General features: G+C 41.8%; 1 protein-coding gene across 2 annotated transcripts; it reads left to right on the forward strand.

Annotated features, from left to right (window-relative positions):
* Positions 1-617: 617 nt before the first annotated feature.
* On the forward strand, positions 618-37,182 carry SNX10 (sorting nexin 10). 2 transcript variants are annotated; one of them, XM_064704519.1, is made up of 8 exons: positions 645-672; positions 4,154-4,242; positions 16,349-16,405; positions 21,984-22,070; positions 24,667-24,767; positions 25,229-25,327; positions 33,184-33,399; positions 33,841-37,182. In XM_064704519.1, the coding sequence occupies exons 3-8, from the start codon at positions 16,382-16,384 to the stop codon at positions 33,917-33,919; spliced, it is 606 nt and encodes a 201-aa protein (XP_064560589.1). In that variant the 5' UTR covers positions 645-672; positions 4,154-4,242; positions 16,349-16,381; the 3' UTR covers positions 33,920-37,182. The 2 variants fall into 2 exon arrangements, with proteins under 2 accessions (XP_064560590.1, XP_064560589.1); XM_064704520.1 differs by lacking the exon at positions 4,154-4,242 and having other exon boundaries at positions 618-672.
* The last annotated feature ends 34,907 nt before the right edge of the window (positions 37,183-72,089 follow it).

Consider the following 72,089-nt stretch of genomic DNA (forward strand, 5'->3'; position numbering starts at 1 on the left):
TTGATTTGCCAGTCACAGAGCAACAGAATCACTTAGGTTGGAAAATACCACCAAGATAATCCAATTCAACCTTTGAGCTATCACTACCTTGTCAACTAGACCATAGCATTAACCCTTGTGTCCAGCCATTTCTTGTAAAACTCCAGGGATAATTTTAATTTGTTTTCTTCCCCCTTCTTAACTAAAAGGCTTCTAAAAACCTCCCGGTAAAGCTATACTTTTACTGTCGGAGTGAGATGCATACTAAGGATGCAATCTCATGCAGCACCTGGGGTGCGGACAACTGAGGTGTTACAAGTCGTAAACACCAAGGGGCCCAACTCAGTCAAGGTGACTCAATCATGGGACGCAGATCCCATCAGGACGCAGATCCCATCAGGATGCAGGTCACAGGACACCTCCATGCCCGCTCCGCTCCACAGGCGCGCCCCAGGGCTCAGCCTCCTCCCCTCCCCGGTGTCTGGGACTGTCAGAGCCTGTGTTCGAGGAAAGCCTCCCTGCACCTCTGGGTCTCCGGCCCGGGCTGTCAGAGCCTGTGTTCGACGAAAGCCTCCCTGCCCCTCTGGGTCTCCGGGCCCGGGCGGGGCGGGCAGCGCAGCCCCGCCTGCTGTCGGTGACGCGCCGGCTTCTCCCGGCTCTGGGCGGCGGCAGGAGCGGTGGCGGCGGCGGCGGGTGAGCCGTGCGGGAGAGGGATCGGGACTGGGATCGGGAGCGGGATCAGGATCGGGGGGTGTCAGACCTCCGCCCAGCTGGGGGCCCCGGAGCGGCTCCGGCGGGGCTGTCCGGGTTGGTGGTGCGGGGCTCGGGGTGCGGCCGTGCCCCGGGCTGCAGTGCCGGAGGGCGCTGCCGGGCTCGGTGGCACCGAGCGGTTTCAGGGGCGGCTCGGCAAGCCCTGGCCCAGCGGGCAGCCCTGCGGCCCCGGCGGCGGCGCTCGGCTGCTCCCGGCCCTTCGGAGTGTGTTTCCCTCCCCGGTCTCTGCCAGAGGGCTCCGCCGCGGTTTACGGCGCGGTAAATGACTGCCCTTGGCAATGATTAACGCCGGGCAGCGGGAGATTTGGTTTAAGCAACTACTAATCTTGTTTTGGTCCGCTCCTCTTTGTTTTGCTGTGGTAAATCCATCGCCCTTGGCAACTGCGATCTAAAGATCACAGGGATGTGCAAACGCTCAGTGTGTACATATATACATATTGTTATTGCTGTGTATATACATTATATAGCATGCCATATACATATACAAATATATAATATATATCATAGCGTGCTTTTGTATTAAATGCAGTACATTCGATGTACTGTTCTGTTAGTCAGGAGACTGCCTTATGTTATTTTTAAATTTCTGTGTTATCCAAGTTAAGCAGCACGAGAAATTTTTACGTACAAATGAAGTCAGCCTATGAAAACTCAGTATGCAATTAAAACTAACAGATTTTATAAAGCAAAGGAAGTTCAGGTGTCTGAGGGTTGCTGGGTTTGCCTTGGGTGATGTTCTGGAGCTGGGCACAAATGCACGGGGGCAGCTGCCGGTGCTTTTCCTTGAGGCGCTGTTTGCTGCTCATCTCGCCCTTGCTGGGGTCACACCCCGAGACACAGTCGCCATCAGATCAGGACAACTGGCTAGGTGTTGTCACAGCCCTTCAAGGATTCTAAGTAAATACTGCCTCATTCTGCTAGCAGCCTCCAGGGAGGAAAGGCAGGTGGAAGTGTGGAGCCAAGCTCTTGAGGATCAGGGTCTGGCCCACACCGGTGTGTTTGAGGCACCCACCTGGCATGTGCCCACATCACCCATAACCCAAGGGAAAATGAAGCTGGAGTTTTCATTGCCTCACATTGACAGAAATAGCTCAAGTGAAGGGAAATGTTTTTCTATTTGTGCTAGGGACAACTGAAACTGAAAGTAATGCAAGGCAGGGCCTTCCTGAATGACACAATACTGAACTTTCTTTAGAAAAGTGGAAATACTAATGTTTCTTTGTGTAGAAGATGCAAGTAATAATTAGGCCTGACTCAGCCTAGGGTGTTATTTATGATGCTTGACTGGAAATCCAGAAACCTCTTGTTTATGATGTATATTTTGCATTGAGTCTAAGGAGTATTTGCCTTTTAATGAATTTAAAGATCTTGTATTGTTACACCATGGTTGTGTTCATAGAAATACTTCTACCTTTATTATAGATGATGATGATTATTTTAAATTTTATTAGGAAAATAATTATACTTGATTATTTTTTCTAAAGGAGGGAAATATTTTGAAAATATTACTTCGAAGGATTTTTGCTCTTCTACCGTTGCAAAACAGCTGTGATTTTCCATGTTAACTCCTGTTTGGAGGTTAGGCAGCCCTGGTGTAGCTGCTTGAGCTAATTCTTTGATCTCTGCATGCCCACAGTGATGAGGTGCTTTTAGCAGAGGTGCAGTGTAGAGGTTGCACATGAGTAATGGTTTGCTGTGCTGAGGCTCCGAGTGTCCTCAGATTTCCCTTCCCAAGCACTAATCCATACTGAGCAAAAACTACTGAGCATTTGGGTGAAACTGAGCAATTCTCAGGCCTAAGAACAAGTGGAGCATTGAATCAAACCATCAGTTGGCAAACATGGTGGACTGTCACCATTGAGCCAGGCCTGGTGACGTGACTGATGCAAGGCAGTTCAGCGCTACCACTGAACAGATGGGGATCATCATGATGATCCTCTGTGAAGGCTCTGTTCACAGAAATTTTAGATCCATTGTGCTGCTGCTAAGAAACCCTAGAGTACGTTTCCTTGATGCTTCCCTCCTTCTTTCCCCTGGCAGCTTATTTCCCCTGCCACAGAGCAGCATTGCCTTTGGCCTGCTGGGCCAAGCCTGCAGATCAGGCACTTGCTTCAGTGTGGTGTTCCCCTCCAGCCACCCTCCTCCTGCGGAATGAGAGATACTCTCAAGGGTACCAATGCAGAAGTTGGGGCCTTTCTGGCCATAAAGGGCTGAATTAGTCTTGTGGTCTCATTTCAGTCAATTTTTGCTCAGTGTGTTTCCTAATTGCCATCGTTTTGGGCAACTGCAACCTTCTCTGCTTTTATCATGCAATTCTGTAACTTCTGCGTGTGAAATAAGGAAGCACTCTTCTGACAGGTTGATTTTAAAAGAAAATGAAAACAAAAAAATCAAACCCAAAAGAACAAAACCCACACTGTGATAAATCACAAAACAAAAAAGTTGAGAACATTTACTCAGGACTGCTGGGGCTGTTTCTTGCTTCCTGGAAGTAGGTAGGTAGTATGAGACAGGTGACAACTTTGGTGTGTTATATCTCTGCAGTGTGTCACATGGATCTTATTTCCATGTGTGTGGTGTGTAGTATGCATATGGTTTTGGCCTTTGTAAACAGAGGAGTAAAAGAGATCTCTATAATTTAGGGTATTGTGGTTTTTATTTCTTCTCATTAAATATTTTGCATATTTTTATTATCTAAAATACAAACCCTCAGTAACTTTTTTGTTCTTCCGATAAAAATACAAAGAGAAAATGCGTCCTACAGTAATTTCCCAGCTTCTTGGCAAGATAAGTCTTGGAAAAGAGAAGCAAATCATGCTTCTTGTCTACAGGGAGTTACATGCACGAGTTTGCTGCGTAGTGTTTGGCTCTAGGCCTTCGTATCATAGCTTGCTAAATCTCTGAACAGAAATTAAGAATAGAAACATCTTTCGTAAGCATTCTTCTTCCCCAGCTTGGAGGCGGAAAAAAAAAGAGAATAAATCCAGAAGAATCCTTGATTAGTATGTTTACAAAACATTCATATTTTGTATATAGAGACATTGAAAGACAGGAAGGCAAAAATAAAAATCTTGTCATGCCACTTCATTGGTGACTGCAGGTGTGACCTCTCCACCCACAGAAAGCGGACTGCCATCACAATTTCCTTGTTGGCAAAAGCTCCAACTGAATTGCTGAGAGCTTGGTCAACAGCTCTCTGTGCTGTTAAAATCAAGCATCTGTGGGAGGGAAGGAAGAAGCAGAGAGACTGCAAAGGCAGCTTGGAGCTGGAAACACTTGCAGCAGCCCTGGCACAGACAAGCTCTCATGGTGGGAGATGTTGCAGAAGGAGCAGGATCTCCTGAGGAATCCATCTACACTGCAAGGGTCAGTGGCCTGATGTGTGTGGCTGGTGCCTTTCCAGGTGACTGTCCAGAGGGATCCAAAACACTTGTGTGAGGCTGGCACATGACCTACAGTTGATCCACCCTCTTCTGGAGCAGCAGCTGAAGAGTAAGTAGGACACCGTGTGAGCATTCACAAAGACATGAACATTAAGTTTAGCTGTCTGAATCCTGCTTGTCCAGATTTCTGTAGAAAAGGCGGAACAGTGGGAGTTCTGATGGAACATAATCGAATGATGAAATCACAAATGGTTCTGCAATTCCCACAGTGTTCCTCCAGGGATCATCTTTCAACTTGGAGAAATTCAAACCAGTATTTGTCTTCTCAAGGCCTAATTAGTGAAATGTCTTCACAGAATCCTTAAATATCCTCAGGGCTCCTGGTTTCAGTTTCCTTTCTGATTTTGTTGGGCCTGTTCTCCACAGAGAAAGGAGCCCACATGGTCTGCCAGCCCTTGTGCTGGCCCTTGACTTGCTCCCTGGTGTGCTTACTCCTTCAGTACTTCGGGTACAGACATAACTAACATACATACTGTGTTCTTGCTTGTTTTTTGCTGCTTTGCTGAAAGTCTGCAGTTAAACAGGGCATGTCTCTGGGTGATGCTGTGCAGGTGTTGCTCAAGGTGTCTGCAGTACCCCAGCACTGCACGTTGTCCCACTGGCACCTCAGCCTGACTTATGTCAAACTGTCTCCCAGTATGGCAGGTGAATTCATCAACAGATATGAACCTTGGAAAAATTACTACAGAAAGCATCACTCTGTGGGCCTGGCCCAAAAGGAAGTGCTTGAAGGACTGAAGGGAGTTTCTCTTTGCTCCAGCATCTTCGTATGCCTGGTGTTACACACTGTCACAGAGCTGAGGGGCAGGATGCGCACCATCAAGTTCCATTTGTTTGAGAATGGGTAAACAAGGAATGATTTCATTATGGATCTTCCCTCTTGTGCATAAAAAGAGGAAGCCAATTGCCCTCCATGCCTACATTTTGTGGTGTGGAGGAATTTGTTTCCTGAGATTGAAAGAATTTGAGGCTTAAGAAAATTACTTCTTCCTTTCCCTTTCTTCTCTACCAGAGATGTCTAGGAAGATGCACTCACTTATAGCTAAAGCCATGTTTCAAAGCCAAATGTTCTACTCCTGTAATAAAGCATCTATTTTTACTGTAGAATTGACAGTGAGTAATTTAGTCTGACCTCTGTTTGCGTTCTGCCCACGCATCCTTCCAGTTCCTGCTCCTCCTTTCCCTCAGGGAGGCCCTAGCTGCTCACCTACCTTGCTTCTTGTGTACAGCAGCAGTCACCAGGTTAAGTTCTGTCTTCTATTAGTCTCATTGTTTTAATTGTGTAATGGTGATGTGTGGTTTTAAATTAGTCATAACTTTAGCTTCTGTTTTAATGAGATCTTCAGTTGTCTTCCCAGAGGGGAAAGCTTTGTTTTCTCAAGAGCAGTGTGTCTTTTCCCAGAAGAAATGAATTTCTACTAATGACATATGAAAAGGTGAGGTGGCAGTGGAGGTGTTGGGGAGTGATTATGGGGAGAAGGGACATATCTGCAAGTCTCAGGCACTGAAGAACATCTTGATAATGCCAGAGCCTATGACGTGCCAGGCGCTCGTGTATAAATAGTCACGTTGGCACACAGTGTCATTGCAGTCGTGCTTTGGGAACAGCTGAGTCTAACAGCCTTGTCTCTCATGCACAGTGCAAAGACACCCTCACGTGTCTTCAGGCATGTGAAATAATAAGGGTGATGTTTAATGGCTGGGACACGAGTTGTTGTGCTCCCCAAGGATGTAGGACTACGTGGCATTTGTTAGGTCTGTCTGGCCACTGGTTGCAGGTGTGACTGTTTGGAGTTGGGGAGGCAGGAAGGCAAATGGCTCATCCCAGATGAGAGAAAGCCCCTTGTCTCCCCCTCTCTGGGTGGATGAAGAGGAATCACAGAATATGCTGAGCTGGAAGATCTGTTTGACGTGCTGACTGGGAAAAAGATGTCAACAGTAGGATGTAATCCAGAGCTAAACCTTAGAGTAGAAATGCAAGATCCTCTCCCAGCTGAGGTCTTTTTTTGTGAGCTATCCACAGATGAATTACAGGGGTTTAATGCAAACCATGATAGGTTGGTGTTAATAGTGTAGGTCAACTTGCAAAGAAAATATCTTGGTTTTCTCAGGAAAACATCAATATTTGCACCAAACCTTGTAACTAATGCAAGATAACCATAAAGATAATTTGAAGTCCTGCGGACTATCTTTAAGAAAACATAAGGCAATCTTTAGGCTTCAGTCAAACTGGGAAAATAATATCCTATGCTATAGCATATGTGCATAAGCAATCATTTTCTTTCAGAAAAGGATTCTTTCTTTTTCTCCAGGATTTCTAGAGTCACAGATCCTTTGCACCAAGGCGACTTGTACACATTAAATATCTTCTCTTTGAGCAAACCTATTGGTTTGCTTGAAAAAGAAGGCTTTGGAACTTACAGCATCTGAACATCACTGTGTAAACACTAGTTGACGCTCCAGAATTATTTTGACCACCTGAGGATCACTAGAGCTTCTGTCATTCCAACCTTGGGTGGTAAACTGACTTGTCCTAGACCATCTGAAATAGAAGTTTGTTATGGAAAAGTCATGTAGGTTCATGTATATGATTGCCCTTTCACTGGGTTTCTGGCAAAATTAAATTCTAAGGAGTGCTGCATTTTCTCCATAGGCTTGGCTAAGCTAGATAACTTTCCAACCTTGAATAGCTTTATTCTCTCTTTAATGTAGATGAAATTCTAGATTTCAATGGTCAGTTAATAACTAGCTTTTATAATTACAAAAGTTGTATTGTTTTTAGTCTAGATGACTAAAACATCTAACCATTTTCCTTCCTGTTCTGCTAGAACAATAATACAGACCCTGTCAAGGACAGTGCTATCTTTACAGAATGCTTTCTGAGCATGTAAAACACTTGCTGTGCATAATGTGGTGCAGGATTTGAAACTCGCCTATAAAGGGGAAATGCATCCTCAGTAATGGCTGTTTACATCTCCAGTGGCACCGAGTGACCTACTTGTGTCAGTTCTTCAGAAAAATTACTGGCACTGAGGTCTAGGCTGGATACCTGCAGCGGGGCTTCCCTCTGTGGGCATCCAGCTGCAGGGGGTGTGTGGTAGCTGGTACCTTCTGCTCCTGCTTGGTCTGGGCCCTTGGTTTCATTGGGGTGCTGTGGTTGGGGTTTTGTTCTGAGATCTGGGCCGAAGAGCAACATCACTGCAACATCACTGTGTTTCTACAAACCAGTAGGGCTGGAGAGGATCTCTTGATGGTTGTCAGATCCTTCCAGCCATGTGAGGGACATTTGGTATGGGTTTAACTGTAGGACCACAAACTAAGACTTCTAATTCATCCATTCCTAATGTGTAGGTTTCAGCTGGTGTAGTTAAAGGTGTGGTTGTATGAATTGATACTTGTTCTAAGACTGGATTGTGCTTTTTTTGGCCTGAAGTAAATTAAACCTAACAGGTAACAAAAAGAATAGGACTGGGCCTGTTGCAAGTGTTGCAAAAGAAAAGGACTTTCTGGGACATTGTTTATGACTATAAATTATTTCAACTGGTGACTTCGTATGCATTTTCTCATAGTATTTGCCTCTGAAGCACTTACGAGCAGAAAACAGGCTGGGACTTCCAAAAGTTTAGTGTATATCTTCTGTGTTTAAAGACAGTGACTAATAAATGAACTTGGAATAAGCATTATTTAACACAAACCAGTTTCCTCTTGATCCACTGTTTTCCCATAGGCTTACCATACAGATCTTTGCATTCTGCTCATTTCTGCAGCACCTGCTCTGTGAGAGTGAAATCTTTCTCCTACTGAAGGCAGAATTTATTGTTCAGACTACTTAGTGGTCTACTTGAATTCATCACATGGGTTTGGGCGCTGTGAAAGCAAGCTGTGAGCCTTACTTGTCCTGCAAGCACTGTTTTCTATGTTTGCTTCTCTTACCATTTTATCTTGAACAGTGTTTGTTCCAGGCTGACCAGCAACTTCTTTGACTTGGCTGTGATGGCAGAGCAGCCAAGTGCTGCTTTTCTTCTCTCCCTCCCATTTTTGTGTATTTGCTATACCTCCTGCTGTTCTCTCACAACTTCATAAAGAAGTTTGCCACATCACAGGTGAGCCTCTTGTGCCAGGAACTTGCCAAAAGCTGATATCAGTCTTATAAAGTCAGAGTGCAGCAGTGGGGTGAAAACAATAAAAACCACATCTTAAAACAATAAAACATTTTATTGTTTTATTGAAAGCAATAAAAATCACATCTCTCAGATAAATGAGAGGTAGAAAATCTAGGTAAATGGATGAATCACTGATCCTCAGCTTTTCTTACTGGTCAGTCTCATGAAAAGTTTATCCTGCCAAACACTGTTTGTTTTTTAGAGTTGCCTGCTTTAGTAATAAGTAACACTGTTCAGAAGCCCTTTGCTTCCAAAATACTGTTCTCATGCCACTGGCACAGTCTAGCTTCTAGAAAGGTAACAAAGCCCATTGAACAAGTGAACTCACTGTTAATTCATTCTTTATTGGTTAATTTGATGGTTGATAGACCCAGGCCACAAAGTGGTGCAATTTGTGTCTGCAGCTACACAAATGTGACAGCAGTAAGATTTTACGTCAGTGATGGGCCATCTGATGCATTCTTCAGGGGAAGAGAGCCTAAAGAGTGAATTGCCATAGTGTGAAGGACTGGGTATCTGGTCCTGCTGCGCTGTTGTAGTGATCTGCCATGGGTTTGGTGGACTTAAAAGACACAAGGGACACAACAGCTGGAATAGAGTTGATCAGAATGCTTTGTGGGCACACTATATTGACTGCAGTATTTCCTGTCTTACCCACTGTCTTAAGCTGCAGTTATACAGACTTACAGACTTAGGATCAGTCTGTCTCAGGATGTTATTGCTTAGCTGTTCATTTCATTTTTTACTGTATCTGTGCTGGGTCTTTCCCAGCCATCTCCCCAGACCCATGTCATGAGACTGGGACTTCTAATTCTGTGCTTGCAGCCAAAACGATAACTTTTGCTTTACTTTCCTCTCTGGGCACAAGACCAAACACTAACACTTCCTGGATTGGAGCAGGTAACACATCACAAAAATAGACGCTTTGATAGCATAAGGAAATCTGCAGCAGGAAAAAGGCTAAGCTGGAATGTGTAGTGCTAAGTTACAGCAATTCAAGCAGCAGACAAAAAATTGTATCATAAATTAAAATAATTTGAATAAGCAAAAAATGAGAAATTTCTGGTACATGAGATTCAAAGTGTCTCAGCGGGTAAGTCAGGAAGGAAGGGGTCAGGTGATGGCAGCCTCTGCATCTCAGAGACAGAGAAGGAAATGCAGTGATAAGACTGCATAGTATTTGCTGACTTTTGCTCTACTTACTCAGCAGCAAAGATATAGCTTCCATCAGCCCTTCTTTTCCTGTGATAAATAAAAATTAATTATTACAGAGATACCTTGAGAAGGATACTGTTTTTAAGGTAACTTTATTTTATTTTATGCAATGAAATACTTAAGTCTTGAGAAAAACATGATTTTTGAAAGAAAGACATATACATTCTCTGAACCTTCCTTCAGAAACATTTAATATTTTTCTTAGGAATTTAATCTGTGTTCTGAAGTGTTGAGACGTTAGTCTCTTTACAACTCCCATCTTGTTGGTTTCTAAAAGTAACAGCTGTCTGATGTGTTGTTTGTAACTTGCATCGTGTAATAAATACCTAGGGCAGGTTTATCTTTCTCTGTTGGTGTACCTTGTAAGATCTCTGTGTGGTTTATGCACAGTGTGCACATCCTCACTCGTCACTTCTGCAACTGAACAGAACTGTCACTTGCTAAGTACGCAGTGCTGCTCAGCAAGTGGCTTAGCCTGGAAATTACTTGCTTCTTTCCCTCTCAGAGGTAGTTTCAGTGCCAGTGGTGTGCCTGTTTTGTGTAAGTTACCAGCAAGAAGTCTAGTGCCTGTCCAGTGTTTTGCATGTTGAGTATAGCTGGTTGTTTTGCCAGCTTGCCAAGGCTGCTGTTTCTTCTGAAATTGATTTTTTCCTAGCTCAAGGAATCTCAAAAGCTCCCTGGAGCAAGTTCACTTCTGAAACTTTACCTGGAAGGTCACCAATGCTGCCTTCAGAGACTGCCTTATCTCTTTGTCAGCCTTCTGAAAGTGTCCTAGCAACAAAACCTGTGATTATGTATGGCACAAAAATAATTTTGCGTAGTTTAATCTACTTCTTATGCGCCATAAAAATTTGAAAGAGTAGCAAAGGCAGGCTCCCATGGCAGACCAGCTTGACAGGCTGCCTGGAAGACACAGGAGCTGGAGCTGCAGGAAAGTTCTGAGTGGCCCCCTGGTTGTCTGCAGAAGCAGTGGCAAGCATTAGCCCTGAGGAATAAATAATTACTGTGACCAGCTCTGGCATGTACTGTTTTTTCAGTGATTTGACCCACAATTACTGTTCTGTAGTTGTTACCTGAAATCCCAAGATGCCTGTGTTAGCCTTACCAGTAGCTTCTATTAAGAGAAAACCATAGCAATCCTCTGAGATCAGCAACCCAGTGAAACTGCAGAATATCCATGGAGTCCTTTGGTTGTGGGTATATCTGAAATTTGAGCCTGAAAAAGAAAAAAAACAAAAAAAAACCCCTTCCCCCCCAGAAACCAAACCAACCCATCAGCAACAACCAAAAGAGAATGGGGAAACATCTGAATAGCTCTCTTCTACTCTGAACAGATTTCTTAGTACTTCTTCCTTGTTTGTCTTTAGGCTTTTAGAGGTTTCAGAAGGGCTTGGCGCGTAACTCGTGCTGCTGTGCAGCAATGTTGTATTAACTTGAAGCAATTGAAAGCATGGTATAATACCACTGTAATTGGAAATCTGTGACCCACACCTGACACTGTAATCCTTGTGATGTATTTATTTTGGAGGGCAGAGGGAAATTAGTATTTTTCATTAACTCTTTGATTTTCAAGTTCCTCTGAAACAAACGAAAATTTCTTATCTATTGTCTTTTTTTTTTTTCCTTTTTTAATGATCCAGATTCATCCTTCTGGTAAAACATGTCTTACTAGCCAGCAAGATTGCAGGACAGAGGAATGGCTGACTGGGGAGAAATGCTAATGTAATGGTTAAGGAGAAACTGTCTTATACCTCATGGCCATAAAAAAGTGTTTAAAAACTAAATGAGGTGAAATTCCATAGGAAGGAGTAGTTAACTAAGCATCTTGGCAACAGTGCCTGGGAATTTCAAGTGCAGCCACAAAGGGATGATATTTGGCAGTGCCTTTCTACATTGTATTGTGGTGGAAAGGAAGGTGTATGAATTCTGTTGGTGGTTTGGAAAGCTCCCGTTCTTTTAAAAGCAGTTTAGACAGTGTGCTTATTTTTTTCTCAGCAGTGAAGTAATTGTGCTCCTACTGTGATACAACACTGATGAAACTGGTACTTTGATCCTGGGAAGTGAGAAGGATTTGCTCAAGGGGTACTTCATTTTGTGGACTTCACTAAGCAGGCTGCACACCCCTGACTTGTGTATAGATGAAAATGCTCATGACTTTCATACTCCTTTCACTTTTGACCAACAGATCCTTACAGTAATTTGCTGAGGGTGAGGCAAATAACCATCAGGATAGATAAAAGGAGGAAATGTGCTCTGTGACCTGCACAGTGTGGAGTTTCAGTCCTCACCATCTGGTTCGTGGACAGTGAGGAACAAAAGTGAACTCATGGGTCTGATCAGTACAGTTGGGTTGGCCCCAGGTGTTAAATGGAGCAGGTGAAGTAGAGTTTGAGTTATTGTGGATCGACTGAAAGTCCCTGCTTGAGGAGCAGCATCTGAATAAGATTTTTCCCATCAACAAGAGCAGTAGTTCTGTGATAGCCATGTATCCAATTACTGTAAATGCCAAGCTGTGTTAGGATGTGGTCAATTTGGCAACACAAAATGCTGTGTTTTTATAGGTTTAGGGGATTTTTGAGCTCTCCAGAGCGTCTCTTTATTATTCTTCCTGTTCCTCCCAGTTCCGCCATCACCCCTGCATGTGCATTTTCCTTACAAATCCACACAGATCGCTTGCCTTTCAGGAACATAGTGTGGCCAGGTGCACATGGGCATATTCTTTGACAGTGAGCTCCATGTATGGATGCAGCTGAACTTTCTACAGGCTCTAAATGAAAATTATTATGACTTTGTTTGAGTCTTAAGGTGAGCAAACCACAAAGAAAGGAAAGACTTGTAAGCAGTTAGAGATTCAATTTTTCTCTCTTTCTTGGTCATATTGAAGCCTTTAATTCAAGTTTCATTTGATACTGATAGTGGGAACAACCCCAAAAGCACAGCTGAGGACTTTGCTTATGACTGGATAGTACTTTGAATCATCACCAAGGTCTAAAACTAAATCACACTTCCCCTTTAAAGTCTGAAGGTGGTCATTTAGTTATACGATTAAAAATAACCAAAGATGGATGGATGGGTGGATGGATGGATGGATGGATGGATGGATGGATGGATGGATGGATGGATGGATGGATGGATGGATGGATGAGCTGACTAGCAGCATTTATCCTTGAGAGGAAACACTGACCACATGGAATGCATGAGCACTCCCAGGGCAGATAAGGATATTGCATAGGTCACTGCCCAGTAATGAGTGAAATTGTAAAATTTCAGTGCAGCTAAATATAGCTATTGGTGAGGCAGCCAGGAGGGCTTGCATTTGTTCATGCTGTTCTTAGAGCAAGTTGATGTGGTTTTTGTCTGCACTGCCACTTGAGTTTTCATCTTTCAGTATGAGAACACTGGGGAGAAATCACTTCCTCCTTCAGGAGCAGTCCATCTACATGATAAAAGGGTATATCCCTAGTAATGTTAGATTATCTGTTTTAATTTAGATTTTAAAACAGAAACTAATCTCTAAAATATGAAATAAAATATAATACTTGATATTATTTATCTCTTACCCTTAAGAAGAGCACTGCAGTTTATCTGTTTTCCCTAAGAAAAATACTGCAGTACTTGTGTTTTTTTCCTCCCTCTTCTTCCTGGTTCTTTTTCAGGCACAGGAAGTATGGCAATTCATCCTACGTAATCTTTTTGCTTTTGAGTGGTTGCTGTTAGCAGCTGTGGAGCTGTTCCCTGGCAGTTTTGTTGGTTATGCAATTAAAAACCATAAAAATACATACTGCAAGAAGCAGTTAATATAGTATATGAAACAAACAAAAAAAAAGAGAAGTTTTCAGACTGATAATGGATCAGAAGCAGAACAAAAACTTACTCAAAGCAATGTGGGGAGGGGTTTCCCACCCTCAGCAGAAAGTGTTTTATCAAAACTACAGACCGACCACTGGCTTTTTTTGATTCTGTTTCCCAGCACTTGTTCATTTCCCTGTCAGAGGAAATTTTGCTTAGAGTAAAAAGACCAAAAGATTTATTTATCTTCTGATAGCTGTTTTTCTCCATCACTGGTATTTTGAGTAGTTTTCTCTCAAGATACAAAGATAACTTCTTAAGCAGAAGTTTCACTAGCTTTGCTGTGTGTTCTGCTTCACTGGCTTCTCTATGTGTTACAGAGGTTCCCAAATATATGTCTTGCTACCAGACAGAATATTGCATTCAGTATATTTGCAAGTGGCTGCAGCATGACTGGGCAATCTCACTGAAATCAGTGAAAAAAGGCAGCCTTGGGGGGCATGCATTTCCATTATTGATTTTTTTTTTCTGAATTACTTGATGAAAAACTGATGTATTTTAAATATTTTAGGAAGCTTTTTGGTGTTGAAGTATTATTGCCATTAAATATTTAAAATTGTGGTGGCTGTTTGGAGTTTAAGCCATTCTTGCTAACCTGTACCAACACATAACTCGGTCATTAGGAAAACAGATGACAGAATGAAACGTGCTATTTCAGCCTTGTCATTTGCTAACAGTGTTAGGAACGAGATATTTTGGGCTTGCATAATTTCTCACTTGAATCAGCTTAGAGGCCGGAGAGAAACACACTGCAGAATCTGATGGAATAAAGATACATAACTGGAAAAAAATTTTGCATTGCCATTTTGAAAAAAAACCTCAGCACATTCAAACGAGAAAGGGGGGAAAATTACATCAAACTATATGGGTTTACAGCTATACTCAGTGGGGAGAGATAGCACAAAGAATCTTCTTCAAACAGCCTGAGCCCAACATAGCTGGTTTTTTTGTCTGTACTCAGCACTTGTGAGGCTGCACCTCGAGTCCTGGGTTCAGTTCTGTGTCCCTCACTTGTGAAGGACATTGAGGTGCTGGAGCCAGTCCAGAGAAGGGCAAGGAGCTGGGGAAGGGTCTGGAGACTGGGTCCTGCAAGGGGCAGCTGAGGGAGCTGTGGGTGTTCAGCCTGGAGAAAAGGAGGCTCAGGAGAGGCCCTATTGCTCCCTACAGCTGTCTGAAAGGAGGCTGGAGCTGCCTGAGGACCAGCCAGTGACAGGGGAAGAGCACGTGGTGGTGACAAGGGGAAGTCAGTGACAGGGGAAGCTGCACCAAGGAAGGTTCAGGTTGGACCTCAGGAAGAATTTGTTCACAGAAAGGGTTGTTAAGCATTGGAATGGGCTGCCCAGGGTGGTGGTGGAGTCACCATGGATGGAGGTGTTAAGGAAACAGCTTCACATGGGCTTTAGTGCCATGGTATAGTGGACAAGGTACTGGTCAGTCAAAGGCTGGACTTGATGATCTTGGAGACAGCTTAAATGATTATGCAATTCCATGAAAGGCCTGTGATGTGTGCTGGTGCCCTCCTGTGAGGTAAAAAGCCAATTATCTCCCTAAAAGGAAAGTTTATAATATACTTTTGCATTAACAGCAGTTAGCCCCAGTGAGCTGAATTTTCACCCCCACCTTGCAGAGAGGCTTGACACTGCTGAGCCTGTGCAGCAAGAAGTGTTTGAGTGTTCTTCTATAACTTCAACTCGGAACATACATGCTAGTTAAGCATATATAAATGGAATTTAAAAAAAAATATGTAAATATGTTTTTGTTATTCCATTTTATCACTACCTTTCTAGCTATGGAAGTGAAATGATGGCCTTATCTTTATGGAAATGGAACTGTACAATGGCACCCTTTAGGATAAAGTCTTATGTACGGTCATTTTTATTTGGAAACAGAGTATCCTATTTTGATACGACTGACCCTCTAGAAATTTGACAACAAAGTGGTTGTTTGTTCCAGAGTAACTTCCTGGTCCAAGAAATGTATATGTGCTTATCTTTGTGCTCTGTTTTATTAAAATGGGTGGGGTTTGTTATTTGAAAGTGTTTGTGAGAGGCATTGGGCAGGGGTGGGGTGTTCAGCACTCCTTGGCTGGGCTTGCCGTAAATATGTAGTTGTATAATAACAACAGCAGCTTCAAGCTCCATATCACTAAACAGGAGATGGTGTGTGTATAACCTGGCAAGTAAATAAAGCTGTCCTGCTCTTCCCATGTGGGCACCTGTCCTGAGCAAACTGTCCAGTTTATTGGACTGCAGACACAGTTAAAATTTATTGGGATTTTCAGCAAAAGAGGAGATTTAAAATATAAGTTAATGACAAGATATTTCATTTTGGTCTAATTATCCCCTCCCTACAAGGAGGTTTGAAAACACAGATGCTGTGAAATTTAGCCTGAGTTTTAACTCCCCTGAGGAATTCAAGCAGTTTGCGTCTCCATTTCTCTGAGTTTGAGGAAGATAGTTGAGATTTGGCATTTGATTCTTTTGACTCAGATGTTTTAGGGTCTCTGGAGCTCAGCTGCAGTCCCACAGACTTGTTCCTGGTTCCCTGTGAGTGAGGCCCAGGCAGCACTGCCTCGGCTGTGTTTGAGCACTGGGAATGCTGGCTCAGCCGAGCTCTTGGAGGTGGGTGTGAGGATGAGCCCTGAGATGGCTCTTGGAGCACAGAAGAAAAGCACTGACTTCAGAGATGAACTGGACTGTCAAGTGTGACAAATATATAGAGAAGGGGACTAGCCCAGTTCTTCTAAAAAGGGACTATTTTAAAAATTAATAAATTCTGAGATACAGGTAATGCAATGTGTTTTCTGCCATATATGGCACTAAGCCTGGCTTTTTCCACTGTCTACTAATAAAGGGCAAAAATTATAATGACCTTTAAATAACTACTAAATACCAATCTGATGTCTATTCTGTTTGGTTTTTTTTCCAGGTTGATTTTTTTTTTTACTACAAATCAGTGAAGATGACACCAAAACATGAAAAACAGGTAAGTGATATCTAAGCTTTAATAAAAAAGGATTCAAGTTGTGGATTGAATTTCATTATGATTCGCATAGATCAGGGAAGACTGGTTGTATTCTTCATACTTTTAGTTGCCAGGATACAGAATATTCTGGAATGATGCAGTGCCAGTTGCTTCTGTTAAAATCTGATAGAAGAATCAGATATTCAGTCAGAGTGACTGTGCAAAAAGGGGTCAGACACTGAGACAGGAGAGGAGGCTTTGGATGGAGTCTTCTTTTTATCAGTTTTAGATATTTTATAGGGACAATGGTTGGATCTGGATCTGAGCTCTGATTACCAGCTGCATGGACCACAAGAATCCTTTTTGCATGTTCTGTTCTGCTCAGTCCAATGAACATTAAAAGTTTCAACAAACTATTTTGTCTCAGCTCTTAGTCTCATCAGCCTTACTACACAGCATGAGTGGAGTGAAGATGCCAACATCCACAGCATGAAAAGTGCCCTGTCCTTTGTGGCTGATCCTTTTACTAACAGGCAACCTGATGGGATATGCTATTTTTCTTGGAAGCTTTGTGGAAAATTACTCTTCAGGGTTTGACTAATCACATGTGTAACAGGAGCACAAGCTCATCACCTGATACAGTCTTGAGCACAGACATTTGAATTAAAATGCAGCTGAAATGATTAAATACAAATAGTCAACCAATGTGAGATTGTTTTTATTCCTCCTTCTTGTGGCAGATTTTCCCCTCATATTAAAAATAGATATTTCCATGTCAGATTTCCTATTTTCCTAGTAGGAAAATGTTAAGGGATTTCTAAGAAAGGCAGATTTTTTGTGATCAGATTCTGTATAGAGAGGCTTCTGCCTTATGCTTTTCTCTGAGGAATCCATTGCATTATGCAGAAATATATCCTAGAAAAGAGAGAAGAGGAATTAAAAAAGAAACAGAAAAATTAAAAGAGAAAGATTTATTGTGTTTGCTTCAGCTGCCTTTATGGGTTGTTTTTCCTTTTGAGGCAAAATGGAACATTTTGTTTTTCCATGCTTGTGTCTATGTGACCTCAGTGCTGTCCTTATAGTTTCCTGTCAACACTCATGTTCTTTGCATGGATCTGTAACCATGAGGGAGTAGGTGTAGTCCAGATTTGGGTGTCACTTTGGCTGTTTAGTCATTTATGTGTGACCCTATGTACTTGGACTGCTCCTGGCCTTGAGGACAGGGTAGCAAAATACCACCAGTGCCATGCTTAAACTGGCTGCTTTAGCCAGGAACTAAAAGGCACATGCAGCCAGAGAAACTGCTCTGCAATTCCTGCTTGTTAAGTAGTTCTGACTGCTTTTGGGGCAGATTTGAAGATGCTGAATATTCATGAGGATGTTTAGGTCAGCATGGCTGCTGGGCTCCATATCAAAGCTATAGCTTTGGCAGTTTGGACAGAAAATTGTTTGCCTCTAAATTTAGTAGTTTCCAGAGAGAAAGAGTAAATAGAGATGCCACATCTTCCAGTACCTTTCTTTTGAGTATATAGTGTTTCCAGTGCAAGAGGCCTCCTTGCCCAAACCTGGACACTTTTAACAGCAAATTTTGGTTTTGAGAGCGTTACAGGACACATATTCTTGAATGCATTGATATATATATTGTGCCACTCAAAAAAACCCCAACAATACAACCAAGAAAAAAAGCAATGAAAAACCAAAACTGAAAATATGTGTAGTGTGACATAATAGCTAGATAGATCTGCAGTTCTGGGAAAACAAAGCAGCACTGGGCAGGAGGGGGAGATACCTTGTACAGGATTGCAGCTGGCAAAAGTAAAAAGTCCCTGAAACCCTGGCTGTCTTTGTACTGAGTCTCCCATGTTGTACAGCTGGACTGCAGTGCAGTTTTGTGATGATTAAGTTAGTCTTCAAGTGGTCTGTGGGAGGGAGAGGTCAGTGTCACCTCCCCCAGGTGGACAGTGCCTTACTTGAGAAAAGACTTACCTATTGAGAGTGTCCTCAGTTTTATAGCAAAATGGGGAGGGATTGGAATGCATAGAGAAGAGAAAGGTAGTTATTACCCAGTGTTGCTGTAATCTCCTGGTTGTTTGTGACCAGTGAATGCAGGATGCACTGAGCATATAAACAGCATTCTCGCAGAGGAGTGAGTATTCTGCCACCCAACTCTGCTTGGACCATAACATAGCCTGTATGTGAATACTGACCTTTACTCTAGGGATGCAAAAGCATAGGCACCTTTTCTGGCAGTGGATCATCACTTACACTGCGTGGTTAGGTCTGCTTTGATTAGAGCAATGTTCTTTTCCCAGTGGGATCTTGTATTCTGGAGAAGACTTAAAGGTCAAGAGAAGGAACAGTCTACATGTGGAATGCCACTGTTTCAGAGCAGCAAAATCTGTAATAGGAACAACACTTCCTGGATTCAAGAGATAAATAGGGGAAGTAACCCTAAATCTTGAGAAAGGCTGTACATTTTTATTTTTCATTTCTAGTTGCTTACTGTTTATCTTGCTTCATTCTAAACTCAGTATTGTCATTTTTTCGGTAAGTAAGGGGGGAAAAAAGGAACACCCAGTCTTCTGTTGAAATCCTAGTGTTTCAAATCAAAGCTGACAGTGACTGTGTCTGAGGGCTACATTTTGCTGAGGTGCTCTGCTGTTCTGCACATAATTTTTCATCTTGTCTCAGTTCTTTACTGCTTAGACACTTCCTGCCATGGCGTATACAGCAGGTCTCATTTCTTTGGTAGGTAGAGTCTGAAGGGTTTTAACTTCCTCCTGTTGAAACTCAGTGACTAGTTAATTGCAAGTTAAAAGTGTACAGAAGTTTTCCAGTGCAAATCTTGTGGTCTGGAATGATTTGCAAAGTAAACCATAGCTAACCAGCAGCATATCCAATAGCAACTTTTAATCACAATACTTTGGTACTGTAAAGGTTTGAAAGAAGTATTTTACTTCAAAGACTATTTTGATTCTGTACAAAGGAGAAGGTTATGGAAGGTTATTTGGAAATGGGGTAATTTGGGGAACCTGGACAAAAGGAAAGTCAATAAGAAGCTGATACAGCAGTAAATGAGAGGAAGGAGGCTGAGGTCAGGTTATAAGCAGGCTGCCTGAGGTTGTGACTCCTGTGCTGCAGCAGTTGAAGGGAAAATGAGTGCAGTGTCCTGTTCGAAGCTTCTTGGCATAATTTCTCTTCTTCCACTTGCAGGACTGATGCATTCAGTGCTCAGCAAAGGAAAGAAAGTATGTTGAGAAGTGGTTGCAGCTTTGAAGAGGATTGGGATGCAGGGAAATAGGACTTTGGGGAAGACAAAAACTTGCAATGTAAAAAGATGGTACAGTGGGTCTGAAAGTCTGCTCTACCTACCTACCTACCTACCTACCTACCTACCTACCTACCTATGTATGGTAAATACTACAGGCAATGAGGCAGGTGGAGAAAAATAACCCAAAAATGATGTCCTCTCCGGTGTTCAGCACATTGCTGAATGTCTTCTCTGGAGCTGAAATAACTTCCTCATATGTCCCACAAGTGTTTTTGTAAAAGTAAAGGCATGACCCTCAGCTGGTAAAAATGATTAAAGCTCTGATCATTTGTTCCTCTTGTGTCATGCTGGCATGGGATAAAAAAGCTGCAGGGGAGAGTTGGCCCTCTGGTGCTCTTCAGCAATGAAAGAAGCAGCAGAGGTGGCAGGAGGAGCCTTTCAAATATGCTTTATTTGGCAAGGTGTTCATGATACTCACCAGAAGGGTAACCACCAATTACACAGAAAACACCCCTGGGATCAGGAGCTGGGCTAAGTAACATAAAAACAAAAGCTGTGTCCAGCCATCAGGCCACAGGCTCCCCATCTCAGTAACACCTGGAAATCAGGGAGGGAAATGATTTCATGCAGACCTTGAATGTCTCCCTGCTACCTACAGAGTGCAATGGCTGTCCAGGAAAAAGTGTATCTTCATCTTTCAAGGTTGCTATTGTTCTCCTGTCAGTCCACTGAGGGTTTGCAATGGTGGTACATGCAGGTGTGTGTTAGGGGAGAATACTTGGCTGAGGAATAAAGCTTTTATTTCTGATGCCTTTCGTTTGGACGTAGGAAGACATGCTTTTAGAGCTTTCTAGTTCAAGATTTCTTGATTTATGCAAATATGCACTAAAAAAAGCATGTTTTTTTACCAGAGATACTGTCATTCCTCCCACAGTTGATTCCTGTACCTGGAGATCCTGCGCAGTGCCTTCCTCTCAGGGGGAATACATCTACAGCTTAAAGTGATACACTTTTCTTTAAGTCTTTGCTAGGTGGTTGGCTTAGCTTTTGGGGTGAATAGCTTATTTATGCAATTGGAGTAGGGCAGACTTTACATGTACTCCAGAAGTAGCTGGTATTTAAGCACACTTTTGACCTTTGTATTTTAAAGGAATATTTTCCATCTGTCGTAGGAAGGAGACCAGGACACCAGCTGGTTCATCACAGGTCCTGTTTATTGAAGAAAGTATCAAACACTTATACAGCAAATAATAAGCTTATGAATATTCTGTAAGCCAAGCAATCTATTGGCTAAACTATACCATGAACTCTTCATCATTCCTTAGGGGTTACATCTCTCTTTTCTCATGTCTCTTTCACTATTTGTTATCCTACTACAGCTAGGCCCAAGGACACACTATCTAGCAGGTGCAGGACTTGGAATTAGCCACGGTTTTGTACTTTTCCAGTCTTTAGCCAGCCAAACTCCCAACATCCATTCTAGCATGAATATACAGATTTATATTTATTTCAGGATTTGGGGGTTTGTGGGGTTTTTTTTTGGTTTTTTTTGGGGGTTTTTTTTGTGGGTTTTTTTTGTGGTTTCTTTTTTTGTTGTTGTTGTTGTTTTTTTTGTTTTTTCTACAACAAAATTTTGATCATTAGCTGAAAGTATTGAGAAACATCTAATTCTTCAGTCTTTTCCAATTCCCATTAGTGTTACATTACAGTAACGTCCACAGGCCTTCTCTCTCCCTCTCTTGAAACCCCTCTAAATTATTATATAAAAGTAGAAATCATGAGTAAGTAAGCTAGATATGACAACTTCTACAACAAAAACTCTATATGATTTTCCCTTCGAAATGGGGAATTTTGCCCTGCAGTGTAGCTGTGTTGCTTCCTTGGGCAGGTTGATGGAACAGAAATGCCCCAGTGCCATATCTGCAGCTGTGCTCTTTGTCAGTGTTGATTACAAATGTGGGAAAAGCCTGAAATACCTGCCTCCTTCTCCTTTACATGGGTGACTTTGAATGTTAGACTTTCAGTTTGTCCCTGCCAAGATCTCATCTCCCATGCATGAAACATGTATGACTTTTCACAGTGTTACTTAATCTGAAATATTCCTTTTCAGCTAGCAATTTGGCAGGGACTTTCCCAGCCATGTGGTGTAGCTCAGATGATTCATTGCTTTATGCTTCTCCATTTATAGGATTGCAAAATTCAATAAAACAGCAGTTCAGCTTTTAATCTGACTCAGTAGTTTGTGGAACAGCAGAACAATCAAGAGAGTCTTTAAGGCTGCCTTTGTCTTCTGAAATTAATTGCTTGATTTTTATTATGCACTTACAGGAATTTGTAACTGTCTTGGTGCGAGACCCCAGGATACAGAAAGAAGACTCATGGCATTCTTACATAGACTATGAGATATTTATTCACGTAAGTATAAAAATATGAGAACAGATTCTTCGGGCTCTTATTGCTGTTTCTGTCCAAGCCAGGGTTGTCTTTGGGGTATTAATGGAATTTCTGCTTCTGGGATGCTGGAGGCTATTATTCTCCTTTTAACAACTGGGATGCAGTGGAACAGGTAAAGTGGGTTTGCCAATGGCCACTACGTAGGTTTAGTAGAGCTGGGGTGGAACCTAATGTGCTCACATGTGCATTCCACAGTGTCTTACAACAGTCAATCCTTAGCTCTACTTATCAACTAGAAGACTGTTACAGACAGTGATAACTTACTGTATGTAGAAGAATGTTGATGTTCAGGTATTCATGGGAAAACAACTTTCTTTTCAAGTTATTTGTACTTTAAATTGTCCTCAGTTCTTTTTGCCAAGTTATTGGTTGCTGCAGTGTGGTTGTTTTCAGTGTACCTTCACATTCATATTATGCTAATTTAGTGGTGCTTGGATGTGTGAAGTGGTTGCATTTGGGTTTGTGATTGTAGTCCACCATATGTTAATGGGAGTCCACTTGGCATTATGGTGCTTTTGTGCCATAAATCTGTCCTATACATAATTTTGTTTTCTTGATTGTTCTTTGGTGGATCACATGTGGAAGATGTTATCCTAATTTGCCAAATCTAGATCCAAGCATTTTAACTGCAGTGTAAAATGAAGGTATTTGAGAGCAGCAAGTTACATGATTAATGCTTGGCACAAGACCGAAAGCATTTCCTTATTGTGTGGAAGAGTTAAGCAGTTAGTGTATGAGAGCAAGCAGTCAAATGATGACTTATTAAATGCCTGTGTGATAAGCACTTCTCTCCTGTGTGGCAATCAGAGTTGCGAAACTTTTAAATTTGTAATGTGCTTCAAGTACCACTTCCAAAGCAATTATATTTTTCATTTTTGGTAAATAGAAATTCTGTAGATTTGGCAGGGTGAGTGCTGTATTACTGTTTCACAGACATCAGTGCCTCCAAATAAAAATGTATTAAGGCTTTCTCAGTGACTGCTGAGTTGGGAAGACGTTATTTAGACACAGTGTGTCTTCATTCAACTCCAGCCAGCAGCTAAGCACCACACAGCTGCTTGCTCACATCCCCCCTGCCCCATGAGCAGGATGGAGGGAGCAGACTTGGGGATGAAAGAGAGAAAACCTGGGAGTGGAGATAAGAACAGTTTAATAATCAAGATGTAGTAATAACATTAATAATAATATTAAATAGTAATAATAACAATAGTAATAAATTTTAAAAGAAAAATAGATAAATCTGTAAAAAGACAAGTGATGCAAATGAAAGCATGTGCTCAGCACTAAGTAACCAGTGCCCAGCCAGTCCCTCAGTGGCAGTCCCCAGCCAGCCTCCACCCTAGTTTTTTGTTGCGCATGATGCCATATGGTATGGAATATCCCTTTGGTCAGTTGGGATCAGCTGTCCCAGCTGTGTCCCCTCCCAGCTGTTTGTGCACCCCCAGCCTGCTGGCTGGTGGGCTGGGGTGAGGAGCAGAAAGGCCTGGCTCTGTGCAAGCAGTGCTCAGCAGTAACTAAAGCATCCCTGTGTTACCAGCACTGTTTTCAGCACAGATCCAAAACACAGCCCCAGCTACTGTGAAGGAAATTAACTCTCCCCCAGCCAAAGCCAGCACACAGTGATACATGATCCATCACTCGGCGTCTCTGAAGCTATTAAGCATCAATTCAGCTTCCTGCCACCACAGTGCCAGGGCTTTTGGACACCAAGTCCCTAGGTTAGTCCTACCATCCAGACTTCTCAATGGACTCTAAGTATTGTGTCTGCCTGGCTTTTAGGCCAGCTGAGTTCCCCTTCTACCCTGTTCTTAGAGCATTTATCTTCTCAAACTGTGTGGTATCCTGGGTGTGCTCCTCTGTTCCAGGAGGCTGACATCTTTGTGCTCTCTGCAGACTGCACCTTGTGGCTGGCTGGAGTTATGGCTCCTGGCAGGCAGGGAGGGTGGGCTGGACTGCAGGCATTTTACTAATGGAGTCCTGTCTGGTGTATGGGATTTCATCTAAATGTATGCTCCGTGGGAAAATTTGGCGGAAGCTTTTAATTTCCACAAATTGTTTCTCTTTTGATGAATTGGCATTTTCCTAGTGAACTAATAGTGTTCTTTGGGAAAATCTCCAAATGATGCTACTTGCAGAGAGCAGTCACTTTGGTTTCTTTGGTTTGATTTAAGTTGGAACTGCACACTGCAAAAGCTCTGTGTACCTGTTTGCAGGATTGTAACTAGAATAGCTAGAATCTTTCTCCCCTGCAAAGATTGGCATTATCTACTGAAACTTTTTTCTGAGGTCTGTTTTTCCTGTTACTGTGGATTGTACTGCAATCCAAATATCTTGCTTTTAAAAAGAAAGCAATGAAAAAGATTTCTCTGAGAAGCAGTAGAAACTGTCAGCAGTCCTGCCTGAGGTAAAGCACAGCCCTTAACATAAACTGAATTAATGTCAAACTTTCCATTGGTGTCTCGGGCATTAGTATAACATTTTGGATGTGTTGTTAATACCATGCCTGCACTTTAGCTTAAGCTGATTTGCAAAGTAAATGTTTTTTATTTCCCAACAGACAAACAGTATATGCTTTACAAGGAAAACATCCTGTGTTAGACGACGCTATAGAGAATTTGTTTGGCTCCGGCAGAGGCTTCAGAGCAATGCAGTGCTTATGTGAGCAACTTTATATATTTAATAATCTGTCAGTCATGGAGGGAAGGATTGTTTCATCCTAATTCAGAAAACTACAGAAATCAGATCTGGAAAGTATCCTGTGTTTCTTACTAGCACAATTTTATTCTGTAGAATGCATTTTGCTATCTAAATGTATGCTCTGTGGGAAAATTTGGCAAAAGTTTTTAACTTCCATTTAAACCCATAAAATGCAGCCAGACATGGATGTAGGCTTAGTAACTGGACCAGAATTAATTATTTTTAATAAGATTAATTTATTTTTCCCCTTTGAGGTGTGTGAGGCCCTTCAGTTTCCCAAACTTGTGTTCCCAAATTGATTTCAAGAGCTTCTGGAACATAACCCATGATTTTCACATGCTTGGGGTCGGCATTTGCTTTCTGCATTTTTCTCTGCTGTTTTACGTTTGGTTTAACTGTGTATTTTTTTCCTGTTTATAAAGACAGCTACCAGAACTGCCGTCCAGAACTCCCTTTTTCAACATGAACAATCCTAATCATGTGGATCATCGCCGTCAGGGTCTACAAGAATTCCTGGAAAAGTGAGTACAGCCTATCCAGAGGTGTTGGAGTTTTTATGAGGTCATCAATTTCTGGTTTCAAATAGCTCATCTCTGGTACTTGAGAGCCACCATGTGGTCATCTGTACATGCTGCACATTTAGTTATATTTTTTACTTGCACTGTCATAATTCATACACGTGACTTCAGCTCTATTGGTTGGTTATAAGGAGGCTTCAGCTGGCGCTTTTCCATTGTGTTTCATTACACTGATTATAGATAATAGGCTTAAATTTAAATCACTTTGTAATTGCATACTAAGTTTGGGAGATCTTTCACTGTGATGTCTATTTCTAGCTTTCAATAAGGAGCTGGATATTCTTGTACAAAGAAAGCTCCCCCTTTATGTTCATGGAAAATCAGTGTCTTTGTGGGCTAAACCCCTGTGAGCCTGGGAGAATTCTCTAGTGAGATCTCCTAACACAGAGCTTTCCTAAAATGCAAATTGCTTTGTTTACCAGTCCCACTAGCATAAGCAAGCTCTAGCAGCTGTGACCATTTTCAATGCAGCTGCAATCTGTATAAAATCATCCATCAGGTTTAGCTAGACCCTGACCTGCATTACAAGGGAGCAGTGTATGAGTTTCAGTACTGCACCCCTCATTCCCACTGCTATGACCACTTCACCTTCTGCAGTGGCTGAGCCCCTGTTGGTGTAATTTTCTGCTTTTTCTCTGCCATTCTTGTCGTGCCCTGGCACTGCTGATGTGAGAGCAGGCTGCTCACAGCTGCTGGAGCAGGAGCTGTGTGTGCCTCTGCTGGCTGCCTTTAGCTGCTGCTCGGGGTAAGGGCATGGTGAAACACTGCAACTAGAGACTATCCATCTTCTTTCCAGTCAGTGCATTATAAGCCTCCCTAACAGACAACAAATCATTGGTCCCGAGGTATATTTGTTAGGCTTAGCAGCTGAAGGCAGGGACAGCTAACTGCTGCAGGAATAATATTCTGCATGGAGTTATACAGGATCTGTGGCCAAAAGGTCAGCCAATAAATACTGGCTGAAGGCATGTGAGACATGGAAGAGAAAGCAGAAAAGGATTAGAAGATATTTTTACACCTCAGGAAAGAAAAGCAGTGAAATGGAAGGGCTGTGCTCCTAGATGCATATCAGTGATAATATGAAGAGTGTGGTAGCTCAGGTTCCAGTGTCTGAGCAGTTCTGTCTTAGCTGTGCTGGCCCATGGAGTAGTTGTATTTCAAAAAACACACTCATTTTGAAAGAAGCCTGTCTGATAACAAGGCATATCAGCATCAGGAATGTTTACAACTGCTGTCTGCACTTCAAAAGTCAGAACAGAAAGGTAGATTATCTTAAGAGGCATCCTCATGCTCCAGTTTTGTGGAAGACTAGCTTAAATGAGTACTGATAGCAGAAAATGACAGCATGTGGAACATTTCACCATGCTGCTGTTAGTCCAGGAGTGGGAAAGGAAGCAACTCAATTGTAAGGGAATGATTTAAATGTTTGAACTTGAGTGCAAGAAAAGTGCCAGCTTTCTCTCAGCCCTGGGGAGCATTTGGAAGGAATTTTCGGAGGTTGTGTTGAGATGCACCGGCCTGGCACCGTATGTGCTGTACCATTGCCCTCTGCTGGCTGGATCCGCTGTGCTGCTGCTCACAGCAGGATCTTCCTATTGGCTCGGCTGCCGTGATGCTTTCCCCCCACCCCCATCTATGACGCTGAACCAAAGGTTATGATTCTTTTTGTGAAATTGAATTTTGTGGGACTCCCTAACGAGAGTTAGTATAAAATATTTTTATACCTATGTATAATATACATCTGTGTATAATATATAGGTATGTATGTGTATGTAAAATATACACATATATTCTGTATAGATGTATGTTCTATGTCTATCATATGCATATATGAATAATATACATATGTTACATAGGTATTACATGTAATAAACATAGAATACAAATCATAAACATACACACTGGAATTTACTGAAGCTCTGGGTCTGGATGCTGCACATTTCTCACAGTAGAAAGGGGAGACCCTAACTCAAAACTGATAACCTGAGAGTTCTATTCACCCCAGCAATGACAAGCTCACAATCCTACTGGCGTTTCTTTGTGGCATTGGGAAGAAATTAGATTTGAACCTTTGTGGACCTGTCTGGGGAGGGGTTTGCAGGTAACATTTTTAAATGCCTGCTTGTGATGCAGGACTCCCAGGTGTTACCAGGATCCAAGACATCTCTGAAGAGCAGGTTTAGATCTTTCAAAGTCTTGGTTTGTGCCCTGTGCCTGTATGACCAGGTTTGTGCATGTGCTGTCTGACCAGATTGCTGTAGTGCCTGCCTGTGCCGAGCCAGGATGGAGCAGCTGGAGGCTCTCTAGTGCTCAGCTTCTGGCCCTGGGAACACTTCCATATTGCCTATATGTGGATGGCTACAGAGCTCTGTTATCTTTCCTCACTTCCCACTCCAGGGTGAGTTAGCACAGGGCACTGTGTGTACTTAGAGCTTTTGTGAAGCCCCTCCGTGCTGAGCACAGTAGCTCAAGAATTAGGCCAACAGCTGGGAAGTTAAGCACTAGACTTTGGTGAAATCTGGAAACAGGTGTCCCGTTTTGATTTGGTTTTACTGCACAAATGCAGGGTAAGATCTACTTGTCTTACAGGTTATTATCTCTGAGTGATGAAGAGCTGTAAAGCTCACTTCTTGTCTGGGCATAATTTAATATTTCAAGAGGCCATTTGCATTAACGGAAGTCAGCTAGCCCCTTTTCAATTATGAATTACTTTGTAAGAATAAGGAAAATTATGTGTTTTTCCTGCTAAGTATCCTTGTCCTTAGAGGATGCCTGTGAATTCACAGAAAAGTTTGTTCTTAAACTAGAGGTCAAAATTAAAACACTATCTTATAATTTTAGCTTCTGCAAGATCCTCTTTGCTTTCATCCATTTGTAGCTGTGCAGGTCTAACTTTGGGATTTAGATTACCCTCAGAGAAGATCAAATGGGTTTGCTCATGAGAAAAATAATTAACAAAAGCCATTTTGAATGAAGTTGAGTTCATCTGATGACTTTTTTTTAATTGAATATAGTCGGATCCCAAAAACTTACATGATTTAGGGAGAAGGATTACCCTTCAATTGCTTTTCAGATGTGCAGTTTATGATGGGGTGGAAGACACTGAGAGTTTTGAGAAACAAAATGCATGGATCTGCAGAGAATAGAGGGCATTCACAGTGTTGCTGCTGCAGAGCGCCATGCATTGGGCTTGCTGGGTGCCAGAGTGAGGAAGCCATCCAGATTTAAGCTGCCTAAGGCAGAGCCATTTTCTGAAGGTGTCTGGTGTCAGGCACCTCCTTGCCTTTTCCACTGCAGTCCCACGAGCTGCAGATGGTGCAGGGTCACAGGTCTCTTCTGGAGGTGTCTCCACTGGGTGCTGTCTCAGGGATGTGGGAAAGTGGGAGCCTGGGGCTCAGGCAGGAGCATTGGCAGTTGTGGGGCAGGTGGAACCACCTTGGGCAAGGTGTCTGTCTCCAGTGGAGCTTTGCTGTTGTTTCCTGTCTGGTGAGGGAATAATGTGTAGCAGGCACATGTGGCTTAATCTTCTCCTAACCGCACACATTATCACATACCCAACAGTTGCTTCACAGTTGCTTGATATCAGTAACATTTCCTCCCTTATAAAATGTGAAGGAGGAAACAGAGTCAGCTTTTTCACAGAGGAAACTGGGGCTTTGTTTGGTGTGGGCTGGGGCTGAGGGGCTGGATGCTCAATAGAGGGCACCACAGCACAGGCTGTCATCCGTCTCTCAGCTCCTCGGGTTTTTCCCTTGCTCTCGTGAGCTGTTGTAAATGGGCAGAGTAAATTTGTTGAAAACAAAATCGGAGTGTTAACCTTCCACACACATTCAAGTATGCATCTGTCATTGTATTAGGTTACAGTAGATACAGGAAATCTTTAGTTAGGATTAAGTTGTACTGTTCAGCCATATGTTGTTTTTCTCCAGCAGAACAGTGTATAATATACATAATAAAATCATGGTGAAGAAAACCAGATTTTGGACCTTGTCCAAATAACAAAAACCACATAATTTTTTCTTTCTTAAATATTTTTGCCATAACACAGGAAAAGAGAAATATTCCTCATATAGTATCCAGCATTTCCTCAAAAATGACATTATTTCTTCTGCTTGTGATGTTTTTCAGTCTTGCTTCTTTAAAGGTCTAGAGATCACAAGCATTTACTGAAAGCTGACAAACAAAGATTCACATGGCTGTGAATAAAAAATTATTTTATTATCTAATTCTAATGTAGAGCCTTATCTTGCAGCCCCCTTAATCACATAAGTAGTAATTATGCATGTGAGCAATCTGGCCAAGAGGAGTGAAATCTCTGACAAGTAATGACTGCTGATGGGATCAAGACTTGCAGGGTTTAGCCTTTCGTTCTTGCAGGCGTGCATAGAAGGTCTGTTGTTCCCGTCAGCGTGCTCAGTCAGTTCACAGCAATGATCACCGTGAGCCGTGACTCCAGGAGCGCTGATTTCCATCACTGTGAGCACAGCCCTGCCTGCTCTGGCTGCACTGGAAGTGCAGGAGCAGCGCTGGGAGCTCTCCCTGCTGTGTCGAGACTGCGCACGCGTCCGGCCTCCGTGAACACATCCGAGTGTTAATGTTGTGATGCTCCTCCCTTCCTCCTGCCTTTTTAATTTCTTAGGTGGTGGTTTGTAATTTTCATTTTTTAAGTCCTCAAAGCCAAGCCTAGTTTTTAAATGTCAAGCCCTTCACACAGTGAGCCCCCAGGACAGCAAAAGCCCCCAGAGAGGAACTGCTATACCAGCACTAAATACTACTAGTACCGTCTGGTGACAAATGTGTGGGTATTCCCTTGAAGAAAGAGTATTTTGAACAGGAAAGCATAACACTCATGGGGTAGTGCAGAATTTATTTTACATTTTGGTTGCTTGAAGCTTGCAATTAAAAAGCAGTCTAACCTGTTGGTTCAGAGGGGGTGGGAAAAGCAGCAGTTGTTTTTTAATTAAGAGAAAACAGAAATTCTTCAAGGGTACAACCAGGTAAAAGGTGTTTGTATATCTGCTTTCAGGATGGCTTTAAATGACTTGCAAAATGCATGGAGTGTTTGGTCTCAATGTGAACACATAGTGAACACACACATATACATATATGAGTGTGGGTGTGATTAGCTTTATGAACATCTTTCCATTTCTGCACCTTGGTTTCTCTTCACTCCCTTCACCTCCAGATGGCACTATGAAGCAGAAAAGAAAATTACTGTGAAATAATGAGTCCAATGTAAAGTAAAATTGGAAATTGAATTATAGCTGCAGAAAAAGGACAGTAGCCTTGAGGTCCTGATCAGTCTGTACTCTTATCACTTTTGTTTGCTGTTCCATGTGTTAGGTTACTGCCGAGTTAATAACAGTGCTTTAGCAGTTCAAGGCTTAGCAGAATTGTACTGGACATGAAATAAAGCTAAAATGAATTTGTGTCCAATATCATTGACATTAGTGCTCATTACTTCTCTGGTGTAATGCCTCAAACCATCTAAAATCAATTTTAAAGATTACCCGTTATTTTATAAAGAAAATAAAATACATTTCAAACAGCAACAGAGCTGTAAGTGTAGTGTAATCTCATGAACAGTTAGTTACTCGTGTTTTCATGGTTGGCAGGAAACTTTTGAAGGTAGAGCAAAAGGAAAATCTGTGAAACTAAATGCCATTCACAGAATTTAATGACTTGGCTTTTTGCTGTGTTATTTGGCATTAGACACGCAAATGTTAGAATTGCAGAAATGTGCATCTCCTCACTGTTCCTGGGAAAAACAGTAACTGTAGTTACTCTACAGGAAACTCCAGCACACTATTTTTCTTTTGTTTTTCTTCTTTTAGTTGTTTGTTTGGTTTTTTAAAGAGAAGTAGAATATTTACTCTCCTGATTGCATAAACTATAAAAGTGGATTTATTGTTTGGAATGATACCTCTACTTTTTTGTTGCAATGTTTGTCTTTGTTTGGAATGTGCGTTTATCAAGAGTCAAGGCTGAAATCCTCTTTTAGTGGCTGCTGAATGATGGCTTTTCAAACTGTAATCATGAAGCTGTTGCTGTCAAGGTGTGTGGACCTGTAAATTCTGTTTTGAATCATTTTTACACAGCCTTTGCTGGATTTTAGACTACAAAGAAGTTTTTCTGTTTATTAATCCATTACCCAGATTGATTTTACAGACATATATTTGCTATTAAAATTGTGAGAACTCAAATTGGAGAACTCAAATTAAAAAGGCTTTCTCTGTGTGTGAAAAGTGTGCTTATTTTGAACTTCAGCAAAATGTGGTCGTTCTGAGGCTCAATTTCACCCACACCTGGTAGATCATTAGGGCTGTTGGAGACATTTCCTCATTGGAAGGTGTCAGAGTTGGAGGTGTTTGGTTGAGAATGCGTGTTCACCTAGGCAAGTGAAATGTGCATGCACACAAGTCTCTCGTGGTTTCATGTAGATATCTCTTACTACTTACTTTAATTTGACAGATTTTTATGGGCTTGAATGAAGCCAGAAATCCTTTTGTGTGTTTATTAAATGTTATTGTAATCTTGGCCGCTTTAGAGAACAGTTTTCAGAACGTATTTGTGTTTAAAATGTTACAGTCCAAACACACCATTAATCTTATTCAAGAGAAGGAACTAATCAGTTACACTTTTCATTTTAGTCAGAGTACCTTTAAAATGCAATATTTCTTTCTGCTCTTACTAGTTCTTACATTAATGTCATCTCTTGTTTCCTGTTGCACAGCAATGACTTTTTTTGGTAAAAACCGTAGCCTAAACGGGTATAAATAAGTAAACATTGAGTCTGAGTAGCTTTGAGATGTTTAAAGACATTTTAATAATATTCTGTGGAGCATTCTTTGGCGTGGTCGTAGCCTCTGATGTCTTCATTACATGAGTAAAACGATACACACAAATTGAAGAAGTTTATTGTTAATCATTCTAATTTCTTCAGTATAGTAAAGAATTCCTTCTTTAAAGAAATGTTGAAGAAAAGTTGCATATCTTTTATTTAAAAATAGAAACGATGATCCTCAATTCTCAGGCCTTGGAAAAGTCTCTCTACAATTTTCTGTGTTACTAGAATATATTGTATTTTGTTTACTTTTATGTGTTTTAAGTAAATACTCTGTGCTAAATTTATTTGGAAGTTTAATTTAAAATATATACAAACCAAATTTTAAAACCTATTTTTGAAAATAATAGCTGGAATTAAATAAAATTTAAGAGGCCCTGAAAACTATCTGCAAGTAAATGAAAACCAGCATAACAGTGTAAATCATTTTGGCTAGTGTTGGCTCAGATGTTGACAGGTATTCCAAAGTCCTAATTTTGCACATGTATGAAGTCTGTTCTGCCTACACACTGTCTCTTACACACTTCTTTACTCCACCAAACAAATTGGTGACTTGTAATTTTTATAAAAGATTGGCTATTAAAAAAAAAAAAGAGAGACCAAATTTTTGTAAGAGTATATGCCTCCAACTGCCTAAAAATCATTAATTGATCCATGTGGTAATAGCAGATGGTTAAATGGAAGAAATGTCCTTGAAGTTATTCTAATAGCAGATGTGCCTAACTATTAGCTTCATGTTTTTACTCACCTAAAATTCCAAATAATGTAATAAGAAGGTAACACGCACCTAATCATTTTAATATGTTCATTGCCTTCTGTTACTGATTTAGGATTCATCTGAAAACTTTAAAAGCAGGACATCATTTAGAATTTGTTCTGGGAAGACACATTAGTATATATATATGTGTGTGTGTGCAGGTCATATATAAACATTTGCCTTTATTTCCTTTTTCAGGATCCTACAAGATGCATTACTGCTCTCAGATAGTAGGCTGCACCTCTTCCTACAGACTCAGCTAAGCCCAGAGGACATGGAGGCCTGTGTGTCTGGACAGACCAAATTCTCTGTTGCTGATGCCATTCTCAGTTTCGCCTCTCTGAACAGACGTTTTCCTATAGAAGATGAAGAGGAAAAAAAAGGAAAAAACGATGCAGACTCTGATTCAGAGAGGTGATTTCTGTATATCCTTACTTTCTGAGATTATATATCCATACATACACACGCACATGCTTCACTTTTTTGTTGATGTAATACTAAGATAATGAAAAAATTAATTGACTGAGATTTTATTGAGCTGTGACAGCTCATCATAGAAGTCTTCACACACACCTCCACACTGAATTAATGAATGCAGTAGAAATTCAATTATCTGCATTCTGATTATGTGAATTTCATTTAGTCAGACTTGAATTATTCGCGTTTAAATTATCTTGCTAAAAAAATATCCAACTGCACTCCAAATGGCTAATTAAAAGTCCAAATTTCCTGTCTCTCTTTGTGACTGGAGATAATTAAAGTTCTCCTCTGTTACTCAGGCTTTGAGTGTGTTGTGAAAACCAATTTCCTCCTTTTATTTTTTTTTTTCCTCCCCCCCTCTCCCCTTTTCTGCAGTTCATCCTCCGGGCTCGGACCTAGTGATGACAGCATTTCATGTGGATGTAAAGCAAGCCCAGCTTCTGAAGAATCATGAAAAATCATTCCTGTATTGCTACCTTAAGGACAGCACAGAGCAGTTTCTGCTTTGTTTACTGGTCATGTGTATACCACACAAGCAGGGCTGTCTGGTAACATGAATCTAGAAGACCCGTTGTTAATGCAACCATATGTCCTTACAAAATACTCAAAACAGACCTATCTTTTTGGTGATTTTTTTAAAAATGTATCTTGGTGAAGGTCTACATGCTACCTACTTATGTTTTTGTGACTTTTAAAATCTCGGTATTGGGTAAGTCATGCTCTTTTGACATATGTGGCAGTTAAAATAATTTCTTCAGTGAGTGCATGTCTCAGATTTAAAAAATAAAGATAACTTAATTCCTCATCTTAAAAGTTGGTATATCATATCAAACATATTCAAAGCATCTTTTAGACATTTGCATCAGAGAAGTTTCATCTTTAGAAGCCATTTGACATTGGTGATGAAATTACACACCCCACCAAGGTACTCACTTTTTAAAGTAGCTCAGCAACATCAGCAAAACAACATTGGTACAAACTATATGCTGCTGACAATTTGAGATATAAATACATCTTCCTCTGGTCCTTCTGTAATGTTTATGGAAAGACTGGTTTTATCATGCGTAAGTACTGAAGGCAAAAATTCTTGAGCATGGTTGCTTAGAAGTTTAAAAATATAAATAAAAATTACATCATTTCTAGGCTTGCTGGAGATTCTCAGCTCCCAAGGAATTATGGATACTCATTCCCAGTGAAAATCCTGGATGAGATCCATTGAAACCAATGGCTGGATTTTGCACTGACCTCGCAAGGGCCAGGATTTCACCCAACACGTTTAACTTTAGGCATCATATTTGAAGGTGCTGGTAGAGGTGTTTTGGTTCAGCAGCTGAAGTGGGGAGTATCTCCCTCTGTGAGATGATGGTAATCACACAGCTGTAACACCCTGCATGGATGTGGCCCTCCCCACTCCCCATGAGTTACAGGAGCTGCTGATTCCATTGTGGCTGTAGTTACCACGTTGGAATATTGACTTTATTCACAAACAAAAGGCAGGCTTCAACACAACTTCTTAACCACCAACACTTATTTTGATTAAACGTCAGTTTTGCTCTTTATTGTTCACAGCAGCTGCGTAGTGTCTTGTCCCAGATCCTGTCAAAGGAGTATGTTTCACTGTGGTGGTGTATTTATATTTGACATTTAACTGCTATTAAAAAGAGCTAGGGGGTCTGATCACCCTAGCAAAGCTCCCATTAACTTCAGTGCAGTAGTTACCGGCCTAGAAATGGATGTAAATACATGCCCCCTTTTTTTTTTTTCTTTTTCTTTCCTTTTTAAAGAAAACTGTGGTTACTTTCAAAGAAGGAGCATTTTAAACCTGTGAATTACAGAAACAACAGATTATTAAATAGACAGCTAGTAAGGGGTAGCATAAACATGTGTGGGCATGTTTTTTTTCTTTAAAGCATCCAGCTGGGAATCTCTGTAATTTTAGAAACAGGTTTTAGTAGCCTGGGAATAACATCTCTTAGGTAACTACTTTAAGCCACTGTATTTTGTTGATGGTAGCACTTTGTAAGATAAATATCTGTGTATCTTTTTGCTCGGTCTTACTGAATTGCACAAATGTATCTATTCACCGTCTCAGCTTCTATGTGAGTTAGCAGCAACGCTATTTTTAATGTGAGCGTGATAATGTTTAACTAAAGCAACAAGTTATCATTAAAAGCAGCTTAAAAATAGCTGTTACTGCCAGTCAGAGATTTTCATTACTTGATTTCTTTTTCCATATTATTTTTAAGATAGCACATTACAAAGAAATTGTTTAGCAAATTTATTTAAAAGGTGGGAAGGATTTAAAAAGGAAAACTGGAATAATGTTGAGAAGAATATTACCATTTTTATTTAAGACAATGTAGGTTTTTCTTTTGTTTTAACAGATTGAGCTAAACTCTTGAAGCACTTTACAGTTCTGGCTTACTAACACAACCTCAGTACCTGACCAAAATTACAGAAACACAAGGTTTGGAGAGCCTTTGTGGCTAATTGTATTTTTTAATTCTAGGAGCTTATCAGTACACCAGCAAGTGTTTTCCAAATGAAGATGTTTATGAAATAAATGTTTTTTTCTAATAGCTCTATTGTTATTCTCTTATTTTCTTTGTCATTCTGTTAAAAAATATAAGATATTATAACTTTCTTCTCAACTTTGAGAGAAATTTGTTCAAATATTTATTTTCTGAATGTTGTTTGTGTAGCTAGTGTTACTAGAATTTTTTTTTTGTAATGGGGGAGGGAAAGTACTCCATGCTCTCTAGTATGTTTCCTTCATGTATCAGCTGTATATAATCACATATAAAGGCTTTAAGTATTTTGTTTCATTGAAACATTAAATGTAGCTTTTACAAATGTAAATGTTAAACAAAAAATAATTTTAATGTCTTTTTTAAATTTAATGATTTGGTAATTTTTCAGTACTATGACACACAGTTTGATCAGTTGTCACTGGTGCTTTAATTCTCATTTTTTAGTTTTGAACAACGCTGACATTTCCTGCTAGCTTTTTTTTAAAAACAGGATAATACCTAATTTATAAATTAGAAGTAGTAATCAGATTACATTATATCTAATTGCAATAATTCTGCATTCAAAAGCTTTTTTTCCTCTTTTGCTTATAGCTTTACGTCCTCATTTTTATGATGATTTCTTAAAAGCTTTTAAGTAATGAAATAAAACAAGTTACTACTTTCTAGCTCATGTTTAAACCTGACAGTGAGGTTTCCTTTATTTCAATATCAATATCCTAATCACTTTATGACTTACCACATGTAATTTATTCTTCAGTTATTTTTGTAATATGTGTATATATACATATATATATATGTATACATATATATAGTATATATATGTGTAGATATATATACACAGTGTACACATATACACACTCTGCTGTGTTTGGGTTTCCACTTTACATTTTCTACAAAAAGAATAGCAAAGAAACTTCACAAAGATGGTGTATTGGAGTAAAAATTGTTGTTTACATTGAAATGTATTTCTGTAAGCACGGAGGGAAATTTACACTCTAATCGCACACTGTAGAACAGTGCAAACTTCGGTGTCCATGTATTTTTTTCACAGGTGACATACTGAATTTGTTTTCCAGATTAATATTTAAATTTTACATAATTACTGTGAATTATTAAACAAAAAATGTTTGTGGCTTGCTCTGTTATACATGGTATGGAAAAGAAGAATAAACCTTGTATGGTCCTGTGTCGTTTCCTTATAATTGCAGGACTAGGCTCAGGGCTAAGGACCGCGGGCTTTACTTTTCTTCCCTAGTTTTACGAGGTAGCAGAATGTAAAGAATAATTTCCAGTCTCAGGCTGAATCTTTTCACAAAAGGCCTAAACGCTTTAGGAAATTATTACACAATTATTCTCTGCTTCGGTGTTAAAAGCGCACCATAACGCGTCAAGCCGCTTCTTTGCCTTCTGGAACAAAACCCCCTTATAAATTAATTCAAGTGGCCTTGTAAAACAGAAATCGAACTGCGGCCTTCGGGCTCGCTTTTGGCTAGCGTGGCGCCCGCGGATGCTCGGCGGCCGCGGCCGTGGGTGCGTGTGCGCCCTACGAGCGGCGAGCGGCCGGGAGCACTCGAAAAAGGGGGAGAGGGGAAAAAAGAACAAAACACCCAACGCAGGGAAAAGGGAAAGGACGGCAGCATCCCGGATCGCGCTCCCCGCTGCGCCCCGGCCCGGCCCGGCCCTTCCTCGCACCCTGCCCTGCCCCGGGGCCGCGGAGCGGAGCGCGGCCAGAGCCTTACCTGGCGCCGCCGCGCTCTCCGCCCCGCTCCGCCCCGCGCCCGCTGCTCAGGGAGCGGGGCCGCCCAGCCTTCATCCGGTAACTCGTGGCAACCGCAGCCCATGGCAACGGCGGAGGGGGAGCCGGGGCGGGGGCGGCTACAGCGCTGCCGCAGCGCTCCCGGCCTCCCTCCCTCCTTCCCTCCCTCCTTTCTTGCCTCCCTCCCTCCTTTCCTCCCTCCCTGTCGCCCCCGCGGAAGGAGGGGCCGCGCCCGCTCCGCGCCCGCCGCCGGCCGCCAGGGGGCGCTGTGCGCCAGCGGGAGGCGCCGCCGGGAGGGGCCAGGGCGGAGCGGGCGCGGCCCCTCGCCGGGAGCGCGCTGGCGTGCGCGGCTCTCCGCGGGGGCGGCCCGGCGTTTTTGGGTCATTTCTGGGTTTTCATGCTCCCCACCGGCTCCCCCCGTCCCTGAGCTCCCCCCGCAGCCGAGCGAAACAGGGAGGCGCCCACCGCGCTGGGGACGGGCGCGGCCGGCGTAGCGGGGGCATCACCTGCCACCCCACGGGAAAGCACCGCCGCCCCTCACGCACCGACCCCCACAGCTCCGCCCTATTTTGCAAGCACATGTTACTATTTATTAATTAATATATTTATATTTTTATACAAAGGCAATTAGGGCCCCGCGCAGAGCCCAGGTGTGACATTTGCCGGCCTCGGTGGCAGGCAGGCTGCTTTAAATGGAGGCCTTTCTGCGGAACAGCGAGAGCCAAAAGGCCTTGTGTCACCCGGTTATGTAAGACACAATCGCGCCTCAAAATGCACAATGAATCGGGAAGGATTTATGTAATTAATTGACCAGTCTTAACCTGTTATCGTGATGTAAGGAATTTGGAACTCATTAATTTGGGCCCTGACAGATTTCATATTAGAGCTGGCAAATATGGATTGAGCCTCTTATTCTTGTAGCAGCTGGAATTTCCATGACAGTGAGGATTAGTGAAGAAGACCTATTGCTCAAGTCAAACTGCCTCTTTTGTAATCAGCAGCCCTGCTCTGCATTAAAGGGCTACCCATTAAAGGTAATGGGAAAGAGAAAAAAAAATACAGAGAGAAAAAAAAGGAGAAATGTATTCATGGATGGAGCAGAGCAAAGGAGGGGGAAGAGGGATTTATCTTGGACAGCACAGGCACCGGAGTGGGGTTTTCCCAGCTCCGTGGCAATGAAAATGCCACGAAGGCAGCCCTGGGGTGGTGGAAAGGCAAAGTGCCTGGAGGACAGGTCTGTGCTGTCACCATGGGCCTTGCTGCCTCTTGGGCCGGCCTGCAGATGGACCCTCCCAGGAGCCACTGAGCACTTGGGGCCGCAGTGTCAGAGGTTCTGGGAACAGGGTCTGGGCTGCCAAGAGCTGCAGGGATTTAGGAAACAAAAGATTTGGTTCATGATCATGGAAAAGGCAGAACTCTGGGATGTACCTGTAAAGACAGGTACTGTGACACTCCCACAGCCCGGACTGTGACACCCTCCCTCATGGGGAACAGGATGCTTAGGGTGGGTAAGAGATCCCAGGACAAGGACAGGCCTCCATGCAGCCATGGCAAGGGTGACTGCACTTTATATGCCTCAAGTTCCCCAGTACAAAGAAAAAGAAAAGTCCTTTTGTCTGCTGCTTTGTGACAACCTCTCAGTTCAGTTTTTCTCTCAATTTGGTTTTTCTTGGTGCCTGGCTGGGGAGTGCCCTCATCCCATTATCATTTCTTGGCATTGATGTGGTGGTAGTAATAACATTGAGTGCAGTCTGTATGGAAACAGTCTAGGAGCTTGTATTTTCCCTCCTGGCAACCTGTTAATGACTGCCCTGGTAGCAAATACAGTTGTTAGCAATGACGTTAAAAGGTTTTCATGAGGCCTCATCATATTTCTGCATGCTAACTGTTTACCTACTCTTGTGATAAATGCCATGCAGAAATGGAGGAGTGTTTTTCCTTTTCTCATTTTTTCCTTGCTTTATGCCATTTGGCACTTGAACATTTCCTCTTCACTATTGCTTAGATCCACCATTTGCTGCTGTGAGGACAAAAGTCGTAAAACCTGTATGGACAGTAAAACCACAATTGTTTGCAAAGACTGTAAAGTCAAATGCAGATTTAAAAACCCCACAGCTAATAAGGCATATGTGGCTCTTATCCTATGGACATCTTTGGCCATATACATGTTGGCCTTGATGTGTAGGGATAATTTATGAAATCTGGCACTAAAATGTATTCAGTCCTAAATTTTGGCCAACAATCTGGATCATAGCTTTGATCTTCTTGCTGTAAAAACAAACCAAAACAAAACAAAAAAATCAGACCAATAGATTGCAATTGGATTGTTCTCCTTCAAAGAATGTATTTTGTCTTACTGGCTCCTGATACATTAAAAAATCTTGACACATGTCAACTATCTCATATTTTCCAAAAGGTAGGGAATGATTTATTGTTTATGACAGTACACCCAACTCAACCATTGTCTCACTCAGTTTATCTTTGCTTTTCTGATGATTAGGAGCAACAAACCACCCAGGTACTGCTGCAGTTATAGGTTTTATCCAAATGTTCCTCTTGTTAAAATGTTGATCAGGCACATCTATTTTCCATGCTAAATGTGCCAGCATATATCTGAGTTTAGAACTATTTCAAACAGCAATAAAAATCATTTTAAAGTTTAAATGGATACTGTAATTATAAGTATTTGCATGTTCTCTGATTTCTTCCCATAGTTATATTTAAAATATGTGTTAGTGGTAGAACTTTCCTGTGATACCCATGATTTTGAGTGCTTGCAAAATTACTTCTAGTATCTGCTCCTTTTTTTTTTTTTTTTGGCTTGGAAATAAGAAAACAGTCATCAGATGAGATTAATATTTTGTCAGATTCTTACACTATTTTTATTCTTTGGTAGCTATTAGAAAGCAAGGAAAAATTATAAAGAAAAAAGCCCCCCAGTTAGGCCTTCTGAGCAAAAATGTATTTGCTGCAGATATTTTGGTACTTAGAACAATACCAGAGGACTGATTTAGTCTTTGTGCAAATATTAAATGCAAATTTCACAGTAAAAGTGGTTAAGACATATCAAACCCTGATTCAGTTGAAGTCCATGATAAAAACTTTTTGTTGCTTGTGTGGGGGTTAAAAAATTCTGGTTTCTGAATGACACTGAGATTAAAAATGACATTCTTGTTGGAACCAATAGGTGGCCTTTTTGAATGTGCTGTAGTAAATTTTTTCCTGAAAACAGAAAAATGTTTGTTTTGACGTGGGGAACATCTTAAAACAGTCATTTTCAAATACAGTGATTTTTTTGTTTCTGAAAGACAATGTATAGGTGAACTTCTGGGTTTATTTCCTATTTTTGCTGTACTTATATTAAGTCATGGGTCTTCATAGGCTCATAGAATGGGTTGGGCTGGAAGGGACATTAAAGTTCCCCTGCCATGGGTAGGCCCAGGTTGCTCAGAGCCCCATCCAACCTGGCCTTGAAAACTCCCACAGATGGGTTGTCAACAACTTTTCTGAGCAACCTGTTGCAGTGTTTCATCAACCTCACAGTAAAGAATATCAGCCTGATATCTAAACCTAACCCACCTTCTTTCAGTTTAAAGCTATTTCCTTTGTCCTACGGGATCAATAACAGTGATGATAAAGTGGACTACAAAGTCTATTCTTTCCTTTTTCATGTTCATGCTTTCAAAATGCCATATATTTCCAGTTTCTAAGACCTCTCATAAGTTCTTATTTCCTGTTATTTCACAGTAATGAAAATGATTTCAAAAGAACAGTATCTCCTTGTGCTTCAGAAAGAGAGTACTTGTGATTTTTCTGAAGTCACTCCTCTGAGCCAAGTGTCAGAAATCCTGATTCTGTTTTGTTTCCTGTATAAGCAATACATTCTTAAAAGGTTTTTGCAAGGAGAAGGCAGTCAGCAGCCATAGGTGGCCAAACTTCTTAAAAGCCTGGGTCACACAAGGGTGTTAAAAACTTGAAAATGCAGCCCTGAGTTATTCATAACACTCCTCGTTTATGCCTGGATGAGGTATTTTAGCAGCTTATTCTTTGACCTATGCATTTCTGGACATATGATTATTTTTTGGAGTTGGTTGGTTTTTGATACATTTTGAGCTTGTATTTTTATCCCTGTGTGTGGATAAGAACAGCCAGTGTAGGGCTGAGAGCTGGGCAGGTCTCCCAGGAGAGAGGCACCACCCTGTTTCTGTCCTGCCCCTGCAGTCTACTTTCACCATGTGCTGGCAGCCCCTATCCAAGAGCAGATTCAGAGTCCCAGGACTTGCTGGTTTGACCCAGTTCTTACTTTTCTTGAAGGCAATGTCTGTCAGGCAGTAACACACAACTTGGTGTGAACCAGCACTCATCCCATGAAATTGGGCTTTAATTAGAATCCTCAGTGTGGGACAGGAGTTCACCTACAATGTTCAGTGTTCCTGTGTTGCCATTTGTGTCTGCACAACACTTCTTACTTTCAATGGTCATTTGAGAGCTTTGTGTGTTGAACTGTGAGACTGAGGCACTAAAAGTGCAGGGATGGCTTTTCTTGGAAGCTAATACTGACCTAGGGAGTTTGGCTCCTAAACAACCTCAGGGAGTGAGCCAGAGTTAGTTACTCCCTGAAGAAGGCCATCAGTCTCCTGATGTGCAAGAGCCTTGGGAGACCTGGTCCTAGGACAGAAAAGAAACCATATGAATGTCCACCTTGGGACATTCTTGCAACCCCAAGAAGTAACTTTGTTGGAAGAGTAAGCTCTTTATATAAGATAGCTTCTTAATTTTTGGCAAGAAATGCTCTCTAAGTGATGTTTATATGAATATTTTTATTACTATTTCCTGTTCTCTAAAAGACTCAAGACTGTTGCTGCTTTTAATGATCTGATGCATTGGGAGAGGAGGTGGGATATGAGTGTCTGTCCATAAAAATGCTGCCAATTTGGTCACCCACAAAAAAAAGTCTGAAAGCAAGTTTGGCCCCTGGATGGTTTGAGTTTTGCTGGGAAATCAACATCGACCTTGGCACCAGAGTCCACACATCATGGGCTGGATATAGGAAGTTAATAATTTGTCTGTGTTTATGATAAAGCTTTCCTGTCCAGAGTCTCAAAGTCTTTTGCAATGAGGAATTAATTCAGCCTTACAATAAACAGGATCTACTATTTTGCAGCTGAGGAAACTGAGGAACAGTAAGGTGACCACAGTGATGTACAGGACATCTCTCTCAGATGAGGGAAGAACAGTGTTCCTCCTGCTGATGGGCTCCACTGCATTACTTGCTGGCAGGGATGAAGTACCATGCTCCTTCTGAAAATCTCACCCCCAGCTGCCAGCACAAAGCACTCCAGCTAGGTAGCAGGGGAGTCCCCATTTTTGATGTTTGACTTGAAACACCTGAAAGGTGTTGCTTCCCACATTGTGCACTCTGGCGCTGGGAAACCAAACTCCCTCTGGCATCTGTTGCATTTATAAATTTTGGGCTAATTATCTTTTGGGTTGCAGCATTCATGATAGAGATTCATGTCAATTTTGGAAAAAGAGAGTTACTCACTCTTCTCACTAATTAAAACACAGGAAGTGAGAAGAGAGAGGTAATCAGGGTACCTTGATTAGCTTGGTTAAATAAGCAGGACTGACAGCATTTTCTCTGAGGGACACTTGCAGATGTGCTGTGGTCTTGCTGATATTAGATGGTGTTATCAGTAGAACCGGACTGGAGAAAAGAGAGCTGATATTGACTAAAAAGTATAGGAAAGACTGATTTTGGCCAGATCTTTCAGTCTTTATTCATCCATCCATGACTCTAGTTATGAAAACAATTTACTCATAAGCACCATTTACACCAATGGTCTTTACTGATATTATTGCTAATATGAGTAAAGACCATTGGTGTGAGTACTGCAAACTTCCTTTTCCAAAGCTGTGTTGCCTCTAGCTGATTTCAGCAGGCCTCCTCTCCATGTGAGTTTATTTTGCTGGTGAGATGTATGACCTGACCTTTCATAAGTAAAAGATATTCTCAAAAATTGACATGACATGCCAGCACTATAGGTAAATATAATTTTCGAGATTACAATAACCCATTTGATTAAATCCAAGCAGTATCTTTTAAGGTTCATATTTTGCTTTCTGACCAGATTTTTTTCTTGGGGTAGTGACAGAGACTTCACCAGAAGGCTCTTCGTTTATCCTTAATTCTGTATTGTTTGTAGAAAGTGACGATGACTTCTGAGCAGGAGATGAAGACTGTGCCAAGGACAGGGCATTGTGCTGTTCCTGGAGCTTGACTGGCTCTTCCCTCCCACTTTGTTCCTTACTAATCACAGTGGCTTCCTACAACACATTTATCAGGGCAGGCCACTGCCTGTAAATAAGAGAGGTTTTTGTCCTTTCCAAAAGCCAGAAGTACAATGTTATCTTTCCTCTTTCCCACAGAGGAGAACCATGAGGAAATTCCTTGGTTTAGTTTGTCCCTCCTTGTTCCTGGATGATGTTGGAGCCATTGTAAAAAGATGAAGCTTATGTTTCCTTCTGAAGATGGCCAACTCATTGATGCTTTGGATTGATGAGCTGAATGTTCCCTGATGCATTGCATCCTGTAAGAAGAGTATTCTGGGCTACTTCAGGGCTTAGAAGTCCAAAAGGAATTTTGGTGGTCTGAGAACTGAGTACTTGGTATTTTTCTGGGTGCAACACAAGAAAGCAGAGATCTGAATGTTAAATGTAGTGAAACATTGGTGAGACAGATCATGGCAGTGGTGGTGATGTGCTTGCACTAATTCATAACCATCAACCTCAGCACCCCCTGAAATTTCTTAGAAGACAGGACCCAAATTCCCCTGTGGGAACAACTCAAGAAAGAGACCCTAAAGATTTGATTTTGTAACGTGAATTGCTGTTCCTACAGAAGGTTCCTCTGGCACTTCTCAATTTCTCTGTCTGCCATAGCAGGAAGGACAGTAAGGCACCCCTGCCTAAAGCTCTCCTGACCCAGCTAGAGCTGTGGATATGTCAGGGATGTCAGCAGCAGGAGAATGACCTCTCTTGATCATTCCCTGTTTTTTTTTTTAATGTGGTTTTTTGCTGCCTAAATCACCCCCCAAAAATGGTGCTTTGGAGCCTGCTGAGAAATGTATGCTGAACTCTGCCGCTTGAATTCATGATGATTTGCAGCTCCCCTGAGAAGTTCAAGCTTCCCTCTCAGTTATGCAGGTACTAATACTGTGCACATGCAGAAACTCTACAGCCACATAAAAGATTTTACTTCTTGCGAGTCACAGATTAAAAACCAAACCATTCTCACTTACAGAAGTCATCCCCTGGGGTCAGAAGAACAATTTGTGTTAGCAAGAGAGGTGAGACCTCCCAAGATGTGCCAAAATCATCCTGAGATGAAATTGCCCCGCTCTTCCCGGGAGGGCCCACTGCATCTCACAGGGTCAGCTCCATAAATTGTATGTTCTTCAGGGCAAGGACCTTGCCCTCCGATTTGTCTGGGAAGAATGTGTTTGGTGTGCCATACCACAAATAATAAATAACTGCTTTGGCCACTGGCTGGGCTTGGGATTATGAGTCAATTCTCCCTCCTGATTAATTTCTTGTTCTGAAATACCAGCAAGGCAATTTTACTGGAGTATGTCAGTGCTGGTGTTAGTCCTCTGCTCTTCCCCTGCTCATGGTAAGGCAACTGTCATCTCCTGTCTGCAGCATACTTCACAGCACTGAGGAAGAATATTAATAAGATTTCCAAAAGGCTTGCTGCCACTTTGGGTGGAAAGGTTCCCTGCAAAGAATGTGCAGCAAAACTCCCAGGAGACAGACAGAGAAAACCCTCCCACTGAGAAGAGCTGGTGTCATCCAATTTCATTGTCTCTGTGTCACTGCAACACCCCTGTGACTCTGACACACTGCTCTGTGCTGCCCTAGCTTGTGCAGTTCAATGTAATTTCCTTGGTTGAACATCTTTATTTTAAAATTACAACGAGGTATTAACTAGTTTCCCTATGCCTAACTGTTGGCTGTTTGCTGTTTAAATAAATGTCTCTTTCCTGTTCAGGTCAGCGGGATTTTTGCTTTTACCATTTGATTTTGCATCATATTTAAAACAAAGAAAAAACAAAAACCAAAACCAACTTTATTTGACATATTTCCATGCAGGTTTAGGGTACAGGATCTCAAGAGTTCATGGACAGGGAAACAAGAAATACCCCTCATTAGTGAGTAACAAACACATGTAATCCAGCAGTCAAGAAAAGAAGGACATAGACACAGAGAGTCAAATATTAACTGATGAGGCCTGAGGTTTACTAGAAGTCTTTCTTGTGGGGGAGCTGGCAGAAGTCAGTGTTAGGATGAAATGTCTACGAGTGCCCTCTGGAAGGCAGTGGGCAGCCCTGTTGTGGTTTCTTAGCTGTGTCTCACTTGCTGCCATTGCACCTGAGCTGGTGCTGGGAGGCCCTGAGTGTGGCTGCCCCTGTCCTGCTCTGGTGGGACACTCTGTGGCCTCACTGCCCCTTGCCAGCTCCCCTCCCTGAGCAGCTCTGGCAGGGTGCAGCTCTGCCAGAGGCACCTCCTCAGGCTGTGCCTGCTATCAGCAGTCAGGGGACAGGCTGCCTTTTCCAGGTCTGCTCCTGAGACCACCCCTTAAATGCAATCTCAGCATCCTCTGTAAGTCTGTGGACATAAGCAGGGCTGCTTTCTAAATTAAGGGATAAAGTGCAAAGAAACATTGCTTTTAATGTAGGAAACTCCATAATTTAGCAGTCTTTGAAGAGCTCCCGTTAGATGCTGGCAACCTCAAGCCAATCCAGCAGCTGCACTTGCAGGTCTTGACCTTCGTTATTTTTATCTTCTATGGATTCAGGGAGACGACTCTTAAATGGAATTAGGAGTCTGTGAGCTGGCTCTGTTCATTGGCTTGACCAACAGAGTGCCATACTTTCTATTGCTCATTTATGCATCATGTAGATATATTCATATAGCTGAAAAAGTGTAATACTTTAAAAAGTTTGACTAAAGTTTACATCACTCAGACACAGATTCACACAGAGCAGTGATATTGCTTTGTGTATTCAACTAATATATCCCTCACAGGCACAGCGAGGTTTTGTTTCATTTTGTTTTCAGATTGGAACCAGGAAGCTAATGTACATGGGTTGGCCTATTCTGAATCTTTGTCATCTTAGACAGCCCTGCTTATTGCCAGCTCATTTCACAGAGATCTATTTCAAATCAACTCATAAATTATTAATAGTACATGTGTAGGTCAGAGAGACGCTAACCCTGACAATCACACCCTAATATTCTCTCTTTAGCATCAGAAATAAGAAAGGAGATGTGAATAATCAATATTCAACAACCATGGTACATCTCATACAGATATGGTATATGCACTTAGAAAAAAAAAAACCCACATCTTTGCAAAACCTGTCAGGCTGGCATTAATCTTGCATGATGAATAATGTGGCAATCTATGAATTTTTAACACCTTTAAAATGATAAAATTGTGGAATGTGATATCCAAAAGTAAATTTGCTCAAATTGGAGAATATTTTTGATCAAATGGAGATATTGAATAATGTGTAGAAAAATATTTAAACATCAATTTAAATTGCACAGCAGGCAAGACAGTTTGTACGGGTTTGTGACTGGGAGCAGCTTTCCATCACAAAATAATTCTCTTGCGGATTTAATTATAACTCAGAGCTTAAGCAGTAGCTCTTCTGAGAAGAACCCTAACTCTGAAGGCCCTGAGCAGTTCCTGGGGCTATCTGGCAGTGCAGGAAAGGCCACATAGTTCCTTGCCTTGCCTGGTTCCTGCTGTGCAATGCCCTCTACAGAAAACCCCACCAAACCCTGAGTAGGATGCTTCCAGAGAGGATGTAACACAGCAGCAGAGAGGGGCAGGAGCAGAATTTCACCTTTTATTTGTAGCAGGGCTGCTCAGTGAGCAGGATCAGGCCCTTGCTTAGCTAATTGTGCTTGATGGGAGAGGGCAAGCTTGGATTTTTAGTCTGGAAAAAGTGAAACACTAATATGCAGGAAATAATGGGATGGATGATGTCCTGCTTGAAGTTCAGTACAAATTTGCTGTTGACATTCATGGGAACAGGATCAGACTTTACATTTGAAGTCACCTCCCTCTGACAAACTGCCTGACAAACACTAAACCAAAGTGCTTCATTTAGAAACTGTCAAAAGGGAATTACTAACCTTTTATACTTGTTAAAATTGCTGTATGTGTTCCTGTAAAGGGACTAGGGACCAGCTGGACATTTTAATTTTCACTCTATGCAAAAAAAAAATGACACTCAAGAACTTTACCTATTTTTTTTAAATCCTTCTAATGAAAGTATTTTATTTTCTTCCATTTTTTATTGAACAGAAAATAAAATGTGTTTGTTTCCCCAGATTTGAGGAGAATTAACATGTATCTGATTGTTAATATTTGATCCTTCTTTAATTATTTATGGTATCAAGGAATGAATCTGTCAAGTAAATAATGAAATGCGTACATGCAGCATATGTAATTAGGTTAGGTGCATAAATCCAAAGTGTTCACTTTATAGTTGTCAGTGCAAAATTTATTAATAATGAGAAATGCTAAGTGAAGAAAATTCCTAACAGTCTACTCATTAGTGTAGGTTAGAGCAGTTGCTGAAAAGGAAAGTTATCATTCCTCTCCTACTGTATTTTATAATTTTGGAATGTTAGTAAATCATGATATATTTTCCTCATCTCTGTTTTAAATGTGTAAGAAGAGCAGTCTTTAAGTTGTGCTGGGAAGGTGCACTTTGTCATCTCTGCAAACAGACAGCTATCAAAGGAGAGAGGTTTTGCAGCTTTGTGTAGTTTAAAGCCAATGTTATACCCCACTCTTGCTTTCCTTAGGACACAGGAGTTCCCAAGTGTTTAAAAGGGATGAACTGCACTGTATTTATCCCCTGGCATTTTAGGACTGAAGGTGATGAATGAATGCTTACACACAAGCACAAATATGACTGAACATTTGTTGGGGGGAGGATACAGGGGCACAAAATGGTGGGTGATGCAGTCTGTGTTTGCTCGAGTCGTGTGTCGTGTTGTGCCTCAGCAGAAGTCACTCAGACACCATCTTGACACCATGCATGTCTGCCTGGGGCATACATGTATTAGAAAGGCTCAACTTCTAGAGGTCCAAGATTATAGCCAGGTGTAACAACCATAAGGCATTTATGTTGAGTGGAGCAGTGCATCTGAGCACTTATTGGGCCGTGGGTGAGTTGGTCCACATGAACACAAACCTTCATGCATTGCCAAGGGTGGTGACCTGAGCGAGGAGCTGTGTGTCTGTGCCTGGACCCAGGAGAATATCTGCCAGACTAAAGGGCTTTAAAAGTGGAGCTGTGTCCCATGTCACTCTTACCACTCCTTCACCTTAGCTGGCTATCAAGTTGTTTCTGCTTTTTGCAAATTAAGGGGAAAATGGTTCTAGTTAATAAGAAAACAAAACAAAATTACTCTGTGAGCCTACGCCTTCTGGGGTCTGAGAAGAATGTGTGTGAGAGATGAAACACCTGTTTGAGACAGAGAAGTGTTGCTGTGGGACCACAAAAAATCTTTCTCAATCCCAAAAGGTATTTTTCAAAGCTCCCTCTCTGAAAGAAGATTTGATTGCTAAAAGCATATTTAAAACAATATTTCAATATCATTTTGAAGCTTATCATTATCACAAGCACTTCATGGGCTAATTCTCTCTATCCAAGGATAGGCATTCACCCCAGCTCACTTTTGCTGTGGAAAATTAGATATCTAGTCAGAATTAGTCATCTGGGTTCCATTCACAGTCATTGAAATTCATCCCAGCCTGAAACTGGTGCTCAAGGCTAAGCCGAAGTTACAGGAGGTGAATCACTCTCTGGAGATGCTGGCTCTCTTTTTGGGATGCAAGAAGCTGATACTGGAAGCCTAACATTTTAGTCTGCTAAGTGAGATGAGCTGAATCCCACACTATGCCTCTGGATCTGACTTCTGCTGAGGATCTTTAAGGGAAGGTCATCAAATGATGACCCTAAGGTAGCTGAAGCTCTGGGAGACTGAGCACAAAACCATAGCAAAGTGCTTATGCTGGCTGTGCCTTATTTTCCCAAAATATTAAAATAAAGAGGACTGGATTTGCTGCTCAGCAGAGGCTGACCTAAGCCTGGGCTGTCACTGAGAGCCCCCAGCCTGAAGCTGCATTGCTATATCTGTATCCCTCACTTCTGCTGGCCTCAGCATCCACACAGCACAGCAGGCAGCTGCTTTGAGAGCTGATTTGGCTGAGCACTAGTCTTTGGGGGGTGTCACAGTGTAACTTTTCATTTTTAGAGATCTAGCTGACCATGCAGCCCCACAGTCACTAGTGCTGGCACAAGGGAGAAAGATGGGAAGGCAGTGATTGCCGATGTTGTGAGGTGGCAGGGTTGCTGCTGCTGGTGGTGGTGCAAAATTAAACAGATTGTGAAATTGAACCTAGAGCAAAAGGATGCTGACAGCCATTCATTAAATTTTGTATCCTGCTGTTAGATTTTAATCACAACATTTTGGATCAGAATCACAAATCCTTTTATTGCCATAAGAACCTCTTTCAAGCTTAACATTTTTATGCTTCATGTAGGATGCAACAATATTCATCTCTGCTAGCCAAGCTTAGAAATGCATTAAACTGTCCAACCAGAAAATCAGGAACAGGCATTTAGTGATGCAAAATGGTCATTCTGAAACCTAATGCCTAAGGGACAGATCAGTCATCACAGACTCCCACTTCTCCCTGAAAAGACCAATTAGGTGACTCTGTCTACTCAACTATCGATACAGGATTGTTCCCAACAGTATATTCCCCTGTGCTTTACCCACTCTAATTTTAAATTACTCAAGTGCCAAGACTTCTATCACTTCCCTGGGGTGACCATTGCACAATTGAAAGCTTCACTGTGAGGAAATGTTTCCTGATATTCTGCCGCAATTTTCCTATGCATAGACTCATGCCTTTTTACATAGTTAGATGTTCTTGAACAGTTCTATCTTCTTTTATAGCCACATCATTGCAAAACATAATGACAGTTACCATCCCCCCCCTTGCTTTTATTTTTTGGTATAATGATTCCTAGGCAGGAAAGAAAAGAAAAAGTCAATTATTTCAGCCACTATTATCATTATTGGTGGTGTGCCAGTGCTGATGTGCCTCGATCATTCTGCATTGAACAAAGTTGTTCCAAGAGGAAAAGTTTTCTGCACACAGCCTTTGAAGAAGGATGCTAAAGGCTGAACAAAAGAATGTCTAGGAAAAAAAAAAACAACACCAACTTTTCAGGTGTTATGCACTACCGTGGAAAGAGAAGTTTGCTACTTGCACATGAGAGTCCCCTAACAACAAATAATTAGGAGAAAGCTCTTTATAAGAAGAGCTTGAGGCTTACTCTGTATTTCCAGATTTTGGTAGGTAGGTAGATACTAGAGCCCAGTGGGCTGTGACTGGTTCAGGCAAGAGGCAGCAGAACTGTGTCACAACCCAGGGCTCTCAGGCACTCTCAAGTGCCCTTGCTTCAGGAAATAAGGCTTGGATGCATCTTGTACAGCAGAAAAAGACTTATCTCCAAATATCTTGGGCAAGTGAATGGCAGAGCTCCTCCAAAATAGTCTCTTCATGATCAATAAGGGGGCAATAATATTTCGTTCCTGCTCCTTTCATCTGGACCAACACCAGCCTGAATTTTGGGTCAGGTGCATTCAGAATGAGCTTTCCCAAAGTCATTGCAGAACGTTTCAGCCTGCTTTAGGTGGGACTTCTTTGTGAATTTTTCCCCCACACAGTGAGTGTCGTATAGTCAAACCGTTCATCTGTTTTATCAGACAAGCAGAACTGGGAGTCTGATATCTTTTAAAAAAAGATACAGTTCTCTGATTAACTGAAGAGTAATAGCATGAAATTCTAGTCTCCAATAAGTAACATATTGATGCTTATGTCTAATTTAATCAGCATCAGGGGGGACGGGGGTGCCCATTCCTTCACCATCAGTTATACAGCAGTTCAAGGTGATAAATCCTATCTGCAGAATGATATTCCGTCGACATTTCTATAATATTAATTAGATCACCGTGTCAGGCTGTAGGAAATTTGCTTAACATTCATTAGAAATTTCTTATAGATAGATAGGCATCCCTCCCTCCTTCTCCCCTCGCTTTCTTTCTTCTGTGATTGACAGATGAGGTCAAGCCGGAGACAGCCCCCCTTCTCTCCCCGTGCCTGAAGAGCCAGGTCACCGGACTCCATAATGCATGGGGAGTGGGAGGGGAGGATTATGCCTTGAAGAGATATCCTATTAAATTGGACAAAAGCTCGTCTGCCTCCAGGCTCCATTGCCAGGTCTTTTCAGCCTGCAGCCGGCACGGAGAACGCAGGCGAGTGTACAACGCAAAAGCCATTTGCATTACCCTGCAGTCATTTTTATATGTGGAGGTAATGAAGTTGTCAGCGGAGCCTCGAGTGTGGCAGAGCCTGATATTCAAATAGACCTGCCAGCTCTCCCCTCTCCTCACCACCGCCCTCTGCTCCCCGCTCTCCCCCCATCCCCACAGCTGATCTACTGACTTCTTGGATTGCTGCTTGGCTGGTTCCCCGGCTCCGACTGCGCTTGCACTCTTGCCCCTGTCAAGTGCTTTTGTTTCCAAGCCAGGGAGCAGGCAGCCCCAGCCTGGCTGCACACCGCTGCCCACCCTCGCACACTGCCCACGCTGCCCACGCACACGGGCTGTCAGGGCTCACTGAGGTGCCTGGGCAGTCACACCATGGCCCTGCCTGCAGCAGTCCTGACAAGCTTGCAAGGAAAGCTCCCAAGACATCACATTAATCCCAGGCTGAATGTCTGGGGCACTTTGTTGTGGTCAAACAGAAGAGAAGGGTTTCACACTGCTGTCAATTTTCAAACTCAGGTGGCATTTTTGTGCTTGGTGTGCCCACCATGCTCTTTTGCTGTGGAGCAGCAGACCATGGTGCAAATTGTGCATACAGCTGGGAGGGAGGCAGCAACCAAGTGGTACCCAGCACTCGTGTTCACCAGGGGATGCTGGCAAAGGGCATTGCAGAAATACCTTGTCCTCATAAAGGCAACCACAGCATCATAAATAACAAGGCAGTTAGAACTGGCCTTTGGTAAATTTTGCATCCATTTTAGGAGGAAAAGAATTTTAAAAATTCCCTGTGGCAAAGCTGCCTGGTAAGCAAAAGGTCTGAATCAACCCCATTAGCCTTGGAAACTAGCTTTTACTAAATATGGGGCTAGGCTGTCAGCTGGTGTTAATTGGTGCAAACCTACTGAAGTCAATGGAGTGACAGTGATTTATACCAGGATGAAGACTTGGGGGATGGATACTTAACAGAAAGGCTGTCTTTTCTCTGTTTTCAGTAGCTGGACCCACTTGTGGTCACAAATCATAGCTACTAGGCTTGATGGGCAGATGTCATTAGGTAGATAGGAAATTGCAGGTTGTCAAATATATACCGTGAAACAGAAAACCATTAAAAAAATTTCATCACCCTGGTAAATATTTAGGTGCCTCAATAGTCTCATTTTTGAATCAGCAACTCATTCATTATTTGCAGAAAAGGATACTTTTGGTGGTCTTATGAAAATGATCAATGATTCTTTAGCACAGAAGGCCCCTGGGATTAATTTATTTTGTAAGCAGCATGCTAAAAAGACTGGTTCAAGCATTTTTTAAAAACTTAGAGGAGGGTCAAAACCACAAAGGTTTCAGCAGCAGCATTTTTTGGCCTTTGTTCTTACACTGAGATTTTGAAAGATTCCCTAGAACCCCAGCAAGCTACAAATTTTCATGGCATGATACATCATTGGAATTCATATGCCTTCAGGAGCTTCTTTTGGAGAACCCAAAATTTATTTAAGAAATTGAACTTTATGTTTACAGTACAACGCTTAGCCTACAAGAATTTCCAGTATACAGGGCTACTCTAAATGCACCAACCTGCTGATTAAAGGCTCCCTGAGTATAAATTGGCATGATGCACTGTAAATGATTCACAAATGGAGGAGTCCCTAGGTGTGCATTGACTCGCTACACCATAACGTCTCCTACAGAGATTTTACAGCATCCTATGCCAATGATCCATGGATTAAGGGCTCCCTAAGTGCACATTGACACGACAGACTGGAGCTGTTTTGGTCTATCGTGTCAATGATCCGGTGATAATGACAGTGTCTTGTGCAGATCCACTGAGACCAGAGTTGTTGTGGTTCCTACAGGAAAAGCTAAAATTGTCCCACTTAAGTAATATTGACTATTTTGGGTGCTACAGGAACATGGACAAAGTTTTCACAATGTTCTCCTCCTTCCTATCAGTTGAGGAGTGTCTTCAATGGTGCAGTTTTGCAGTCTGGGTGGATTCTGCTTGTGTATGTACACACATATGCAGGTTCAAATAAAAAAAGTGGACAAGTGCACTCATACCTTTTATATGTATAAATCTTTCTTCATAGAGAGGCAGACTGTCACCCTAAAATTCTGTCACTATCATTGAGGGTACTGAGACTCAAACTGAGGGAGAGTCACTCTAGATACAGACTGACTTCCTATGCAAAAGAGTATAGTTCTCCCTATTATAGAGCAGGATAGGGAGGGGAAATTAGAACCCAAACCATAATAATGCCTAGTTACTCTGTTTATTGCATCTCAGAAAATGCTTCTCCAACAGTTGTAAACCTCCCCTTGCACAAATGGGAATATTGGTAAATAACAAACTTAATGTGGTAAACCTTTGACTACAGTGCAACTATGAGCAAAATACTGCCTTTCCTAATATGCCTCAAAACCAACAGCAGTGGCTTAACCCATATTGAAATAATATTGTCTAGTCCTTGTACTGTTTGTGTGGAGACAGGAGAGAAGAAGTCAGGAAGACAGAGACATGTAAGAAGAGAGTGTTGGCAAGTGTTTGTCATCCAGAAATTGTCTGGCATTTGCAGCATTCTCGGTCAGCATTTTCACCTTCAGCTACTCAAGCTTTAGAATTCGTACGGTGGAGGAAAAGTTAAGACGTCAAAAAATCAGGTTGCAAATGAAACAGCAGGAGAGGCAGAGTCAAAAATATTAAAAAACCCAGTTCTGGAGGATTGAAACAAAAATATGGAATTTTAAACATACAATTAAAACTGGAGTTCCATCAGCCTTCACAGAGCTATCTCAGAAGAAATGCATATTACTCTGAATACATTTAATTGAAAAAAAGGGAGAAGGTCTCTGACTGTGATTACAATATAAACAAATACATTATACATTGACAACAGGATTCTTTGATGAAATGCTGCTTATAGATGCATTATATTGGCTTTTCAGGTCCACTGACATTCATTACAAAAATTTCCATTATAATATACCATCTTCTGAAATGTTTAAATTCCTTGACTCCTGACAGTCAGGGTAAAAGGTTCATATTAAGAATTTTAAGAGTATTTCTATCTTCTGCATAATTTTACCTTCATAGAAAGTGAAGTCTGACTTCCATTTTATTTTCAGAGGTAAAATATGTGCTACTGAGAAAAGTCCAGGGATCATCACTGATGCTTGGTGGTTTAAATTCCAAATAATTTTCACAGTTTATATTCCTGAAATTACAAATTTCATTAAGTTTACCATTTAATGGAAGATATCACTTTATCTGTTGCATACATGCAGCTACTTTAATGATGTTTAAGTGGAAGAAATGCTTTATTTCATAATGCATGAGGTAAAAGTTTCTCTTTCCAGGAGAAAAATCCTAGCTGATTTTCAGGAGTAAACTACTCTAGTTTCCCCATTCGTAGAAGTTCTCTTTCCATAAAGGTTTGACAATTTTTGATGACAAGTGTGGAGATTTGAGAAACAGAAATTATTGCAAACATTCAGTTTGCAAATGGTTCATTTCAAGAAATACAAAACAGAAAAGTTTACAAGCAGTTGTTCAACCAACCTTTCTCTCTGCCATAGAAAGTCAACTGGTAGCTGTTATTTAGTGTTAAGGTACTGAAAACTGGAACCCCATCTTGGACAGCAAAGTAAAGATGCAGTAGGAAATCAGGGTATTGAGTAATCTGTTTTAGGCTTCAGAAAACTCAACACAGTTTGCTGAAGGCAGAAGTAGCAGGGAGACTTCCTCAAGAAGTACTGGAAATACAGAAGACTCATTTAGTCTTCAGAAATGGAAATATATATTTGGAAATGCTCTTCATAACACCTATCTTTGACTTCTTCACAATCTACCTCCAACAGAGGCTTAAGGAACCCATCTCAGTTGACAGCTGATGATTGTGCTGATGTTCAGAGATCCCAGATACGGGGGTGATGTCTTGTTGCGTTTAAGGAGAAACCATGGGACTTGATTCCAGGTGAGATAAACCACTACTTTATTACTAGCAACCATCCCTAGCATGCTCTGTGTATATATGTGTATATATACATATATACACCCTGTGGATTTGCCCATTTTGAGAATTATAAAGACTTTTTCTTCTTAAGAACATTTTTTCCACAAATCTTGCTCCATTTTTAGCCAATTATCCTCTATACTCCTTTGCTTGTAAATTTGTGCATCTTGAAATTGCAGTATCAAAAAGAAAAAAAATATGCTGCCCACAGTATTCACTACTTAATAAGTAATTGTATAATTGTTTAGATAAGCTAACCAGAATGAGCCTTTTGCATATCTTGCTCTGAGACACTTTTGCCAGTCCCTGGTGTATGTAGAACTGAACTAAAAATTTCACCCAAGCTGACTAAACTACAAGTCATCATTATAGTTCAGTGGGGCTGGGGTAAAGCACAACAAATGGTACCTGTTTCTGTTAAGAAAGATGAAGAGTGAAAGCAGAAGGAAAGCATGTGACATCCTTAATATCTACCATGGCCCTAACCTTGTGCCATAGTCCAGAGAGTTTGTTCCCAGTAAGAGATCTATGAATACCCACATACACAATTTTACAGCAAATTCCTATTTTTCTGAAAATGTTCTGTGCAGAGATGCTTGGTATGCTTTCAGTAGCACCATATACTGTCTGAGCAGGACTGAATCTGTCCTCATCAGTAGCAGCAGGGTACCCTGGGGACAGCCACTATCTATCTCCTGCTGAGGTTGCTCCTAGACATACTGCACACTTCAGCCAATTTGAGAGAGAATACTGCTTTTCTTTGCAATATTAATGGGAAATGATGCAAAAGTGTAAAACCTAACAGGGATCTGATGCATTCAGAAGTTGAAGGGCTGGAATAATAATTTTATTCTCTCTCTTTCTTGTGAAACCTAACCAATGACAGTTAGTACTGTGCTGCAAATGAGAGCCCCAACTCTCAAGTTGTTAAAGAATAAAAATATATGGCCACAGTCCTGATGTATGTGGAGGAATGGAAAGTCCAAGTAGGAAATAGGTGGAGAAATAGAGGGAAAAGGAAAAGTTCTTAGTTGATTTCAGCTTGGCAATCAGGATGTAAGTGGATCTGAGAGAGTCAGTTCAGGGAAGGATCTGAGGCTCATTTTTCCACAGAAGTGAGGAAGAAGAAAGGGAAAAGACTGGGATCTGAGGAAAGAATGCAAGAAATCCATCTCTGTCTCAGAATTGCCTTTTTTTTTTTTTTTCTCAGATGGTAAGACCCGCTTTTCAGTGGGTATCTTGAAAGAACAGCTGCCCAGGGTCTGGGGGGGACACCTCTGACGCTGTCTGGTATAAAGGTGCGTGAGATTTGTGTGAAGATGGATGGGGTGAATCTCAGTTATGTATCTGTACATGGTTGCCTCCTCCCATTGGATATGTCCTTAGCCACTTCAGGGGTTTGTTCAGGCTGGGTGGGGTGACAGAGGACCTGTGGGAGACTCTGCCCATCTGCAATGGCAGCTGAAGCCTCTCCCAGCTGTCCAAGGGCATCTCAGTTGGTATCAGCCCCCTTGTCTAGGTAACAGATTCAGTCCCATAAAAATGCAGGTCTTGTTGCAAAACTGGTGCTTTGCATGTGCAATTTATAGCTGTCCTGAGAACCTTTAAGTCCTGTGCACATGCCCGAGATAAATATACCCTGAAAAATACTTTTTTTTTTTTTAACTTCCAGATTTTGACATTTGTACCCTTAGTATTTAATTTTGAGAAGAATAATATACAGATGAAAAGTACACTAAACTTTTCCTTATGAAAGATCTTTCAAACATTAGCTGAATAATATTTGCCCATTTGACCATCAGAGTAATTACTTTAGAATGTCCTCTCCTGTAGTGCTTTGCTAGCAGTCAGGCTTCTGTAATAAAATATTATGTTCAAAATATATTTTAGAAGAAAGGTATATAATCCTGTTAATGGATTTCTTTAAATTCTCTATATGTGTTCTGCAATGAAATAAGCATATCTGTAGCAATATCTAAACTTCTGCTTCAGGATTTATGCACTCTTAATGGATGGAGATTATTTCTTTGGATAATATAAATATCCCAAAGATTTAATGAAGCCATAAAGACATTCATTAGACTTCTGTAATTAGAATTATAGCTACAAAGGCTTCAGAGTGCTAAATATACATGCAACATTTACTTGTTTCAAGCTTTCAATAAACAGCTTTCATCCAGGGAAGAACTCAGAGCTGTGGAGAAGGGATTCGCCTCCAAACTGGTGAGAGGGCTCTGAGTGTCAAACAGGGCAAATAACCCACAAAACTACATTTTTGGAGACCACCTCCTCTAGACTCCCTGCAGCCTTGCAAGATCCTCTTTTTGGGGGCTGCTGTGGAGCATGCCTCAACTAAATGTCACCTCCAGCTTACAACAAAGGTTCAGATAGATCCCTAATTTCTCACCCTGATGTTTTCTTCATGTCAGATGAGGATCACAGGTATGTTTTGGAAATTGCTTGGAGACCTTGCACAACCTTGTGTAGGAATGTTGGGGCTGAATCTGGTCCTGACTTCTTATGGTAAGTGGAGCAGAGTAACACTTTTGAGTGTCACAAATCCAGTAATTTCTCCAATTCTCTGGTTTGCTCAGGCCACTTCACTCTCATGCAAATGTTTTCTCTGTTTTCTATGCAAAGAACAGCAAGACACAGAGCCCAGCGATGATGTCTCAGAATCCAATCAGAAAACCTGCATAAAGATGAAAGGTCTTACCAATGAGAAGTGAGCTTGCTAAACTACACCTTTCAATGAATTCAGACAAAACTGAAAAATGTTGTTGATATCAGATCCTTAGGCTGATTACTGAAGCGTTCGATTTTTCAGCATGTCAATTCATCACTGTCTACCTGGTTATATTTAACACTTTCTCCTGTTTCCATCCTGCCTGCTGAGATAGGCAATCTCTGTCACACGGTATCTGCTTCACCAGAAGGTCAATAGACCATTGTGGAGGCCCATGAGTCCTGTTCCCAAGTCACCTTGATTGTCTTCACGATATTGCTGACAGAGGGTGGAGCTTCCATGTCTTATGGCATCTAAAATATTAATGAGATTAGAGCTTGCATCCTTCAAAGAGTTCAGTGCTTCCTTTTCGGTGCTTTGCAATTATGCATCCAGTCCATGGAATGCAAAACCTCTGCACCAATGGTTGCTGGCCTGGGCTGGTATTGCCAAAATTGGTTACCCCAGTGTTCATTCCCTTTGAGAAAGTGCCAGTTTGCTTTTTAAGCTAGCCATAAGTTCAAAATTTTTGTGGAGGATAGTAAGCTTTGGGTAACTCAGCCTGGAGCTCAGAGGTTTGGATGTACATACAGAGTTTATGTTTGGTTACAGCTTATTAGTACTGACCAAATTATGCAAAATATACATAAGGAAATGGTGGGTCACAAGTTCCATGTGCATCAGTCTGCTTTTGGGGTTATTTGGGAGGAGTTCTTAGGCTTCCACAACTCAAGCCTGACAGAGGCTACCTGTGGTACCAGAACTGTGGTGTGGGACTGGTGAGGATTAAACAACCTTCTCTGCTGCTATTTCATTGTCAATAAGGGGACAGAGCAGCTGTACAACCTTTTAGGTTGCTTCCCTGTTTCTGTCAGACTATCCCTCATAATGTACCTGGATCCTGGATGCATATATAATGTATATACAGCATGTATAATGAATATACTTTTGGATCATCTTATAAATCAATTGCTGACTGATTAAAAGGCATTTATTGTTAGAACTTGCTGATAGTTTAGCACAAAGTGGCTTTTCTGGTTTCTTGAACAGGGATTGCCTTTCCAGTGTGAGTCCTAAACCAAACTCTGGATCGGGAACATTCTAGGTGTTAGGGAAATCACTTTTTGATATTTGGCATCTCCCCTTTGTAAAATGATAATCATACAACTTGCATAGCTTTTTAAAGAGCGTTGAGATCTATGGGTGAGACACAGTATAGGCATTCTAAGCATGATTTATTTCCTTGCTGGGCCTGTCCCTAAGTGGCTCATTGAAGAAACAACATTTATAAATATGCATAGCTTCCTGGTATAGAATTTTTCCTATTCTTTTCAGTATATACAGGCTAAGCTGTTATTATTCACTTTTCCATTTTTAGAATCAACAATTAAATTGCACCACACTGCTGGGTTGTAGCAATTAAAATAACTACTGTCTATTTGGCAGTCCTTTAATGGGAAATGAAATTCACTTTTAGGCATATATCATGGTAATACATATATCATATGGTATACAATTTAGATCATTTTCGAGCACAGTAGCAGGATTAGTTCTTATTCCCTACCTAACCATTGCTACAAGCATCAATTTTGTTAATTAAGAATTTTAAGCCCGGTGAATTTATAGTACAATTATGTTTTACTTCATAAGTAGGTCTTTACCCCTCTACAACTATTAACAAAATGTCCACTTACATTATTTACTGGTGGTTTGAAAGGCTTATGAAATTTCTGATGAAGATTTACCCTTTTGTCTAAGCTTTGCTCACTGTGTGTCAGCTGTTTGTCAGCAAAACATAACAGTGAAGACTTTTGACTTAAATCCTTTTTTTTTTTTTTTTAAAGAAAAGCCAATTCATCAGGTAAGAAAGACTGCTGCTCGCACTCTCAAGTCCTGCCAAAGACAAATGGCTGTAAAAATTTAAAATCAATCATTAACAGATTAGCTGTTGGTCCAAAGTAAATAGCAATCAGCTTATTAGGCATCAGGCAGAGTGAGATAAAGGGGAAGAGTTATTGAAAATGAGGATGTTTGCTGGGGCTGTGCTGATGGAGCAGAACAGGGAAAGGCTGTTTCTTTGTTGCTCTAATTACAAATGGAAAATAACCTACAGTGCTGAACAAGTTGAGCTCCCTAGCTGAATTGAATGGAGCATAGTGCTTATGTTCTACGTCATGGCTTGATTTATCTTGATTATCAGTAGTTTGCACTACTTCTTCCCTCCCCAAAAGGCTCTGTTTGGCATTCTCTTATATCAAAGTAAATCAATTTTTGGCTCTGCAAAGAATGGGATGTTGTGGGGAGAGTTGCCACAAGAGAAATGCCCTTCTCATCCAAAAATATAATTTCCATACAGGAAATTCCTCTCATATGATGGAATTTTGTTTGTGAGAGGCTTTCATTATGGTTGAGTGACAGATTGCTGGTGACTAAATCACAGCAGGCTTTGTGCCATGGTTGTATTCGGACACTGTGAAATTCTGCAGAGCAGATTAATTCAGAAAAAGGCGGATGTTGTAAGAGGAAACGGAGAGAGAGAAGGAATGGAGGGTCAAAAAGGCTGAGAAAACAGAAACAATAGAAGGTGGGTAGGAAGCAAAGCTGAGAAGGAAGAAGATAAACAATAGTTGGGAGTAAAATGACATGAGGAAGCAGAAAACTCGAAGTGGGGAGGAGAAGGAAATGGCTACAGGTTAAAGTCAATTACAAAAGCTCCCTTTCATCATATAAACACTGAAGTGTTTACATAGAGAAACTGACCATTGGAATGATTTACTGGGAGTGGAGGCCGTTTCCCCATGGCTGAGCATGTGAAATCCAGACTAAGGTGTTTTTTCTAGCAAAGTAGGATACCTGAGAATTGTGCATTCAGTGTTTTGAGCACAGTGAATTGAAAGGTCTGTTTGTGAAAAAATCTGGAAACGGCAGCTTTCTATTAATGATGTGATTCCACATGTTACACTTGTGAACCCTCAGCTAGTAGGTAACCTCAGACAAATTGCTGCTCACCAGGCTGGTGTGAGCTGCAGTCCCTTCTACCCTGGGCATGAGGTTACACACTGCTGCCTCCTGGCTGGCACCCACGCTGTGTGACTGTGTGACTGTGTGACTGTGACTGTGTGACTGACCTCTGTCTCATGACTGCATGGATGCAATGCAGCGCCAGCTTCAGTCCCTGGCAGCTAAACTGACAGCACCTCAGCCAGCTTCATTTCAGCAGCTGCCCCTTCATCCAAGCCCCAGCAGAGTTTTACCCTTCCCAGTTACATGTCTGGGGTCACTGCTCAGCCCAGGAAGAAGAGGGAGGCTCTGCTAAACTGCGCTAGCACTGGGGTGGTTTCTCGCCCTAGTGCAGGGCTGTAGTAGAGCTACAACAACACATCCTCAGCCATATACAGTACAGAGACCAGACATGAAAAAGTGGGGATCCTTTTTGCAGAAAAGGAAAATAAGACCAAATGAATAAGCTTCCATATGATCTTAGTTCTTTTTCCTTAGGAAAATATACATATGGCCTGACAGAAGAAAAACTATTCTGGTATTCTTTAAAATATTCCATTAAATAGCTATGAAAAAACAGGAGAGGAGGTATTTCTTTTCCACATTTTTTTTTCTTCTTTTTCTTTTTTTTTCTTTTTATCCCACTTCTCATGTATCAAAACCCAAAGGGTCTATATCTTCTATTAATTTTCTGCTGCTTTTGATTTAATTTACTCTCAAGGATACCCAAGCAAAGTCATAAAATTACATAAATATGACTTCAACAGAAAGAAAAAAGTGAAAAGTCTTAGGAAAACACACCCTAACAATTATTTGCCAGTATTTCCACAGAGAAGACCAGTCAGCTGGCAAAGTAGCAGAGGCCTCTTTTTCACCTGCTGAACTGGCTGAATAAGTTACACAGAACAAAAAACTCCTTTTCTGCCTGCAAATCATGGAGTCCTGGGACACCAGCCCACACGTGGGGGTGACAGAGCTGTGGCAGCCTATGATCCTTGAGCTGTTTCTCTGTGCACCAGGGAGCAGAGGGATGGTGCTGCTTTCTGTCTACAGTAGGAATTTTTTTAACTATTTGCAATGGACAGAAAGCCAGTGCGGAGAGAGTACAGGGACAGTGGTGTGATGCTGTAGACATTGATCCTGCCAGAAATAAGAGCAAATTGACTTGCAAAATGAATGGTGGTGTTGCAAATATAGAGGGAGGGACATTTTCCAGTGTCATCTTCAGCCTAAAAGAAGGCTTCTTGCATATTACTCAAAGGAGATTGTATTGTTGTCTAGAGGTTGCATATGTCAAGATAAATTCTTGTCTTCTTCCTTTTCCTACGTATTGGTGTCCTCCAGTCTGCTGGAAGCTGTGAAGTGAATTTTGTGTGTTTGCAAAATTTATCTCCCTGAAGAAAATTGCCAGATTTTCGCTCAATTGCTTGTAAGAACAGGTGAAAAGCAGAAGAAGGGTGGAAGGCTGACAGCTAGCCAGTCGCTGGGATGCCCTACAGAAAATTGAAGAAGGCAGCTGCAGGACTGACTCTTAATAACAGAGAAAGACTAGAAGTAGTTGACATTAAGACTGTAAAGAAACAGTTACACTGGTGACACATATTATACAAGGACTGCCTTACTTATTTTTCCAACCACATACTCCTTTTACACAATTTTTCCTTCTTTTAATTAAGTGTTTCAAGAGAAAATAATGGGATCTTAAAGCCTCCTGTATTTTGGAAAAGGTAGTAGTAAATTGTGCGGTTTTGACCTTTTCAGCTTTTTGTAATTTGATTGGCTGTCTGTTCCTCTCCCTCCACTATTTACAGCTGCAGTGAACTGTGCAGAAGGGGTAGGATGGCTAGCCAGCTGAAATACGGAATATTTAAAAGGTTAAAATGCTGCAACATACTGGTGCCTTCCACACAGTATATGGGCATTGTAAATTTTGCTGCGCTGATCACATAAAGGATTGAGAAATTAAATGACTTCATGAATCAATTTCTGTGGGACAACAAATGTGACCAAAATGAGGAAAAATTGTATCACTGTGACCCCAGATCTAGGAAGCATATTTTTTTTGTGTTTATTATTTTTGCTGGAGTAATAGATGAAGACTCCTTCTGAAGAACAGGATCATTTTAGCAGGTGTTGAGTATCAATGAATGACACAAAGAAAACCTGCCCCAGAAAGCCTGCAATCAAAGCATCTTGAATCCATTCAACAGGTGACTAAATAGAGGTGGTGACCTTCTTAGGGATAAATATTTCTTTTTTAGCATACCAGAGGGAGATCTTCAGGAAAACACGGTATACTTTGAAAGTAATTCCTTAGCAGATGGAGACAGTAATACAGAAAACACTATTACCCATATAATGAGTCCAGAGGGCATCTGAGGGGCAATGCCAAATAATTTGATACCCAGGCAGTGTGCTGAGGAGATTGACAGGAATGTAGAAGTTCAACAGGAGATCAACAGAATCCCAGACCAGGATGACAGCTAAGACACTAATAACTAGAAGAAATAAAATCTTCAGTATTTGGTACTTTCCTTTGTCATCGATAATGAGTCTGGTAAACAGCATTCAGTTCTATGTAAGATTTTCTCAGTGGAAAAGGCTGCTAAAGGCAAATCTGAATAAAAGCTTCTCAGGAAAAAAAAGGGGGCGGGGGGAAGAAAGGCAGCAAATCTTGGCTTTGCTGAAAAGAAAAAGCTACAAAAATGTGTAATTTTTTTTGTGCAAGACAAATCTTAAAAGCGATACCAAAGAGCTGTGGGGTCTCATAAACTCCAGCAATGGATTTTATGAGACCATGAACACCATGAACACTGTTAAGGCAGATCAGCAGTGTTCATGGTGTTCATGGTGTTCATGAACACTGGCACCATGGACGCTGTTAAGGCAGATCAGCAGTAGCTGGACCGCTGCACTGAGGCTGGAGGATTAAGGCTGTCTCATCTCCCTGGCCTGACCCCACACATGTCCACACACGGCTGAGCAGAGCAGAGCAGAGCAGGAACACCACAGGAGCACCACAGGTAATCGAGTGGGAACCAGATACAGACAGAAAGAAGTGATGAATCAACTGGGGTTGCAAACACAATTCAGAATTGTGAAAATTTTGCTCTAGCTCCTCCGTGATCTTGGAAATCAAAAGTTTCACCTCATTCAAATTGTAGCTCTGGATTAAAGTCAGAAGTGTGGGGGGAAAGACTGTTACCACACTGAGCTACTGGGAAAATATCTTCAGAAGGAAATGGCAGTATTGCTTTTGATGCATCATTTGAAACACACTCATGATCTTCAGGGATTTATTTTCTGTGGTCATTAAAACTGAATGTTTTCATTGATTCGGATAGCTTCTTTCTGGAGGAACTGCAGCTGCTGGGACAAACAAGCCTCCATTCTGCTGTGCTGATCCCCCTGGGAGCCAGGAGTGATTGACAAGGGGCTCTGGTTAGGGCAGACTCTTACCCCAAGGTAGAGGAATTGGTGCGTGCATTTCAGTGAGAGCAGCCTTTGCAGCACTGAGCCAGGGGTGTTTTCCTTCTTTCCGCGAGCATCCAGACGCAGAGAAAAGTGTTTCCAGCCTGCCTGTGATGACAGGACATGCAGAGACAGCCTGTGAAGCTAATCCCAGTCTTCTCTGTCTGAACAAGATGTCCTCTATCCCTCTCCTTAGGCTATCCTCAGAAGCAGCAGCAGGGAATCCATGCAGGAAATGGGGGATCTCTGGTGGTAGCTGGTGCATACATTGCTTGATGGACAGGAGGTCCAGAACAAACTGCATCACCTCCAAAATCACTCAGGAGTGGAGATGGGTTTGACATGCGGTGGGACTTGTGCCCAGGCATCCTTGCATGTATCTGAGTGCAATCTCCTGATGCCTCACCCATCCTTCCCGCTGCAGAAGAGGGTGTACATCCCAAACATTACAGCTGGCTTAGAGGCTTGGGGACTTCACCAGCCCAGGGACTCAGCTGCTTGCCTCCTCCTCCCCCATCCACGCCACAGCTGCTCTGGGACAGCCTGCTGCATTTACCCTGCTGTTCAGGGAAGACAGAGCAGAGGCAGACTGAAAGGATTTGAAGGAGCTGAGCTCTGAGGTCAGCTGCTGGGCATGGTGGTGCCTCGGTTTGCCTTGATGGCTGAGGGAAGGCAACGTCCTCTCCCGCTAAGTGGCTGAAGCTGAGGAGGAGCCCCCATCTTTTCCCCCTCTTGGATCTACAACCAGACTACCCACAAAAGATACCAACATTAGAATCTACATATAATACCTGGTTAGATGGAGATATAATTTATTGAAGCCATTGTTTAGGCCCCATGGGTGGCACTACAAGTACCTGGCCATGAAACAGAGCTCGTGAGGGGGGAGAGTCTCTACTGGAGGTGGTGGTGGCCTTTGGCAGTCTGGGGACCCAGACAGAGACCATCCATGGATGGAAGGGGGAAGCCTCTCCATGAGGCAGAGCTGGAGGTGGGCGAAGGCAGCTGCCGAGTCTGGGAGGGCGCAGCCCCACGCCCAGAGGGCACTGACAGCCCCCACCCACAGTGCCGGGCTGCTTCATTTTCATCCGCTGATCAGATATATTTACTTCTCGGGTATTTCCCTAACCAGAATTGACTGCACTATAATTGCCTATTTCTTTGGTCCATTGGCTGTTAACCTTGAAGCGCGTCGGGCGGAGGCAGGGAGGCCCTCCCTGTCAGGCCTGACCCCGGCCCGCGCCGTGGGCTGCCATGACAACCGCGACAGATGTCACCCATGCCGCCCGCGCCCCCCGGATGGGGAAAATCGATCTTGCGACGGCGCCGCCGCGCACAGCCACCGACCTGCCAAGTGCTCCTGGCTCAATCATTTGTTTCATCTAGCGAGGAGAGGAAAACATAAAAGAAATGAAATGAATTTGACCTCTGTCTTTCGAGTGACTCCGGCGCTGCGCTGAATCCTAGCAAGCGCCTCTTATGAATTTGAAAAAATTACATTAGGAATAACATTTTGAAGTGAAATGACTCTTGTAATGTCAACCCTCCAGAAACATGTTATTTCAAATGTCAGATACCTAGCAATCGTTTGCTATTTTCTGAATGTGTCCGGAGGTTATCTTCACCTCAGATACATTTCAGATAAATTATTTTAAAGAAACTACCTGTGAAGTACAATAAAAGTATTGTCTGGTTTTTTGCACTGCCCCAGTGAGGAAACCTTCTTTGTGGCTGCACAGAGCCTCTCCATGATGAGAAGATGGTAAACAATGCTCTGAATTGACAATGTGTCTCCTTTATTAAAACTGTGCCAGAGGGTAAAGGACTTTCCCAGTCTGGAGCAGGGTTTCCTGAAATTGTGGAAGGTACACCAATGAAGGCAGAGGATCCCAGGGGCACAGGAAAGCCACCCCTCAACACACACCCCTCTGAGGGTCTGCTTGCTGCATATGCAAATAATGTAGTGACCAAGCTCTACGACTCTGAGCAAACATTTGCCAATGCATCAATGTCATCCCAGCAACGTTGCACATGTGTCCAACAAATAGGAAAAACCCAAAGCCCAAGAGGCTTGGTTCATGCCTACCACTGGATGGACCTGCTGGCGAATTTAAAAGGCAGCCCATCACAAATCTGTAGAGATGGAGAAATCTCTAAGATAACCTTGTCCTTAAAAAAAAAAAAAAAAAAAAAAGAGGAAAACAGCATGCCACTGAAGGTGATTATACTAAAAAAGATGTCTTAAGATTTTGAATGCAATATGTCTGTCTCTCTGATGTGGGATATTTTATTGCATTTTTGCCCTCAAGTGAAGCTGACGGGAGCCAGGCTTGCAATTTAAATCAATAAGAACCCTTTACCATGGCCATAAAATACTTGGTTAAACCTTTGAAGTGGCCACAGTTGAATGCGCAGTGAACACAGCATAAATGCTCCTTGAGATGTATTGTGTTAGACCACTGCTAAAGTGGCATTCCGAGGAAGCAGTGCCTGAGTACCTTCTGGGGGCAGGGCAGAGCAGTCTGTCTTCTCTGGGGCACTGGGGGGTTGCTGTAAGTCAGTGCTCATAGCTGGTGTGCTGCCCCACAGCACAGATGTCCAGAGTTGGCACTCCCAGCTCAGTGGGTTTCCTGGCGTGGGGACTCAGCCTGAAAATCTCATAGTGTGTTATTCTACCTCTCAGCAATGGCTGGGGAAACAGGAGGCAACCATGGCTGGATCAGCAGTGTTTTCAGGGCCAGGTCCTTGATTATGTAAATCAGCATTGTTGCAGGGAGGAGCAGGTCTGAATTACCCCAGCTGAGGCGTAGTCTGTGCAGGATGAACAGTGACTGCATGAATGTATGTCTGTCTAGCTTTTGGCATGTGCATGCATGAATGCATCTCACAGACATCCAGGTAAAAGCCTGTGAAATAGCAGAAAGTTCTCCATGAATATCATGAAGATTTCACCATTTAATATTTAATATTTACAATAAGGATACCTAAAATAAAGGTTGGCACTTACGATTCCTGCAAATAAAGCAGTAGGAAAACAAGTTTAAATCTGCACCCCAACTTTGCAGCTGTTTATGACAAGCCCTTGGGATTCTTTAAGGAGAAATCTGTTGTTTCTCTGTTTATAAACAAGCTTTTCATTTAAAGAAACCAAGGACCAAGCACTACTTTATTACTGGATAAATCATACTGGTAAAGCCTCTAGCCCAGTGGCAGGGGAAAAGTGCATGGGGTATATGTGTTTTAGGGTCATAAAAGACTAGTTCTTCCAGACACATGGGGAATATGTTCAGAAGCAGCATTAGGTGCACATACTAGTTGCAGCACTGTACGTTCTCTGTGTGCAGGTCCCTGGTTGTAGGGAGGGTCCTGCCCTGAGGGTGCACCCTCAGGCTGAGAAAACTTGCTCAGTTTAGGACAAACAGTCCAGCTGTTTGTGCTGTGTTTTCTGTTTCTGTTCTGTTTCTGTTCTGATCCAGTCCAGGGAGGTTTCAGCTCTTCAGCAAATATGCTAGGGTGGCAAACACAGTCTTCCTTTCTGTCCTGTACATTGCTGTACATAAGCTACTCCCAGTGTACCTTAGTATTACAGAGTAGCAGCAGCAGGTGTAAAATACTATGTGCTCAGCAGACTGTAAGAATGAGGGCTTAAAACCAAAATTCAGTATATGTTGTCTACAGCAAACATTATTTGTAATAGATCCTATGTCTATTTAATGTTTTCTTTTAAAATATATATAAATTAGACTCACTACATTTACAGCTGCCTGATTAGGTTTGGAACTTTACTCTGAGGCATTTTCTTCTTTTTCATAACCCATTTTACAGGAACATAGGCAACCCCAGGAGCATATCAGAATTTTCACAGGTGTATATTCACTGCCAAACATGACCTCTTGTGTCAATTTGTGTAAGTACTGCTCCATACACCCACGTGGTAAAACACAGATTATTCACATTCCTTTGTTCATACAGATGCCATGTCTTTTGCACTGAGAAATGTTGTCTGTTGTTCCACAGTATTTTAATGTAAAAATAGCTAAGTGGTTGCTGTTATGCTTCACTGAGAAGTTTTCCTCATGTCTGAGCAGTTTGCTCCAGAGAACCTCCATTGGCTGCTCTTGCCTTTACTCAGGCTATGTCCTTCCACTCCTTTTAGCTAACCCTGTGTTCTGAGCATGAGCTCCATGAATCACACTTCACTGTCTCTTGCCCTGGATGAACTCAGCCACAACATGCCCTCGGGTGCAAATGGGAGAAGTAAAACCTACAAATTACCTAAATGGACTTAAAAACATTTCTCCTATTCCAGACAGTATCACCAAGAGCATATTCCAGCTCAGAGTCCAAACCTGTGTGGCCTATGAGGATAAACAATACAATGGGGAAATAATCAGATGAAGAAGGATGAAATGTGATTTGTTTCACTATATTACATCTGACAGTACGTATTTGTCCTACCTCACATCTTGCTTACGAGTTAGGCAGAATTAGTTTGGATATGTGATTTTGGATTTAAAAAAAATTCTTCCTATTTCATCCCACTGCTGGAGACTCCATGTGACTGAGCACAGACACCTGAGAAATTTTGCAAAAATATACATGCACACTTGTGGCAAGTTTATCTGTTTATATTTCTCTCTCATCTTATTCCTATTTTTCCTTGGACTAGACTGGTAATGAAAGGTATTTCTCTCTCACGGGGCATCTGACAAGAAGACGCACAGAGCTTTCTAACATGGTCACTGAATGCTTCCCTTCAGTCTCTGGATTACGTAGATATGACTATCCAGAGAGACAGACTAAATAAAGGTCTTTAATTTTATGTAGTGGGCCTTTAAAATTAAGGAAATTGCCATGACTGTGCTATTTCTTCCCAGGAATTTTTCTGTGAATGTCAAACCAGAATCGGGCATTATAAAATAGAAGAACCCCCAGTCCCTGCTGTCTCTGATGGGTAAGCTGCCTCAATACCACTTCCAGCTTCAGTTGCAGTTTTCTGTCCTCATCCATAGAAGGAGAAAGAAAGAATGAAAATAGATTTTTGAAACAGGGAAATTCTGACTCTAATCTCAACTCAATACATACTGATAGTGTCCAGGAACCCTATAAGGGACATCAGAGAAAACAAATTCTAAAGCAGAAGGGATCGTTTCCCTTTATTTTTATGTAATTCAACAGTTTTTGAGTTGTCCCTCATAGATTTTGCTAAAACCCCCATTGGTTCTTAGTCAGAACAACTGGCAGAAGGATACTGCTCAGGAGCAACCCTTATTGATTGTCCTAGAACATTTCACAGAAAGGTTTCCTAGTAGTCGTGACTTCTTGTGATCAGCACAGCAACCCACAATCTGTTCCCCTGAATTAGGCAGCCCATTTGTCTCTTTTTGTTAAGCAGCATGTAAATGTCCTTTCCCTCCTCACACAAGCACAGGGAGAGGTTCTTGGTTCAACTTTGAAGCCATTGCTTTGAGTCTGGATGCACAGTCTGAGAAATGAGCAGTGGACAGGCAGGGGTGTAATGGTCAGAACCACCTGCAGTGGGTAGTTACCCTCTCAGGAAATTTGTTGTAATCATCTTTTCCTCTAAATTTGCTACATACATCTTCAGAAACTGGTGTTTTTTCCAAGTTGGAAAACAGAGATACTCATCATCACAATCTTTGTCCATCTAAATGAATCTCTCTGCTTTCCTGATTCCTTGTCTGCTTAGACACTTTTCCCTAGGGTCTACATGCAGGGAAGCTTTAGCAAGATCCCAAGAACAGTGTGTCAGAAGGGAAGGATGTTCTTGATCCCAAATATTTCACTGTCAACAAATCACTCTGAATTTTTGTTTAGTGTGATAAACCTTGATACAGAGCGGGTCATACAAACCCAAGAGTCAGTGAGTTTTCTTCCAGCCTTCTTGCACCTGGGCTGTACTTTATTTGCTCCATGTGCTTCTTCCAGACTTTACCATCAACTTCCTCCTTAGCTGTGGTTTGGAGTGTTATTCAAAGACAAAATCCAGTAAAATGCATTTGCTCCCACAGGAAAGAGCTTTTCATGTCTGATGGTTTGTTTGCTTCTGCAGTAAAATCTATGCTGTAATCTACAAATGAGTTTGCATTCTGGCATGGGATGACATTCTTCAGTGAAGGTCACAGCACTGTATAGAAGCCTTGACTCAAAACAGGTTTCATAGAACAAAATGGAGTTCAGTTTGACATAGATATATCCTCAATCTGTCATGAAGTTTTCTGCCTTAACTTGATGGTCAAAGTAGCTGGCCAGGTGTGAGCGGGGAGGTGATCTATGTCTCTTCAATAGCAGCAGTAATTTCCTTGTCCCTCCTCAAACTTGCCCCTGCTCCAAAATGATGGCAACGCTGGTCTCTTGTGTGACCTTCTGATCGATGGAGTGACAAGCTATTTCTTTCTCAAGTGAGTCCTAATCTCCTATTATGCCACAAGTACACAGTCTACTGTGATAAAAGCTTGCAGTCTATGACACCTGGTCAAAACAATTATTTTGGTAGTTGTTCCCTATGGATTTGGGCTGTGACATGCAAGGTGACTAAACTAATCCCTGGAGCAAAGGGATTCCTAAAGTGAAATATGATTTAGAGGGCATTGGCTGAGGTTTGGAATTCAGTACATGATTCTTAAGACGAGTCAGCTCTGCAGTTATCTGCCTTTCGTTGTATTCCTGACTTTTGAGCTGCACAG

Source organism: Zonotrichia leucophrys, chromosome 2, assembly GCF_028769735.1.
Source record: "Zonotrichia leucophrys gambelii isolate GWCS_2022_RI chromosome 2, RI_Zleu_2.0, whole genome shotgun sequence".
NCBI classification, from domain to species: Eukaryota; Metazoa; Chordata; class Aves; order Passeriformes; family Passerellidae; genus Zonotrichia; species Zonotrichia leucophrys.

Bases quoted from the DNA above. Each gene is read 5' to 3' on its own strand.
- SNX10 (XM_064704520.1), top strand. From the start codon at position 16,382: ATGACACCAAAACATGAAAAACAG. The intron at 16,406-21,983 runs GTAAGTGATATC...ATGCACTTACAG, and splicing joins CACCAAAACATGAAAAACAG to GAATTTGTAACTGTCTTGGT. The intron at 33,400-33,840 runs GTGATTTCTGTA...CCTTTTCTGCAG, and splicing joins GCAGACTCTGATTCAGAGAG to TTCATCCTCCGGGCTCGGAC.